This window comes from Heptranchias perlo, chromosome 29, assembly GCF_035084215.1.
Source record: "Heptranchias perlo isolate sHepPer1 chromosome 29, sHepPer1.hap1, whole genome shotgun sequence".
Lineage (NCBI taxonomy): Eukaryota > Metazoa > Chordata > Chondrichthyes > Hexanchiformes > Hexanchidae > Heptranchias > Heptranchias perlo.
The window spans coordinates 24,922,133-24,994,221 of record NC_090353.1 but is presented as its reverse complement, the minus strand read 5'-3'; the positions used below and the strand labels follow the sequence as shown (position 1 = coordinate 24,994,221).

The window sequence follows — 72,089 nt, the reverse complement described above, 5'->3', positions numbered from 1 at the left end:
ATTCTGCAGAAAAATATGTTCAAGCGATGAATTTTGGAGGATTTCTAATAATTAAATAATTACCTGTCAAGTTTACATTTAATTAAAAAAACTTGAAAGAACCAATTTGAGATATGTGTAATTCTTCAAAGAAACATTTTATGCATTTTTAATTACATGTCACTAAGTAATTTTTATGTTTAAATTAATCTTTAATTTAAGTCTATAACTTAGCTTGGGGGAATGCTTTTATGTGTATTTAATCACATAAAGTTAATTTTTAATTTGACAGACATGGTTGGACAGTAGCAAAAGCTTTGCAACAGTCAAAATGCCACAAAATTGACAATGGTGTTTAATGTGGCCCACAGATTCCATGGTATACAATTAAGAGGTCCAGTGAAACAAAGAATTTGGGCAGCCTGCTCTACCCCATGCTAAACCTGATGCAGAATTTCTCAAAATTGACACTGTGCAAAAAATTTAAATAGCTCCATTTCTTCACACACTGACATTCACAAAACTACCAATAAAAATTTCTTAAAGACTTTTCCTCTCAAAACAAGATTTACAGATATGTTAACTCAGACTGGAGAGATCCACGACAACAGAAAAATTGCTGGCTCGCACTAACTGTTATTTCCATCACTATTCCCCTCCCTCATCCGATCCCCATTAAAGTGAGATGCTTTGCTCTATGTCGTCCCACATGTGTCCTGCCAACGGTTCGTCAAACTCCTCTACAACTGGCACAGTCAGTGCTGAGACTCAAACACACAGTCACATGATTGTAAAAGGTGATCTGCGTTGGAATCATGGCACCAATGTTTCCTTGGTCATTGAATGGGAACAATTTCACCAGTGGCCTAGTTAGGAGCTAATGAAACTCATCGCTGGGACTGAATTGGCCGGTTGGATTTTTAGGCCTCTGTTCATAAACTCCTGACCACAACAATTTGAAGAGGAGATTGCACTGCCTTAGGCTATGCTTATTTTAACCCCCTTGCGCCCAATTAGAACACGCAGGGGTTTAAAATAAGGGCAGAATACTTACCCCTCATTCATACCACACTCATGCCCACTGCCAATGTAACTCCCGGGTTTCAGGAAGTGTCTGAGGCGCTCATCACAGGCAGTGAGGGGCTGATAAGAATGGGGTTCCTATGATGCAAATTGGCCCCGACATAGTTTTAACTCTCAGTCACCAGAGCTGCAATAGGAACCTGGCGGGAAACAGGATCAAGGCCAAAAGAAGCCCAGGAAGTTGTTTTTTGAATTTTTTTGATTGTTTCCTTGTGGGCCTACTGGAGCTGCAGTGCTCGTTGGGCCCCACATTGAAACCTTGGGCCTCCATGCCCCAGGCTTCCTCACCCCCCTCCAACCATGACCAACCCTTCTGCCGCCTGAAATCCCACTTCTGCTCGCTGGCCACCTATTAATTCACACTGGGTTTGGGTGGGAGATTCATTTCCAACATGGAAATAAGGCCTGGGAGTTAAAATCTCTCCAGGCCTCACAAGGCACCGGGATGCGAGCCTGCCACTTGGCCCAAACCCCCGCACGCCACACTCGAGCCCCAACTTTAAATCGGGACTATGGTCTATAAACAATTGTCAAAATGATCATTTCTTTGGCAAAATTCACCAGAAAAACACTGTTGAAACAATGAACTTTGGAGGATCTTTATTAGTAAAATATATACCTGTCAAGTTTACATTTAATAAAAAAAAGTCTTGAAAGAACCAATTTGAAGTACGTGTAATTCTTCATTGAGATCAGATTTGAATATTTAATAGCAAATGATCAGATTTGCACTGCAGTGCAAAGACTTTGAAGTAGGGGTAACCTTTAACTATTTGACAGTGTAATCGGCATTTACATGTGGCCAATCTGAAAGGCAATGGCCTTGTCTGCCAACTCATTCAATCACAGTCCAATGACCTTTGAAATTGGAACTTTGGACTTTTGTTGTTACAATTTTTTTTGGCGTGCAGTCATAATTTGGAAAGAAATGCAAGTTATTCATTCCTTACCTGCAAACTCCTTGGGGCAATTTGTGTTTGAATAATATTATTATATCAATTTATCATATTTTGTTTGCAGTGAATTACATTTTGCATTTCTTGTGGGGGTTAAGGGGAAAACTTTATAACAATTTTAAAGGGTAGCCTGATGGCATAGTATATCAGTGTTTGAACAGTGTTGTAGGATGTGAGTTTGCACTGATGATCCCAATATAGATAGTTTCCAATCTGAGCCATGCTCTATGGGGAGTGGAAGACCTGAACAATGACAAGGCACTTTCCCATAAAAGAGTGACAATCAGACAGTGAGTAAACGTGTGCCATTGATGTGTACTGTACTTTCTAACAGCTAGTTTCAGGGTGACATTGGTAGATGCCTTTTTTAAAAATGAGAAACCGAGATTACATAGAACAAGAGAAGAAAGTTCAGAGGAACACCGACCCTGCTGATATCAATAAAGTAGAGACAAGAAAGGTTGTGAAGGTGAGAGGTTGGAGATTGGTAGCCAGGAATCACAATATCTGTCTGCCCTTCTTGGTCAGCGAAAGGTACATAGAATTAGGAGATGTAGGGAAAGGAAGAAGATGACACATAAATGGAAGGAAAATTAGAAATTGAACCAGTGACTGAAGTGCTTCCATATTTTTTGGGCCCCAAAAATGTCTTCACAACGTGGTTTTGATAAAAGCACTCTTGCACCATTAACACCATGCATAAGTTGCAATATGAATGCAACTGTTATGCAAATAGCTTAGAAAAATCTCAGATGAATCACTACATTGCCATTCAATGCCAATGGTATTAAAGAACTGTCTCCTACATTTTCTATCAATTCACTGAAGTCAGAGAGTGGTAATCAGTACACTGTGGATGTGTTTTGAATGCATACACATGGACTTCTGCTTTACTCTGCTGAACGGCAAGGCAAGTGAGGTAGTGCAGCCGCAGCTACCCACTCAAATTGATGTTTAATTCTTGCATTGCTTGGTCCATTATAACTGAGGTAGCTGTGTGGAAAACTGCAGCTTCATTACGAGAGATGACTAATTCCAAGATTATAATTTAGAATAGAATGGAAGAAGAGCAGTCTGCTGGAACACAGTCCTTTCACTTCCAAATCCACGCAGAGTGAATTCACTCCAGATAGGGTTTCATCTGATATATTTTTCTGTCAGAGAGAAGAAATAGCTTGCATTTATATAGCATCTTTCACAAAGTGCTTCACAACCAATGAGTTATTTTTGAAGTACAGTCACTATTGTTTTGTATGCAAATATGGGAGCCAATTTTCACACAGGAAGATCCTTCAAACAGCAGATGAGATAAATGACCAGATAATCTGTTCTGGTGGTACTGGTTGAGAGATAATGTTAGCTAGGACACCAGGGGAACTTCCTGCTCTTCTTGAAATAGTGCTGTGGATTTTTTATGCCCATCTAAGCAGACAGACAGGGCATCGTTTCAAATTATCATCTGATAGCTGGCACCTGCAACTCTGCAGGAGTGCACTGAAATGTCAGCCCAGACCATGTGTTCAGGTCTGTAGTGGGACTCGAATTCACTACCTTTGAACTCAGAGGCAAGAATGCTCCACTGAACCAAGGTGACACATAAACCTCTCTATTTTTTTTCACTCATGACTGCAGAAAAACAAAATTTTCACCACTTCCAGTCTCCAAATTTTATTTTTTATGAATGTTCTTGGCAACTCTGAGTGATTCATTGCTTTTTTATTTCAGAAAAAACCTCACAAACAACCCTCCTCCTTATCCAACAGTAAGATAAATCCTTGAAGCAGGGAGCCAGAGTGCACGATGAATTATAGGGCTGTTTAGACTCCCCCATGGTTTTATGCTTTGTATGTGCATTAGTGACTGTCACTTCTGTATATCAATCACCTGTTGATCCATTCATCCTAAACAAACTGGAACACAGCAATGATTTTCAGGCAGGGAAATAAACTACTAATGCAGTTAGATTGCGGATAGTAAGTAATACATTGCATACCTGTTGAAAATTCACATGTTACATTCCAGTACTGATTTCCTGAATGGAATAACATAGAAACATAGAAAATAGGAGCAGGATTAGGCCATTCAATATGATCATGGCTGATCCTCTATCTCAATACCATATTCCCGCTCTCTCCCCATACCCCTTGATGCCTTTTGTGTCTAGAAATCTATCTAGCTCCTTCTTAAATATATTCAGTGACTTGGCCTCCACAGCCTTCTGTGGTAGAGAATTTCACAGGTTCACCACCCTCTGAGTGAAGAAATTTCTCCTCATCTCAATCCTAAATGTCCTACCCTGTATCCTGAGACTGTGACCCCTTGTTCTGGACTCCCCCAGGCAGGGGAAACATCCCCCCTGCATCCATTCTATCTAGCCCTGTCAGAATTTTATATGTTTCAATGAGATCCCCTCTCATTCTTCTAAACTCAAGTGAATACAGGCAGAGTCGACCCAATCTCTCCTCATATGACAGTCCTTCCATCCCAGGAATCAGTCTGGTGAACCTTCGCTGCACTCCCTCTATGGCAAGTATCTCCTTTCTTAGGTAAGGAGATCAAAACTGCACACAATACTCCAGGTGTGGTCTCACCAAGGCCGTGTATAACTGCAGTAAGACATCCTTGCTCCTATACTCAAATCCTCTTGCAATGAAGGCCAACATACCATTTGCCTTCCTAACTGCTTGCTGCACCTGCATGTTTACTTTCAGTGTACAAGGACACCCAATAACCTTTCATCTGGGCAATCAGGGGAAACAGCAAAGTAAACAGCCTCTACTTGGAAAAAGTGTTCCACGGAATTCTATTGCTTTATAAACAGCAACACAGAAGTTCAAGTTCAATTCTCTATCAGTGCAAATGGAGCCCTTTGAAGATTCCGGTAACAACAATAATACTTACAGATCACCGGCTCTGTAACTGTGTGCTGTGAGTAGAGCTAAGTTCCAGGTCGTTTTACTGCATTCTCACTGTCTAATTGTTTTAACCTAGTGCTTCTATCTCTCTGCTAGAACCAAGGATGGCGGGGCCTGAGCTGTGGACATTTCCATCAACACAATCAATACTACATACCATTTGCCAGTTCATTCCCTCTGAGTTGGAGAGTACCCTGTACTTATGTGCTCCATCCAGCAACTGTCTGAGAAATGTCCTGCTCTTGATGATTTTACATTGGAAAATGTTGTACTGGGACAGCTAACCTGTTTCTATTTTTTACTTTGCTCATCAAAGTGAGAGATATCCAGAACTAGAGAATGGAATAAACTTTCACCTTTGGCAGCCAGTGTCATCATCCTGTACTCTTAGGTCAGGTATAGCACAGGCTCGATATAGACTGAACATTTCTATACACACAATACATCAACCTCAGAAGAGCATGTTCTCTTGCACAAGTTTGAATTTTTCCACACCAGCCATGTTTGTAGCTTCTCTGAGCAAGTTGGGCAATTTAGTTCCCTTGATGTGGATTTGTGCTCAATAGAAACTGGATTGAGCCTCCTCAAAATTATTTCATAGGAACGCAAGAACAGGAGTAGGGCATTCAGACCCTCGAGCCTGTTCCGCCATTCAATTAGATCGTGGCTGATCTGTACCTCAACTCCATTTACCTGGCTTTTCTCCTTATCCCTTGATACCCTTACCTGACAAAAATCTATCGATCTCAGTATTGAACATTTCAATTGTCTCAGCATCCACAACCTTTTGGCAGAGAGAGTTACAGATTTCCACTACCCCTTGTGTGAAAAAATGTGTCCTGATTTCACTGCTAACTGGCCTATCTCTAATTTTAAGAATATGCCCCCTTATAGCAGTGGACTGTGCTCTGTGTTTTTATTTCATGTTTTATGAGCGATTTCTTATAACTTCATCAGATATGTGTTTGAATTTAGATGGTCGCTATGATGGTGCATTTGTGTGACAAAGGTGTTGCAGATCATAAGATCCTAGCATGCTGACTTGTATTTTTGCTATATTTTGTATCAGTGACAACGTCTGTGTGAATTCATTTGCTGATCTTGAGGCCGCAAATCTAACCCCCCTCGCCCAGCGAGAATGGTACATGGGAGGAGTTAAGATTAGGCCGCGATTAGGCTAAGACACCCCGCAAGGAGTCCTTGGGCCTCCCCAATCCGGTCTCACCCTTTGCGCGCTGGCATCAGCTGCCAAAGCCCTTGCCCAGTGCTAACTTTATGCTGAGGACCAGTCCTTTGGGTCCCCTGCGTCCTAAAGCTCCTGACCCAATTGCCCACTCCCCGGTCCTGACGTCAGTCCTGCCAGTTTTGGGTGGGAGACAGTGCTGAAATATTTAAATATAAGGCCCAGAGTTAAAATGACCTGGGCCTCATGCTGAGCTCCCTGTGGGGGTTCTCCCCACCCCACCCCACCCACAACACCTCCACCCCCCCACCCGCACTCCACCCACAACACCTCCACCCCCCCACCTGCACTCCACCCACAACACCTCCACCCCCCCACCCGCACTCCACCAAGTAAAAACGAGTCTGGTAGGATTTGTTGCTTGGTTTTAGTTGTACATAATGTTCGAGTACTGTTTGTACTGGAATTTGTATATTGTATCCTGTGGTTCTTGATAAAGAACATTTCTTTTGCTCCAGGTCTTCTGCAGTATATATCAATGTGTTAGAAAAATGTCAGGAAATGATAAATGTATGGAGATCAAAGACTGAAATAATGTCCTTTTTAGAAGTTTTTTTCTGCTGCTTTTCATTTTGAATTCTGTCATTTCTGTGTTGTGTTATTTTGCGAGGAGATTTGAGTTCTATCCAGCAGGTGATATTAAACAGTTGGCATAAAAGAAAAACACAGAAAGGCTGAAAATCTGAAAACAAAATGCTGGAAATGCATAACAGGTCAGTCATCTTCTGAAAATGAAAAATAGATTAATGTTTCATCTTAACCCTTATGATGGGTCCCACCCAAACATTAGCTTATCTTTCTCTTGCAGATAGTGAACTGAGCTGCTCTGCAGAGCCAGGGTTTTCAGATTTTGTAAGTAGTTGTGTTTGCTGGTGATAGGTGCCTTAGTAGTACAATTAACTTGGAGAGAGCTGCAGTCCTCTGTTTATAATGAGCACAAGGGGTTTATTGTCTTTCTGTACTCACTGTGTTGTGTGACACAATCTTCAGGAGTGAAAAAAGTGCCAGATTTAGAAATAATTCCTTACAATTCTATACGTGTAAACTGAATACGATCAATATTTTATTTTCTGTGGTCACTGTTGAGGATCTTTTAATTAATATAAATTTTCTAACAATAATATCTATATGTAATTTCTAATGTAATGTCAGACTGTACTGAACTCAGTAGGTATTATGTAATCTATGATTCAAACAGAATATCAAACACAACTAAAACAGGTTACTGGCATTATCCAAGAACATATAATATTAACCCCATCATCAGTCAATGTTTTCACATCTTTATTTCCTAACCACAGCCTTCTTGTGAGCCAACCTGGTTTCACGTCTTAGAGAGTGAGTATTCCCAACAGGAGCACTGTTAAAAATGAGTTCCCAAAATAATATTTTTCTCAATCTAATTTTCTTTCCTGTTGCTTCCAATGTCCTCCTCTCCTCTCCTGAAGGTGCTGATTCCTACCAGGTACTGCCGCACGGACACTGGCAGCCCAGCGAAACCTCACCCAAGTTGCCATTCTTTATATGTGAGCCTAAAGATTGAATCAGGGGGCTATTTCACCAGTAGCAGCATCACAGCAGTGCCAGATGCTATTCTCACACAACCTGTGGAGAGACCAGAGAAGCTGGGATTGTTCGCCTTAGAGCAGAGAAGGTTAAGGTGAGACTTAATAGAGGTGTTCAAAATGATGAGGAGTTTTGATGGAGTAAATTGGGAGAAACTGTTTCCAGTGGCAGGAGAGTCAGTATCCAGAGGACACAGATCTAAGGTAATTGGCATGAGAACCATAGGGGAGATGAGGAGAATTTTTGTTACGCAGCCATGTTGTTATGATCTGGAATACACTGCCTGAAAGGGTGGAAGACACAGATTCAATAGTAACTTTCAAAAGGGAATTGGATAATTACTTGAAGGGGAAAAAAATTACAGGACGATGGGGAAAAAGCAGGAGAGTGGGACAAATTGGATAGTTCTTTCAAAGAGCATGCACAGGCATGATGGGCCGAATGGCCTCCTTCTGTGCTGTAAGATTCTATGATTCTAACCTCCACGCGCATGCACACACAGACACTTTCCAGCATGGTAGTGGTCAGCAGAGGGGACCCTAACTAATTTTCCTCCTCCCTAGTCCGTGGTACCGAACCCAATTTTGGTGGCTCAATTGCTACCTCAGCTGAGATCTACCTTTGAGAAGCTGGTTTTTATGTTTAAAGAATAAATGCCGATAACATTATTGGGGAAACTGGCTTGAAGAAGTTACTAAACCCAATGGTGTAAGAACATCTGATCACGTGATATCCAATCAAATGACATCTGCAAATGTTATTGCGTTTACCTTTCTAAAGGTTGGGTCCCCTGTAGTTGACCATCTTTGCTCGTGGTTTCACACCAGCAGCTGTTGTACGAGAAGTTCCGAGAACCAGGAGGCTACCCGTGAGCAGACGGAGAGGGGAATGAGAGGAGATCTTATTGAAACATACAAGATTCTGAGGGGACTCGATAGGGTAGAAGCTGAGAGGATGTTACCTCTCATGGGGGAATCTAAAACTAGGGGACATAGTCTCAGAATAAGAGGTCGCCCGTTTAAGATGGAAATGAGGAGGAATTTCTTCTCCCAGAGGGTCGTGAATCTTTGGAATTCTTTACCCCAAAAAGCTATGGAGGCTGAGTCATTGAATACATTCAAGGCTGAATTAGACAAATTTTTGATCAGCAAGGGAGTCAAAGGATATGGGGAAAAGTCAGGAAAGTGGAGTTGAGGTAAAAATCAGATCAGCCATGATCTCATTGGATGGCGGAGCAGGCTCGAGGAGCGGAATGGCCTACTCCTGCTCCTATCTCTTATGATCTTATGGAAATTGAGGGCGGGGGAGCGATTCCCAGGGGGGACCAGAAGTAGGAGGAACTTTGATTCCACCAGTAACTAATAGTTGTCGGTGCAAACTAATAGTAATACTGGTAACACTCAGATTCTCCTCATAGCCAACAGTAATACAATAACCCACTGGTCTATATGTAACTAGTAGTAATAAGTGCACCACCCTGATATTCTACCTGTAACTAGTAATAACTCTATATGCCGCTGATATTCACCCTGAAACTACAGCCGGGATCCTCCTGCACTGCACAAGGTGCGGTCAGGCTGCTTAAGTTGATGCCACTTTTAGTCGGCCCCATCTCTCTCCCTATCTCCTTAGACTCTGGTTTGGACATGGGTTCTTTGTGAAGGTGACAATTCTGAACTGGGAGCCTCAGTCAGAGCTGATCTCTACTTGGACTTCACACGTCAAAACCAGCCGGCACAGACTGACTTGAACCAAACCGAGAGATTCCACAAAGGGCAGCGGGCTCAGTGTTTGGGGCACTTCTCACAGGGCACATTGTTCTAAACTCAGCTCAGCACCAACATTTTCTAAATCACTCACTGGGCTCGGACTCAATAAAGGAGAGTTTTCATAGAACGATAGACTTTACAGCACAGGAGGAGGCCCCCAGTGCCTGTGTCTGTTTACCCCATTCCCCCACAATCCTTTTATATTCCTCCTTTTCAAATATTTATCCCACTCCCTTTTAAATGATGTTCTAGTCTCTACTGCAATAACTACTTGTGGTGAGCATCCTATGGTCTAATAGCTCTCAGTTCCAGAACCTTCCTTCTCCCTTCACCACACCACCCCCCACCCCCCCCCCCCAAGGTTCTTCCAGAGAGAATCCTCAGTCTCCATCCCACTGTATCGCATTCATTCACCAGTGAAAACAATATTTCACTATTTACTCACAGTAAAGTCCCCAGGTTTCACTCACCCCTTTAGTGGCTGCTCCTCTCTCGGGGCCACATCCACGTATCACATTGCTGCTGCTACTACTCCAGGCTCTGCAGAAAACGTTGGTCTCAACACCCATACCCACCCCATTCCCTAGTCCTCCTCTCTCCCCACTGCCCGAGTCCCAATCTCCTGACCCCAGTCTCCCTCTGTCCCCTCGACCCCCATTCCACAGTCTCCTTCTGTACCCCGAATCTCATTCCCCCTCGACTCCCAAGCTCCCTACCGGCTCCCCAACCCTATCCACCCCACCCCGACTCCCGAGCCAACACAATTTCAATAGTCTTCCAGAGGTATAACTACAGGAAATAGTTTGATATATTTAGGTGTAAATTATTTAAAATATTTTAATGCAACCCCTGTTATCTTAACTTAGCAGCACTGTGACTCGGCACCACATGTGGCAGCAATATTATGCTCACATGTTGTAATTGGATAGTTAGTTACAGTTTTTTTTATTTGTCAAAAGTTGGCAATGAGCCTCATTTGCAGCCTTTAGCCTTCACTGAACATTATTGAACACAGTGGAAAAGTTAGATAACAGTACCAGTGCAGAAAGCTGTCAGTTTATAGATAAATTGTGAGTCATTTCATAGTTACTTTTGTATTTTTGAAAGTAGAGATTTAGAATATCTTGCTAATGAAACATTTTGTTACAAAGCCTCAGATCAGCAATTGAAAAAAATAATATAAATGAGCCAATCTTTAATTTATTATATATTTCAAGGTTTTGCTGATCAAAATGAGAGATGTCAGCGTTGGGAAATAATACTTTCTCCCATTGCCAGCATCAGAACACTCCCAGATTAGGAAGAGCACTGATTAAAACACCTTCCACTCTGTCCCAATAACCTTCATCTGTTACCATATGAACCATCCTGTGGCCTTTTTGAGTAAAATTGGCAATTTGTGGCTACCTTGTTGCAAGTTTTCTGCTCTAGGTTTAAGCTCACTCAGAAATGGATTGTGATTGCACAAATTGCCTGCATTTAGAACCCTTACGGCTATCTCGGAAGGGTAGACTAGGCTGGATTTAAACACAAAACGGAAAAGACAGTATTCAAATCCACTGGGCCCACTTTTGTTTGTGGTATATATAGAAGATTCGGACTTCAATATATGGAACACAATATCGAAATTTGCTGACAACAGAAAGGAGGTTTGTCAAACAGTGAGGAGGACTGTAAATGACTTAAGGAAGACATAGACAGGTTCATGCAATGGGCAGACAAATGGCAGATGTAATTTAGTGTGGGTGTGAGGTAATATATTTTGGAAGAAAAACAAAGAATTATACACTTGATGGAAATGCATTAAAGGGTGTGGATTAACAGAGAGACCTAGAGGCTCAAATACATAATTCCTTGAAATGCAAGTGCCGATCAATAAAGCCATAAGAAAAAGGCCAATAAAATTTTAGGTTCTACAAACAAGGACATAGAGTAAAAGAGGAAAGAAATAATTTAGTGTATATACAAAACATTGGTTAGGCCATAGTTAAGAACATTAAAAAATGCTGGAATCTATTATTAAGGAAGTGATAACGGGGCACTCAGAAAATCATAATATGATTAGACAGAGTCAGCATGGTTTTATGAAAGGGAAATTGAGCTTGATAAATCTATTAGAATCTTTTGAGGATATAACTAGCAGGGTAGATAAAGGTGAACCAGTGGATGTAGTATATTTGGATTTTCAAAAGGCATTTGATAAGGTGCCACACAAAAGATTGTTACACAAGATAAGGGCTCATGGGGTTGGGGGTAGTATATTAGCATGGATAGAGGATTGGTTAACGGACAGAAACAGAGAGTGGGAATAAATATGTCATTTTCAGGTTGGCAGGCTGTAACTAGTGGGGTGCCACAAGGATCAGTGCTTGGGCCTCAGCTATTTACAATCTATATTAATGACTTAGATGAAAGGACCGAGTGTAATGTATCCAAGTTTGCTGATGATACAAAGCTAGGTGGGAAAGTAAGCTGCGAGGAGGACACAAAGAGTCTGCAAAGGGATAGAAACAGATAAAATGAGCGGGCAAGAAGGTGGCAGATGGAGTATAATGTGGGGAAATGTGAGGTTATTAACTTTGGTAGGAAGAATAGAAAAGCAGAATATTTGTTAAATGGTAAGAAATTATTAAATGTTGGTGTTGAGAGAGATTTGGGTGTCCTTGTACACGAAGCACAGAAAGTTAACATGCAGGTACAGCAAGCAATTAGGAAGGCAAATGGTATGTTGGCCATTATTGCAAGGAGGTTGGAGTACAAGAATAAGGAAGTCTTGCTGCAATTGTACAGGGCTTTGGTGTGACCACACCTGGGGCACTGTGTGCAGTTTTGGTCTCCTTACCGAAGGAAGAATATACTTGCCTTAGAGGGGGTGGAATGAAGGTTCACTAGATTGATTCCTGGGATGAGAGGGTTGTCCTATGAAAAGAAATTGAGTAGAATGGGCCTTTACTCTCTGGAGTTTAGAAGAATGAGAGGTGAGCACATTGAAACATATAAGAGAGGCCTTGACAGGATAAATGCTGAGAGGCTGTTTCCCCTGGCTGGAGAGTCTAAAACTAGGGGGCATAGTCTCAGGATAAGGGGTCTGCCATTTAGGACTGAACTGAGGAGAAAACTCTTCACTCAGAGGGTTCTGAATCTTCGGAATTCTCTACCCCAGAAGGCTGTGGATGCTCAGTCGTTGAGTATATTCAAGACTGAGATCAATAGATTTTGTACTCTAAGGGAATCAAGGAGTTGAGGTGGAAGATCAGCCATGATCTTATTGAATGGCGGAGCAGGCTCGAGGGGCCGTATGGTCTACACCCGCTCCTATTTCTTATGTTCTTGTGGAATGGTTCAGGCAGACACCATTGTATCTTTTCAGGGAAAAGTGGATAAATATTTGAAGCAGATGAAGATATAAAGCTATGGGGAGATTTTAGAATGCTAGCAAGGAACCAGGCAGAGACACAATAGGCCAAGTGGCCTTCTTCTGTTCTGTAAGCATCTATGGTTCTATCGAGCAGTCCTTATATTACATTAAACAAAATGGTATTGGTCCCTGAATACCTAAGTGAGTTTACAAAATGTAGTGCCTGGTGTGCCACTGAATGATACAGACCAGGAAGGACACAGGTTCAATCCCTAGTATGTGTTGAATTAGTTTATTTCAGCTTAGGTTCCAGAAAGGGGGGGATATGATTACAATTGGCTTCAATATACCCAAGCTGGATGGGAGGCATGTGGGAAGACAAAAGAAAGACCAACAAATTGGCCAACCCTTACTGCAAGCTTATACATGAAGAATGGTCACTTGGACAGGGTACTGAAGTGTCAGACCTACCTGTGAGATTATATCTTGGCATAAAGCTCTTCAAGAACACAGGGATATAAGGGAATAAACCTGGAGTAAAAGAGCCAACACAAGCTGCTGTGTTTTTTTAAGTGTATGAAATCTTTATTTTTGTTCCCATATAGATCTTGCTGAGTTATTCATCTTTTGTGGTAGAGATGCTTGATGACTTGCACCTAGGCCTCCACCAATGCTGCTCTACATGCAACAGCCTGCTGGTGATTCTCTTACCAGTGTTTGCTCCCCCTTGGAAATAGAATGGTGCTGCAGGAGAAATGCTCTAAAATGGTCTTAAATGAGTCCTCAAAGTGAAGTTAGTAGTCAGACTGAAAGCCGGGGAAAGAAATGGCCAATTCTAATTAAACCATGGAGGCTTATACAAATAAAATATTCCTTACCAGGAATAGATGACAAGCTATCAAGACCATAGGCCCAGAAATAGCCCGTTAAGGGGGACATAAGGATGCTATGCCTTACCTGGATCTGTGTGAGACCTTTTGTAAGCACAGACTCGAAAAGCTAGGGAGTAAACAAGTGACCTGGCATGCCTAGATGCTGGTGTTTCATTGATTGGGAGATTATTAGGGGTAGCAACATGGCTGTGTTGAGGTGATTGACACCAAAAGGACTCAGATTGGTCAATAGAATTGGACTATGGCTGTAGTGTGTACCATCTACAAGATACGCTGCAGCAACTCGCCAAGGCTTCTTCAACAGCACCTCTCAAACCCGCGACCTCTACCACCTAGAAGGACAAGGGCAGCAGGCGCATGGGAACAACACCACCTGCACATTCTCCTCCAAGTCACACACCATCCTGATTTTGAAATATAGCACTGTTTCTTCATTGTCACTGGGTCAAAATCCTGGAACTCCCTACCTAACAGCACTGTGGGAGAACCTTCAACACACTGACTACAGTGGTTCAAAAAGGCAGCTCGCCACCACCTTCTCAAGGGCTATTAGGGATGGGCAATAAATGCTGGCCTTGCCTGCGATGCCCACATTCCATGAATGAATTTTTAAAAAAAGTAGAAAGAGTAGGAGTTCTTTAACTAGTATATAAAGAACAGGTCTCTCTGAAATTTGAAAGTGCATCTCCAAGCGAGAGAGGTTACAGAAATTAAGATTGTATGGTTACACCAGATGCAAATGTAACACATGCATGTACAAGTTTCCCTGAGATCAAGGGTAGTGGGATTTAAACTAGTTCAGATACAACCACCAGCATGGGAAATGAATTTACCTAAGAACAGAGGATCCAGGAGGATAGGTAACACCCTATATATGGAGGTTCACCACTCTGCCATCTCAAAAGACTAGCACCATCTCCCAGAAGGTGAAACAACCAATTCATCTATGCTAGTTCATAGATGAGGTTGTGTAAGGTCTGGAAACATTGCTAACTACAGGCATGAAAACTTTAACCCATTTATCAGACTGGCTGTCCAAATGCTGTAAACTTGTCAGCTATTTAAGGAGTTTAGAAGTAAAGGAAATTAGGGGTTACGGGGAGCGGGCAGGAAATTGGACATGAATTTAGATTGGAGGTTAGGATCAGATCAGCCATGATCTTATTGAATGGCAGAGCAGGCTCGAGGGGCCGATTGGCCTACTCCTGCTCCTATTTCTTATGTTCTTATGTAATCCTAAATGAATCTCACCAATTTATATAAATTTCAGACTCTGATCTCAACTGTAAATTTATAATCAGCAAGTAGTTAATGCCTTTGTAACCTCAATTATTTGTTTTATCAATTAACCCTATCTACCAATTATTTGCATACTTAATATTCAAGTACTGCTACCTATGATCCTAAGGCTAATAAACAATTGTTAGTTCATGTCTTTGTTTTCTGATTTCTTTGCTAATTGGCACAAAAGGGTCAATTCATTCACTCAGTAGATTGTGTAAATGCTAATATAATCTAATGTAAAACAGATCAGTGGGCCAAATTTAGGCATCATTAACTTCTGGGCATAGACTGGGTGGTAAACCCCAGACAGTAGCTTAACAAGGTGTTTAGGTGAAGGGGTTAAGGATACATCTGGTGCCCTTGATGAATATTCTTGCCAGGTTATCAATTCCAGTGTTCTTACAATGCAGCGGGTTAGGCACTATATTATTCACATCTCGGACATGGATTCACATCTGGGACCTATTTAAAGTCTTTTTTTAAGTCTTAAATGCATGGAAATCCATCACCATGGTTAAGAGTCAACAAACCAAGCTACTAAAGAAATCCACAGAAGTAGATTTTGTTGGCACGATATGAAGTGTACACTCTCTTCCCATAGGGCCATACCTCAATTAACCTAAATACACAGAGCTTGGGCACAGGTTGGTAACAGCCAAGGCTTAGGACCCCCCATGTACGCATAGTGGTACTGCTGATATTTGACCAACTTATCACCAGCAGCATAGCTTAGTAGCACAGAGTAATCTAATTAACAAAAAAAAAGGTTTCCTTTCTCCTATCTGGAGGCTGCTGGCCTCTGCTCAGCAGCTCCTTGAAGCAATGTGACTGAGATCAGAAGCTTCGCTGAGGGAGGAAAGGCAGCAATGGAAATTCATAACCTTTAACTCTGCTGCACAGATTTATTTTTCATTCAAAGCTGCATTTAAGGCTTAGTAATAAGCTTTGGCTTAGAGTCATAGAATCGTAGAATGATACAGCACAGGAGGAGGCCATTTGGCCCATCGTGCCTTTGCCGGCTCTTTAAAAGAACTTTACAATTAGTCTCACTCCCCTGCTCTTTCCCCATAGCCCTGCAAATTTTTCCCCTTCAAGTATTTATCCAATTCCCTTTTGAAAGTTATTATTGAATGTGCTTCCACCACTCTTTCAGGCAGTGCACTCCAGATTGTAACAACTTGCTGCCTAATTTTTTTCTTCCTTGTATTGCTGCTGCTTCTTGGGACTTAGTTTTGAGGAGTTTCCCTCTTAACAGAAGACATTGGTGTGACTTTAATTCAGATAAAAAGGAGGCAAAGGGTGTTTCATCAAAAAGAATTAACGATTGTAAGCAAGAGCAGGTGTTCACAGTTTGAACTTTCCAGGAGACTTGAATTCATACTTTGAACTGAACTGCATTTCCCAACCATCACTTTATACGCTCAAGGCAGATAAATGTTTTATGTCCCGTTTGTTTAGATCATGTTGTAAAATGGAATTTTACACCTATTTTTAAACTTGACAGGTCAAATTTACACCATTAATCCCGAGGTTAAGACTACCATGGGGTTAAGATGTCAACACATTCACAAGTGATGTGTTGGGTACAGCATGTGTGTGTACATTTAAAAAGACGCACATCTTATCCACATTTTGCACAAGAGTGCAAGAACTGAGAGCCTGGTGTTCAAGGTACAGATGGCTGTTTCTAACAACATATGCCAGATTACAGGACCTCACATTAGCTGAAATGTTACAATATTCAGTTATATAAATGTATTATACTGTATAATAAAAGATGGGTACACCAGCATCATCTGTTCTGCATTTGTACTGTAATGTTGATTACTTTCCCTCAATTACTAAACTTCAACATAAAACCAACAACTCTTTGGTTGCTTGTAGGTATTAGCTGTGGATTGTCCCAGCATAAATATTTATCAATTTTTTTTCATATAACCAACACTGAAATTTATTCCCAAGTACAACCATTTAAGGTTGGGGCATAAAGGCTTGATATCAGATCTTTGGCATCACTATCAATGGTGAAAACTGCAATATTTAACTAGAGCTGTAAAGCTTCACGGCTGATTTCGTAAGGGAGGATGCCTCTTCAAAACAGGCCCTAGCCTAAATCCTGTACGTACTCAATCCACAGCTGCAATTAGTGCTTCATAATAAAACATCAATCAAAAAAATATCCCATTGAGCCAACAACCTTCCACATAATATTTATTACCAACTGTGATCTGCATAAAATTACCTTTTTCACAAAGGCAAAGTCCACCAGAAAAGCTAAATGAAAATGTTGCGCATATTAGGGTCATAATGGCCATATTATGTTCCTGCATATTCATCTGTGGATACAGAGAAGGATAGACCGCCCTCCCCAACTATATTCATTTGTTCTAAATCAATACTGTTTGCCGATCACCCCTTTCAAATGAGCAGCTTCCCTAAATGAGATCACACAATGGTAACACTGCTGTGATCCAACTCAAGAATTCAGGAAGTACTCTCGAGGGAATGAAGCAATGATGTGCTGATTGGACAAATGTGGTGCACATTACTGGTACAAGCCTTGTGCTTGCTGATCACCCTAAGTGTAGAACATGCTCTAATATGGTAAGCCAATTCTAGGATGGCTTCCTGTCTTAAAGAGAAGTGTTCAATTTTGCTGAGGCACTTTCTTTACATACCTAATGGCATTTTTTTTTCTTTTCATCCTTTTTTTGTTTGACTGCATTGACTTGCTATCAGTACCCTCATCTGCTATCCGTGGGCTCCGTCCGGTGCTATTTAATTCAGCAGTACCACAGTTGACAGCCACTTGTCTCGACTCCTTAGGAGAAAAGCTCAGTTATCTCAAGGTCATAAAAAAAACACCAAGAGGTGACTGGCTTTCATTCTCTCTTTGTTAACGTTTGTTTAAAGATTATACAATTGTGATTTGTTGGTGTTTCATAAAAAACAGGTGCAACATCTGAAATGCTATGTCTACAATATATTGACCCCTTTCTTCCATCTGGAATTTCCCCCTCTGCCTGCTGACTAGTCTCAAAATAAGGTTTCTAACAATGAAAGCATTCAAAAATATATATTTCACAATTCCAAGGTTAAACGCACCTATAAGATTGTCTTTTGTATCTTTGAGTACCTTCATTAAGATTTTTACTTGGTTACTGTCAGTTGAAAGGAGCTCCCAACCATGTTTGTGCCTGCCAAAGTCAAAGTGTGTGCACTGTGCAGAATCTCCTAGCACGCATCTGTATGATTTACTAAGTTTACAACTTGAAATTCATCTTTCCTCATATTGTAACATGATTGTTTTTAATGTCGTAGGCTACAGAATGATTTCCCAAAATGATTTGAAAACTGTGATTGGAATTTACAGCTATCCCCGCCCCCAAACCACCACCTTATTAACACAAATCAGAAAGTCTGTAGCCTACGACATTAAAAACAATCACACTTTAAATCAGATGAAGTATCAGATTTAAACACCTGACAAATGTTTAATTTTTACTTGAAAAAGAACACCTAGCTCAGAAAGGAAGTAACGACACCATCTCCACTTTCTATTGTTTATACTGAGACATTGTAAACAATTATTTGCAGAAAATGTATTATTTTTTTGCAGTACAATTGCTGAATTGTGTCCTTGCTGTGGCTAAATTTATTTTCTTTACTTTATACTTAGAATTCTAAAAATACTATTTAAGTGAATATTTAATTATGCAATTATGCTATTTTACAATACCAAAACTTCAAGATCTTCTCTCTCCCCAGTGATATCAAGTTCCAACATTGGTAGTACAGCAGACAAACCAAACTACACATTCTTCCCCTTCCAATGCTGCCAAATACTAAGATCTCTCGCACCCTAGCACTACCCCTCTCAACTCACCATGAGCAACTGCACAGGAGACGTTAGTAATATCAAAAATGGTACATCAGCATGTGTAGATGTCATAGGACAGATATGGCATTGCAGATATCACACTTTATTTCAGATGCAAGACAATCCTAACATGCTATGTGCTTCTCATCCAGAGTCTGAAACTGGTGCAAGGATTCTGGACATTGGGTCAGACCCCATTTTACTCTTTTGAACTGTTGAACGTTTCAACGTGAAGAGTTAACTAGTCCCTTTAAGGATTTGGACATTCACTTGATCAGTACATTTACAGTACATATGAAAGCAAGGGTTAACTCGTCCTTTGACATTACATTTGGATATGGAGGTGCACGGACGATCTACTGGACAGCTCAAAGGGTTAACTAGTCCCTTTAAGGATAGTACAGGTGAAAGCAATGGTTAACTCACCCCTTGACATTAGCTTTGGATATTTGGACAGTATAAATTCAGCAAAGTGCAGTTGGTTTAAACTGGACATTTTGGACATCAGTTTAAAACTACAAAAGCAGCAGAGTACAGAAACATCAACAAGCTGCTGTTTTCAATAACAACCAATAAGCACGAAAGACAGAAGCTTTCTTTAGGTCTAACACTGTCTTTTACATTTGGAGCCAGGTCCTCTGGGTGTCAGTGAAAATGTTTATCCAGTCACTTAACTGCTGTCAGCCCTGTTGCACCAATCTTTTCTGTGGCGGGTACCTCTTACTGCATTGCAGAATTAGCAAATTGGTAAGGTGGGGTTCGAAGCTGTCCAGGAATTCAATAGCTCTTACTGCCTTCCCTTTTGTTGCAGGTGAGAATGCAGCTATTTAAATTTACTTTTTACAGCCTCTAAATTAATGTCAACTATGAGCTGATGGAATGTTCCCTTGGGCTATCCTTTCTGTGGGTGGTAGCGGGCAGAAAATAATACATGCAATTCCCCCAAAATCTGGAGTCAAGGGCCACCCTATGCTTCCTTTTGTTTATCCTCAAATTCCAAAACAACCATTGTTTTTTTAAAAAAAACTTTTTTTTGCATTGGAAAACCTGAGGTGCTTATATCAGTTTGTTTTTCCAAATTAGTTGAAAACACCAAGATGAATTTCACAAGTTGTTTGGGGTGAAATTTTACAGCAAATTATTTTGAAATGAATTTTTTAAAAATAGAAATTCAGACGGATAACAATGATTATGACACCTGTGCTTAAAAAACAAAGACTTGTTTACTGAAATGTTTAATTACGCAGCTATGCTACCTATTTATCCAGCTATAGTGGGTAAGGAAGAAAACAAGCATTCACAGTAAAATTATCATTGCACAAACTCCATGAACACCTTCCCCAGTCCTGCAAAACATTCCAACTGGGTAGGTATATGTTGCCTATTGTTCTAGTGTATATCCTAAGCTGCAAAAAAGTAAGAAATAAACTGAATACAAACATAAAGGAACGGGAGTGCCCAACAGCCAGGAATAAATCAAGGGAGACAGGGACCAGATTCTCCAGCCTGTTTCCCTTTCAATGTCCCCAGCCCAGGACAACCCCCTCCCAGTACGTGCACACCCAAGGTCCTTTCCAGTGCTTCCAGACCCAGTGATTCCTCTTCCCACTGCTCCAGTCCCAACACATTGCCCCAGTGATCTCAGTCCTTAGTAGCTTCACTCCCACCTCCACCCCCCGTAACTTTGTCAAATCTAGCTTTTCTGCTCCACCCAATCCTTACACCACTTCTCTGGCTTGCCCCACCTAACTAACCCCACCGAACGTCCGCCCACCCATCTGACCCTGAATGGCAGGCGGCACAGCAGCCAGGCTTTCTGCTATCACTTTCCAAACTTGGATCCAATTTAAAATTCTCACTTCCAGTTCCTGCTCTTCCCAGTGCTGGTGAATGTGCAGCCCAGCAGTTTAAATTTCTACCTGTGGGTTCTTCGCTTTATGGTTGAATTTTTGTGAACTATGCTATGAGAAAGTGCAGGAAGGTTGAGGGGAGGCAGGTGCAGAAATCATGAAAGGCTGACTCTCATTATCAAAGTTAGCTAATTTCTCTGTAGTAAAACACCATAAAATGTGACTAATGTAATTAACTTAGTCAACTCATGACTATACTGAGCGTATTTGCTTTTATAAATGTGTTGAAGACTGAATTTTAGTACACCAATCTCCCATTTCTCTCAACCACAGCCCAACGGCTTCCTTTGTACTGGGGAATGGGAGGGAAAGAAAAGAGACAAAAGAAAGAATCATTTTTACAGATATCACAGGATCAGAACCTAAAATCTGATTCCAGATCTTCTGCAAGGAGGGAGTGAGAGGTGACAGGTGCACAGAGGGAAGGAGAAATGAAGGGAAAATGAGAAAAAGTCAATAAAAGATCAGCTATTTAATTCAATTGATTGTGGGGTCTGTGATGGGAGATATTCATTGATAGAAAAAGGAACATACTTTGGCACAGTTATATCACATTCACTATAGCAGGGCAGATCTTGCAGAATTTGCACCAGTATTTTCTATATTTCACCAGTATTCCTATGGAATCACTGCCATCCCCTCGACTTCGCCATCTAACGTGGCCTCTATTCCCATTGGCTCAATTACAGACAAGGCCAGCTCTGATCACTTCCTTCAATCCCTCACCACTCAACTCCACTTACTTCTACAAAACTCTTCAAAATCACTTAAAATGGCATTTCAAACTCCCAACTGTCTAGCCTTTGGCACTGTTTGCCACGATACTTCAGCTATCGATTTGCTCAATCACATCCTTACTTCTGCCTTTGATGCCCTTGTCTGCAGCAAAACCCTTACTCTCTCCCACCCTGGTCATTCCCTCGGTACAGCCCCTACCTTCACTCCATTAAGTCCAAGGGGCACAGACTGAACGTATATGGCACATAACTGGTTTACCATTCATCGCCAGAATGGGCTGGGCCACATCAAGCACTAGCCTCTGCCAAAACTGCAGGATCATCCTGGAATGCAAAGATAGCCCCTACCTTCTTTTCTCCACTACCAACCATCTCATTTAACCCGTCTCCCACGGCCCTTCCACCCTCACCAACAAATGCAAGGAGCTCATTGAATTCTTAGTCACTAGGATTGAGACCAACCATTCAGCTGCCTCTGCCGCATCACTCCCTTCCCCACCAAACCGAGATTCCCCCAGCCCTAAATTTCCATCTTTCTCTAGTTTCTCTCCTACCTCTTATGCCCTCGCCAAGCTCTTGTCCATTAGATCCACCAAACTGCTGACCACCCAACTTCCCTTCCTGGCCCCCATGTTAGCTGATATTGTAAATGATTCCTTCTCCTCAGGTACTGTCCCCCTCCATTTCAAACCTGCCACCATCACCCACCTCCTCAAAACCCAACTTGTTCTCTCTCCTTGCAAATGCCATATCATCTCCAATCTCCCGTTCCTCTCCAAAGTCCTTCAGCATGCTGTGGCTTCCCAAACACGAATCCATCTCTCCCGCAACTCAATGTTTGAACCTCTCCAATCAGGTTTCCGCCCCTGCTATAGCCCTTATGAAAGTCACAAATGGAATCCTATGTGACTGTGGCCTTGGTACTCTATCCCTACTCATCCATCTCGAACGGTCTGCAGCCTTTAACATGGTTGATCACATCAACCTCCTCCAATGCCTCTCCTCCGTTGTCCAACTGTGGGACTACCCTTACCTGGTTCCGTTTTTATCGAACCAGACAATCTCCTGCAATGGCTTCTCTTCCCACAGCCCACATTGTTACCTCTCGAGTCCCTCGAGGATCTATTCTTGGCCCCCTCCTATTTCTCATCCTATATGCTGCCCCTCGGTGACATCATCCAAAGACGCATCAGGTCCCACATGTATGCTGACGATATCAAGCTCATTTCCTGCCACCTCTCTCGACCTCTCCACTGTCTATGTTGGCAGGCTGCGTGTCAGACATACAGTTTTGCGATGAATAGAAATTTCTTCCGATTAGATATTGGGAAGACTGAAGTCATCATCTTCAGCTCCTGCCACAAATTCCGTTCCCTAGCCACCAATTCCATCTCTCTCTAGCCACTGTCCGAGACTGAACCAGACTGTGTGCAACCTCTGCCTCCTATTTGATACTAAGCTGAATTTCCGATCCCATATCCTTCCAACACGAAGCCCACCTACTTCCACCTCTATCACCTGTCACTGTCCTGCCTCAGCCTGTCTGCTGCTGAAACCCTCATCTATGCTTTTGTTACCTCCAGACTCTACTATTTCAACGCTCTCCTGCCTGGCCTCCATTCTGCCACCCTCCATAAACTTGATCTCATCCAAAACTCTGGTGCTCATATCCTAATTTGCACCAAGTTCACCCATTATCCCTGTGCTTGCTGACCTACATTGGTACCCAGTCCACCAACGCCTCAATTGTAAAATTCTCATCCTCGTGTTCAAATCCCTTCATGGCCTCGCCCCTCCCCACTTCTGTATCATCTAGCCCAACAACCCTCCAAGAGTTCTGCATTCCTCCAATTCTGACCTCGTCCATGCCCCTCTTCCTTTACCCCACCATTGGCAGCCATATCTTCAGCTGTCCAGGCTCTAATTTCTGGAAATCCCTCCCTAAACCTCTCCACCTCCATCCCTCTATCCTTTAAGATGCTCCTCAAAACCCTCTTTGACCAAGCTTTTAGTCACCTGTCCTAATTTCTCTTTCTTTGGCTCAGTATTAATTTTTGTCTGATTACATTCTTGTGAAGCGACGTGATGTTTTCCTGTTAAAGGCACTATACAAATACAAGTTGTTATTGTTGGATCAATGTGAATTTTCCATAACAGTCATACAAATGACCTCTTAATAACTACCAGTTTAGTACTAAATTGTGCACGTGTATTTTGTGGACTAACAACCCACTAGGAACCAGGATAGAATTGCTCGAACTAAATCTTTATGTAGGTCTCAGCCAAGGAAACCTTTCTCCTCCCTTGCGGCAGCCTTAACTACATTAGAACCCAAGCCCCAAAACTGAAACGATGCTGCAAATTCCACAATATTTGAAGTTATCCAGTTCTTCAAGCAGTTGAAGGAGTGTTTAGTAAGTGTCCAATGCTTGTCCAAATTTATCAGTGCTAAGCCTCAAGTTTTAATTAAACTGAGTCCCCTTGTACTGCTTTTTAAAGCTGCACCTTTTAGCTAGGCCTTTTCTTGGGATAACTGGATAGGACTGCATTACATCAGGATTAACCAACAATTGAGTAGGGAAATATTCATCAGTAACTGTGAAGCAGACAAAATTCTGGAGCTGCATAACCCAAATTATATATAAATGAAGCATTTTAATAAATTTTGAATTGTGATGATGCTCATGAAAAATATTTAAATAGCTCTCCCACAAAATCATGTGAGTAATGCAAGGTTTGTTGTACTGGTTTCCATTTATAGTCAGCCAGCAGTATGTGCGTCACCAGGATCACAGGCTCCCATCCAACGGCAGCCTTTGGTTTCAGTTACACCCACATGATATGTAAAGTGAATGAACTTTACATATCTAATTAAATGGAAACTGGGACAATTCACTCTCATCCTCCCCCTAGATCAGAATTCAGGTTATTTTGGGAAGGACTTGATAATTACATCAGGCAGATTGGATCTTTAAATCTGTATGATGCTACAATCTATTTTCATGCTTCAATATATTAGGGCTACACAAGTGAAGACTAACCAGTTGCACTGAGTCGTACAAAGAATAAAAAAAAGAGGAAGGAACTGTACATAGTGCTCATATCTGTACAACAGTTTATTTACACATTACAACATTTTTCAAACACAAGCTAAAACAGATGTATTACTTGAATATAATAAAGTGTGCTCTGTACAAATCCAAAAATCTAGTTTTAGTGACAATTAATGTACAATAAACTACGCAGTCAATATACTGTAAAATATAACTAAAGTAAATGAAGTGCATGCAGCAATTAAAACCAGAAGCCTGCATTTTGCTGGGCAAGAAACTGCACATTGAAAATAGTATTTTGTTAGAGGGTCATTCATGAACATTTCTTTTTAATGACCATTAAACCATCCATGTTGCTTAGTTTTAAGTTAGAAAACAATATGTAGTGATATTTCCCCACAATCGGTGGTATCATCAGCCAACTTTAGCAGAAGCAATACCACATTTTCACTGATAAATATACAGACCCCTTCACTATGGTGGAGATGGTCAAGGAAGCTCCATTCAGTTTTAAGCATTTATTTATAGCGCATCACTCACCACCCTTCCAGAACATAGCCCATCACAAAAAACACCTACCCTTCCAAAAACTGCCTGGATTTTATTTAAATAGGGATAGAAACCTGCCATCATGCATTTACAGCATCCTTTTCTCTCTGCCAATTAGAGTCAAGTGCTCAAAACAGCTTACTTTCCAGTCTCAAGCCCATTTGGGAAAAAAAAGTAGAGTGGGATTTTGAATTAGACAAGTTCTTCAGTTTTCTTTTGAAAAGGGGCAAACATGCCACAGTAATTTCAGTGGCTAAATCCACCATAATTTGCCACAGTGAAGGGGGAAAAAAGAAAAACGAGGAAGATTTTAACAAAAAAAGCTACAGTTGACCTTAAGATAGTGAAATCAAAATGCTAGAGAATGTATAGTCCTGACTTCACTACTGATAGTTTTGAATAAGTGAACATAGAACACAGTATATTGAAAAACATTATATAAAAATTCAACTTCAATATTTCAAAAGGCTTCAGTAAGACACCTTGAACTTCAGCCTTTGAAGGATCATAGTGGAAAGTGTGTGTCTTCTTGCACATCAAATCATCCCCTGATCTTTCCTTCCTTTTATGGAGCAGCTGTAAATAAGTTCCACTCAGAAACTAGGCCTTTCATCAGTTCACAGATGAAGTCCTTTTGACCCACCAATATTAGAAGAGAAATACTAAGCAGCTGAAATAAAAATGATCTATGCAAGTGGGGATTTAAAAAAAACACAAACTCAATCTCCAAATATACAAGAAAACTATTTACTAAAACAGTGTCAATTTTAACACTTGCATGAGATTATGCACTAAGCAATATGGATAGCATTTTACAGGCAAAATTAGCCACACCACACAATGTAGCATGTACATAAATCAGGGATTTCAGTGAAATTTCAAGAACTAAAGATAAATGTTTCAAGAATTCTTACAACCTCAATTTTCAAGAGTGTTTTGGTAGGTATGCAGAACACAAGTTTCAATTTACAAATTGTAAAATTCACACTCTCAACTTAAGTCTAATGGACAAGTATGTGCTTATATATCCCTTACTCAGAGATATCTGGAATATATAACCATATTTTTTTTGTTAAAAAAGGTCAGACAAATTCAACCATAGTACGAGTTCAACACGCATTTTAGAAAGTTAAACTAAGCATCTAGGGTACTGCATTTTGAGTGAGTACTTGTGCACATGCTTGGCAAAACAGCACCTTTCAATCTCTGAATTTCAAAACTGAATCAGGTAACAAAATACTTCACAGTTTCGACTTCTATATCTATTATATTGCGGGAATCAGCAGTGTAAAACAGTTCAGCAAACTAGGGTAGAAACTCACTATGATGCCAGTATCTGCCATCAATGGCAAATTGTTTACTGGCAAATAATAAAAATTAATCCAAGTCTCAAATTTTGCAACTGGATCATCTTTTCATTGGTCAAACTCCATCTTTATTTGTGCCAAGCTGCAAAGACAAGTGGTCTATTGTACTTTCCATTTAAATGCAAGACTAATCAAAGCTGCATACTTTGCATTTTTAAAAAAAAACTCCTAAAGAATCACTACAATTATACATTGTCCAGAAGTCCTAATTATATGCATGGGGACAAGCCTCATCTCCCAAATACTATTCTTAGTCTAATCAGCACCAGTAAGCAAGTTGAACACACAAACATGAAAAGTTCAGCAACTTCTGCAATTTCAAAAAGCTTTCAAAAAAGGTCTTAATCAAAAACTGGCAAGCTTCTTTGCTAGACAATTGCATAATTCACATCACACAAGACATTGTATTGTAAAAGTCTGCTTGTGTATGGCAAGACAGGTAACTGCCATCTTTTCTCCTCAGCCATAAAAAGAGCTCCTTTATAGTAAGTGCACATCATTACACAAGTGAGGTTAGAGAATCCATTATTCTGTAGAAGGGCAAGTTTTCACTGTCTCCAACTTGAAAGTCCTTGCAACACCAAACCATTCCCATGCACTTCTCAACAGCCAGCTGAAGAATGGCATAGGTAGTCTAGGAGAAAATGTCCTGCCTGCAGGAGGTGCATGGCCAGAAAAGGGGAGGGGAAAGGAGAAAGAAGAAATTGGAGATAGAAACAAACATTCACTTAATTTTAAGGGGAAAAATGCTTTCCAAGAGTAGAGATGTTAAGAACAAACACCAGCATCAATAGCAAAGGGGCAAGATTTTGTCCAAGTAAATGTGATTACTAAGGAGTCTTTGTAAGTACTGATGTAATTGTATGCAAACAGGCATTGTCTCATCAAAATAGAGCAGAACTATGTAAAATATACTGTGTAAAAAGAAATGATCAAGGCAATATGTGAAAACTTCTAACTCTCTACATTTTGCAAGTGAAGTGAAAGCCACAGCATATTAAACTATCAAAACACCCAGCAAAGATTACTTAGTACTTTTAGGTGGCTTTTGAACTGGACAAATGGAAAAGGGTGTGTGCCAATATTGTCAGTGTACACCTTTTTAAAAAAAGCCTGCATTCATCATAAAATTTTAGAAAATTCATGATACTGCCTAGCTTGCTGAACTTCTATACATTACTGTTATAACTGAAATATAACCTGGCAATGTGCAAGAACAAAGTCAGGAAGATAAGCCTATTCAAACTGGGAAATTTCTGGTGCTGGCCAACACTTATGATGCCAGAGCAATTCTTATATTCATGTTCACACCAAGGCCCTCCAGGACTTCAGCACATAATCTAGGCCGACACTCCAGTGCACTGAGGCAATGCTGCACTGTTGGAGCTGCTGTCTGAGACACTGGACACTGATCCCTAGTTCAGGTGGATGTAAAAATCTCAGCACTTTTCGAAGACAACCAGGAATTTCTTCCCATGTCCTCGCCAACATTCCACTCAAATGACAAATAAAAAGTTATACATCCAACTGCTGTTTGTGGGCATCTTGCCATGTGGAAACTGGCTGCCATGCATGACAATCACCCCAAAGAATTTCATTGTATATAAAGCACTTTGGGATGTTCGAGAGCCACAATGAGGTGCTATGTAGTCTAGGACTCTTAATTTGAATTAAACTTTTGAATTATCTTTTAATTCAAACTGAAATTGTGAAAGACCACCTTTTGTGCTGTTTTATTAAAATGCTTAATTTGTATTACTGGAAAATTCAATTTTTTGAGCAAAAATGGACTTTGAATTAACAGGAGTAGACTGTAAAATGAAAGTCTCTTTTTCCTCCATGGTGTTCCAATTAACCTATTAAGCATTGCGAATTAATTGCACTGGTACTTCAAATGATTAGCCATAATTTGTTTTGAAATTAATTTTGTTTGCATAGGCCACAGAAGTCATTTTATAGGTGGGCAATATCTTCAGAAGTTCAGAAAGGGCATAAATAACTGAATCCCTTGAGAACGGCAAGTCCAATTAAGAATATTGTAAGTGAGAAAGGGAATTCTGAAAACTTAAAGGTAAAAGACCAAAAATGTGATTAACAAGTGGTGGATTTCTATTACTTCTGTTCACAATTACAGCAATGAAACACCCAAATTAAAGTTTTGGGGGTGGGGGTTAAGAATTTATGAAATTGGACAGTACAAAGAAAACCTCTTTATACAAGTTTAAAAAGAGTTGGATTAAAGACTGCTTCAAGATAGCAGACAACCAGTCTCTTAATTAAAACAAATTCACTGATTTTAAAGAGCTAGGTTTGGATAATAGTAAAACATGGTGGTTGGTTTGCTTAATTTAATTCTCTGTAAAGTTGGTCTGGTTTGATATTTGGACACCATCCCAAAAATTAACATTTTGAAATATTCCATCTTCATAATTTTTTTTTAAACAAACATTGCTGTATATGTAAATTCTCCACAACTTGAGGTCCAACATACTTGTAACTTAATTTCCAACACAAGTAAAACTGCAACTCTATTACAAGGTGTACAAGTAGGTAGATGTCAACTGTGGTGTACTGAGCCTCAATGGGATTGCTTTCTTTTTTAAATCCACCAAAATATGTGCCCTTAAATACAGGACACCAAGCTCCATAGGAGTAACTTGGGGACAAGTGGGGGTGAAAGAGGTGGATTGAAATAAAGTGTGACTGGTTTAACGAAAACAAAAAGCACCCAAGGTGGTCCCCTCACAAAAACCCAGATGTAGACGCAACGGATGAAATTTTACAACAATTCCATGAGACTGAAAAGTTGCCGTTTGGTAGAGGGCAGGAGCAATACTGATTTGATTTAATGCACACCTACAATACTGTAAATACATTTAACATTAACCAACTTTGTAAAAAGCTGCTTTTTATTGGTTGCATTTTGGCAGTTTAAAATAGTTAAGTCATTTTGGTTGGAGTACATATTTCAATTGCATAGGAGCTATACTTTGTTTTCAAAAATCAAGTGTTTCACCTACTTATATTGCTGGTGTCTATTAGAATATAACAGATTTAGATTTGCATTCCTCCTGTATGCAATGAAAATCCAGCACAGAAAGGCCAACAAAATGGAGTCATTTTATGCATTTGATTCCATGAAATTCATGTTAGTCTTAAGATTTGTGAAGGAGGGATTTTGACCAAACCATAAAAACTAAAGGGAAAATTACTTTTACAATTTGCTATAAAATGGATTTTGTGAAGCTTAAAACAGAAGTATACTCTACTCAATCGCCTCAATCTTAACTTGGAAAAAAAGATATCTGTACACTTACCAATGTGTCCACCATCTTTTGTTGCTCTGAGGTTCTGCCCACCCAATGTGGATTACAGATGGATTTCCCTATTTATGATGTGCTATCCATCATGATGCACTGGATTATACTGATTATGGCCACCTCATTAGGATGTACTTTCCCTTTAAGCATGTACTATGAATCTGACCAACCACTCTAAATGGGGTCCTTTAAAATCAGATTTTGATGAATCATGTTGGTGGTTGGGTCAGCATTTCAATTTGTTAATTGAAGTAAGAGCAACAGCAGATACAATGCTGACAGATCAGTCTCTTGGTTTAGGTACAATACACAGTGAAAGGCTACAGTTGGAGCATGTGCACAACATCTGGTCAAAACTTCAGAAATCCAGAGCTAAACTAATAACTAAACACACAATCCAAGCAAACTACAATATATTATCATTTTATATCATACTTTCATAAAAGGAGAAAGGAGGAAAATAATGGAGGGAAAGAAAAGCACACAACTAGCACCCAAAGCATTCAATCAATATATGTCTTCCACCCACATCCCTTTCCAATTTACAAGTTTAAACTGTACATTGTTACAAAGTGAGTAACTATCAAAGCTGAAATAGCTATTAAAAAGGAGAAAAAAAACTGGTAAAAGACTGCAACACTGCAATTTATTTGCATGTAGCTCAGCTTGAAGTGTGCAGCGAACCGGACCACACCCAAACCAGTGTCACATCCAATTAGAGACAATCACTTTTTCTTGCTCTATGTTGGCTCAATTTAAAATAAATCTGGCTCCCTTAGACCCAATGTTTTTCATTCAAAATTCAATAAAGGCCATTTCAATAATACTGCAAAAAAAAAGTCATCTGTCAGGCCTGGATTTTTTTTTTTTTAAAAAAGCCATGCTGTGGAGATTTCCACAAATATGGTTCATGTTAAAAAGGTAGGTTGTGTTGTGTTGATATAATCCATCACAGTAAATCCAGGACACAGCAAACTGACCAAAAAGAGATACTGTCCCTCTAACATGTCTGGGTAAAGACCCCTTTGGCTAACCTCCTGCTTGCCCTAAAGACCCATAAAAAAATACCTTTTTAGAAATTGTGTTATGAATAGCATATCTATACTTACCTGTGTGAATGCACCCTTGTTTAAGCTCAGAAAGCAGCCATGATACACAGGATAGTGTATGATAGTTGCTATTTTTAGCTTTGAAAATTAACATTCAGAGTTAAATGAAATCAGTTTATTAGATCGATTTCAACATCTTCTCTTCTCTTGTGTACCATGGTAGCTTCTAAGTCCATCTTTCAGTCTCAAGAGTATTGCACAACTCCAGATGCCTGCAATACATCGGTAATTACCTGAGGGGAAAAAAGGTACATATCACCTAGATCAAACACACACAGAACAAGTTCACAGCTCATTAAAAAAGGAGTATGCCAATGAGGTCATTACTCAGGTTTCTGTAAAGGGGCATAAGTACCTACAGGCACATAAATGGGTACACTGGCCTGGTTCCCTGCAGACTTGATCTCAGTAGATTATTAAGACAGAAGGCACAGTCAAAAGGCCACTGCTGAAAAAGGACTGCTTATGTGGTACAGTTCACCTTGTTCCTTTGCTGGTTAAGTTTCCATACTTGATAATATAGTTTCTTCTTTGTACCACAGGGCAAATTTCCATCAGCAGCAAGCCATTGACTAAACCATCTGCCAATCTCATGCCTATCCGTTTGCACAAAAACAGGTTTTGTCTTAAGCCGGGCTCTTCAAGATACCATGTTGGATTTTCCCACATGAAAGTCTTGCTACAATATAGCTGTTCATAACTTCTGAATTTTTTCAGCCACCACAATGGGATTCTCTTTCCTGATCTTCTCTGCTGCTTCAGTCTTGTAATCATAAGGACAGTTGTGTTTGTCCGAGTAGCGGTGAAGTCCACAGAAAAGGTTTCCACAACGGCAATCAAATCCTGTTAGGACAGAAAAATAGGGAAAACCTTAAAAAGAAAAGCAGTTTTTTCTTCAGTTCAACACTGTAGAAAGTATGATTTGGCACACACAAGTGCTGGGATACAAAAAGGACTGATAGTAGAACTGAAGTTGAAAACTAACAGCACATGACCGAAAAAGCAAATTGGTAGCAGCAGCTGGAGGTGACTTATTCTCCCTCTTGGTTTGGGAAGTAAAAAAGAAAAATCTCCCAAGATTATAACTTCTCATCTAAACACAGATCATTGGCACAAACAAAATTTACCAAGATTTTCTAATTTAGAAGCAGCATAGGATAAGTTTGAATGTTAATCCAACTTGTACTATCTTAAGCTTTCCTAAACAATAAGTGACAGTACAGGAGAAGCCAGTTATTTCTTTTTTAAAAACTAACACTACCATATTTTTTTTTAAGTACACATTTATGGTAAAGATGAGCTCCCATTAATGCATGTTAAATGTTTACTTTTACCCATGAAATATAAAGATATCACATTGCTCTTTGAAACTGCTTCAGAACAGTGTGCAGCTGGACATCATTTTTTGGAAAAGCTCATATTCCAAAACAGCATTTGGCTTCACTTTAAAAGTAAACCTGAACAGTCACCAATCCCAAATGTTATTCCCAGGCAGTTTTAAATTCACTTGAGCTGCTCAGTTTGAACCCAGAATTTATCTCTAGCCTCTAAGGTCCTTTGAAAGAATCAGAATTTTATGAATTTCAACAACATTTACATTATACTTGCAGATCAATACCCATCACGTCATTAGTTGCCCATTACAAGTCAGACATGGTGAAAACCCTTCTGGCTGCAGGCTTGTAACGATACCTTAAAGTACCTCTCATTCTACATTACAGCACCTTTAATAGTTTTCAATGCAATTTTTGCTAGGCACTGTAATGCAGAATGGAAATAGAGATATGTAATTTTTCTTACTTTAGGACTGAACTTATTTGGGAATCTCTACACTCAACAAAGCCATTAATAAAGAAGCAGAGTGCAAGTTCCTGCCCATGGAGAGGGAAGGTAGCGATCATGAACAACCCTGAAGACACTAATTCCTCCCCTGTCACTCTCTTGCAGCAACTCTAGCCAAACAATAGCATTGTTAAAGGTCTAGGATCAGGCAGAATTGTCTGCCTGGTCAGCAAGGACCAAAAAGCAGGGATTGAAGTGGGCCAGGTTGTCATTCCAATTCTTACCTGACTGGGTGATTATAGTACTATTTCTTCATTTTTACATAAGGTTTCCAAAGTTGACTTTGCTGTTGGATCTCTAACAGACTACACCCTGGTTCTGCAACCTTCCCACCACACGCTCCCAGACTAGCCAGTTACTAGTGCAGCTAAGCTTATCTTTGATATTAACTCAAAACATCTTACTTTGCCACTTCTCCTGCCCATGTTATAACGTACCTCCTCATGTCTAGGTCAACATTTGTCTCATTGATGGGAGTGACAGTCAGTGTGCAAACCTCAGTAAACTTCTAACGGGCTTGCTGTCACCCTCAATGCTAAATTCAGCTTTAAGCACCATTTCAGAGTACATAGTGGAGAAACTAATCCCAGTTTGAGACTTTGCTATTGTGAAATCAAGGTGTCTAATATATAAAGCTACATCATGATGTTGGAGTGAGGGCTGGGGTTATGATTAAACTGAATCTTGGGTTGAAAATGAACTTATTTCAGGAATGATTATTTTGTTGAAGGGAGTATTTATTTCAAGAGAAAAGTTTGCTAAGGCAAGGGGTCATCCTGGAAGGTTTTTGGATGCACTTACCAGTTGCACCGGAACCACAAACACACTGTGTGCGTGTGCGTGTGCGTGTGTCATCTCCAACTACTGTCAAAGGAGGAATATGTAGAGAAGTGACAGAAAATGTCTTTCCATCAGATGCAACATTTTGTAAAGGGAGAGTTTGCTTACGGAGATTTCAAACGCTGGAACCAGAATGGACTTGCACCTTTTGCTCTCTGGGCACCGGTACATGAACAGCTTCACCGCAATGCATGAATCAGGTCATATCAGCTACATGATAATTAAACTCTGTCCTGCCTTACTTTTTATAGGAATTAATGCAAATATATATCTTATTGTTCAAAATCTTGGCGAAAAAGTACCAAATCTCCAATTCAAAGTGTCTGCCGTATTCAGTACAAGAGAAAGTTTCACACATATAGTCTAATGTAGTTTATCATTTGTAACTCCAATTCAAGTTCAAGGCACATCCATATCATTACATTATCCGTACCAGTCAATCCAACCTTCTTCCTGCAGGTGAAGCATCTATTCTTTTTGGGTTTTGACTTTTCTGGAACCTTCTCCTCTCCTTCTGTGGAACTTTCTGCAGTTTCCAAATTCACAGCAGCTGGAAATGTAACATCCAAGAGATTTAAGTTTGTGCTGATGACAAATGTTTGTATCATAATTGCATGGAGGTCAGAGGAGAGGAGAGAAGTTAGAATACAGATTCGGACAACTAAAATTTTAATTTTATAACTGGTTAAAACAAAGTCATTTTCCAAAAATATACACCATATTGAAAGCAATGGTTGCTTGGATTTGGGAAGCCCAGCATGTACAGATCAGCTCCATAAACTGGCAGTACACTTGTAGATGAAGGTCAAACAGCATAATCACTTGGCTCTCAGAATCAGAACTAAAATATAAAAGCAGCGTTAGCTGCTGAAAGACTAAAAATAAAGTGCTGCTTGCTGCCAACCAGAATGACACCTGGGGCTGAAAGGGTTAAATTACTCGGACAGGTTGCGGAGACTAGGCTTGTATCCCCTTGAATATAGAAGACTAAAGGGTGAGCTAATTGAGGTGTTTATGATGATCAAAAGAAGTTGATGGGTAGAAAGAAACCATTTCCTCTGGTGGGGGAGTCCGGAACAAGGGGGCATAACTAGAGCTAGGTCATTCAGGGGTGATGTCAGAAAGCACTTCACACAAAAAGGTAACGGAAATCTGGAACTCTCCCACAAAAACTTGTGGAGCCTAGGTCAACTAAAAATGTCAAAACTGAGATTGATAGATTTGTTAGGCAAGGGTATTAAGGGTTACAGAACCAAGGTGGGTAGATGGAGTTAAGCTACAGATTAGCCATGATCCAACTGAATTGCAGAACAGGCTCGAGGGGCTGAATGGCCTACTCCTGTTTCTATGTACAGACTTCAGCACACAGCAGCACTAGAGTGGTATTCAATTCTGCCTGTTTGAACACCATAACCAGATTGAAACTATCAATATTTTTCTACTTAGTAGTTATGAAAAAGAACTCATGATTTTTTTTTTTGCAGGGACAAACAAAAATACACCCACACTTACTTCCACCTCTTGACACTTGAAGTTTAATTTTTTTTTCCTACTTAGTCTCAATGAGCATCTTTGTACTAAAAAAACTGAACGATTCGACTTCAGAGGATGGAGACCAACCTGATGCTGTGATGACGACTTCAGCTTTTAGAGCTCCCTCAGTCTCTGTGCTTGATTCATCTTGAGAGATGCTCATTGCAGTCATCTGCTGCGTTACAGGAGTGCTAGACAGGGGTTATCACAAACAGAATTCTAAATGTCTTCAAGTGCAGGTTAACTTCATGGCAGCATATCTTCTTCAGATCAAGAGTAACAATGAAAGGTTTTTTCTGTATCCAGTATTATCCACTGGAGTGGCTGCTTTATGAATATCAGCAAACTTGAGACCAAATTACTGCCGGACACTTGTTATTCTCTAGACTTTAGTATACAAAGTTTTTAAAAACAATTTCTTATAATTATGCTTAGGAGTATAGAGGAACCACAACATGAACACTATTAGACTCTCCCGGGTCAGGTGCAGCACAAGCCAGATGTGAAGAAAAGCTTCAAATGCTCTGCTCTAACAATAATCTGCCCCTACATCATTCGGTCTGAATTTTAACCAGCATGTAATTGAGCCACAGAGACCAGAAGGGTCCAGGTTTGGTTCCCAGTCTGTATGGAGATAGTTGGTTGTAAAGTGCTACAGTGAATGCCTGTGTCCCATGATTGGGAATGGGAAATTTAGGCTTACTGGCCAAGGTACTGAAATCATACCCCAGCACCACTCAGTACTTTCAGGAGTTGGGGAAAAGAGAGCAGAGAGAGGGAGGGAGAAAAAACACATGTAAACACAAACTGGAGTGGTTAAAAAAGGGACTTTTAGAATTATCACATTTATTTCCCTCCTAATCCCACTAGGTCAACTCTATTAATCTCACAAATAGCATGCATACCTAGTTTTCGCAGATGTGGCATTCACAGAAGCATCTGCAGACATTTCAGGGTTTCCTTCCGTGCACTGAATAGGGATGGACTCTGTGCTTGAACTGCTGTTACTACTGACCCCACTAGCTGCTGTTGGGCAAAGAAAGTATTAATGCAAATTCATTCAACTCAATAATCACAATACAGAATATACATCAACTACTCAAATAAATCCAACACTGCATTTGTTTGTTATTTTTAAGGATCGTCATTACGTGACTTAAGTGCTAGATTCTAGTTTACAGATTTTCCTTCTTTGTTAACTCTTATTTCAGTTTATCCCTTTATTGTAGCTCTTAATAGCATGTATATCAGAATTTAGAACAAACATGCCAAAGTGGGGCAAGAATCATTACATATACATCTTATCCTCCCTTGTTTTAGGAGCATGAGCTATGCTACATACTGAACATAAGAAATAGGAGCAGGAGTAGGCCATATGGCCCCTCGAGCCTGCTCCGCCATTCAATAAGATCATGGCCGATCATCTACCTCAACTCCATTTTCCCGCTCTATCCCTTGATTCCCTTAGTGTTCAAAAAGCTATCAATCTCAGTTTTCAATACACAACGACTGACATCCACTGTCCTCTGGGGTAGAGAATTTCAAAGATTCACAACCCTCTGAAGAAATTTTTCCTCATCTCAGTCCTAAATAGCTGACCACTTCGTTTGAGATTACAACCCCTCATTCTAGACTCTGCAGCCAGGGGAAAGAGCCTCAGCATCTAATCTGTCAAGCCCTCAGAATTTTATACGTTTCAATGAGATCCCCTCTCATTCTTCTAAACTCCAGAGAGTATAGGCCCATTCTACTCAATCTCTCCTCATAGGACAACCCACTCATCCCAGGAATCAATCTAGTGAACCTTTTTTGCACCCTCTCTAAAGCACGTATGTCCTTCCTCAGGTTAGGAGACCAAAACTGTACATAGTACTCCAGGTGTGGTCTCACCAAAGCCCTGTACAATTGCAGCAAGACTTCCTTACTCTTGTACTCCAATGCCCTTGCAATAAAGGCCAACATACCATTTGCCTTCCTAATTGCTTGCTGTACCTACGTGTTAACTTTCTGTGCTCTGTATACAAGGACACCCAAATCCCTCTGAATACCAACATTTACTAGTCTCTGACCTTTTTAAAATAATTCTGCTTTCCCATTCTTCCTAACAAAGTGGATAATTTCACATTTTCCCATGTTATACTCCATCTGCCACTTTCCTGCCCATTCACTTAACCTATCCATATCCCTTTGCAGACTGTGTCCTCCTCACAGCTTACTTTCCCAGCTAACTTTGTATCGTCAGCAAGCTTGGATACATGACACTTGGTCCCTTCATCTAAATCATTAATATAGATTGTAAATAGATGACACCCAAGCACCGTTCCCTGTGGCACACCACTAGTTACAACCTGCCGAAAATGACCTGTTTATTCCTACTGTTTTCGATCAACCAATCCTCAATCCATGCTAATATATTACCCCCAATCCCATGAGCCCTAATCTTGGGTAACAACCTCTTGTGCGGCACCTTATCGAATGCCTTTTGAAAATCCAAAATATACTACAACCACTGGTTCCCCCTTACCTGCTAGTTACACCCTCAAAAAACTAACATTTGTCAAACACCATTTCTCTTCCACAAAAAAAGATGTTGACTCTCATTAGTCATATTATGATTTTTTAAGTGTCCTGTTACCATGTCCCTAATAATAGATTCTAGCATTTTCCCCCACTACTGATGCCAGGCTAACTGACCTATAGTTCCCTGTTTTCTCTCTCCCTCCTTTCTTGAATAGCGAGGTTACGTTTGTTGCCTTCCAATCCACAGGGGACGATTCTAGAATCTAGGAAATTCTGGAAGATCAAAATCAATACATCTACTATCTCTGCAGCCACTTAAAACCCTAGGATGTAGGTCATCAGGTCCAGGGGGATTTGTCGGCTTTTAGTCCCATTAGTTTCTCTAGTACTTTTTCCTTTACTAATATTAATTACTTCAAGTTCCTCTCATTAGACCCTTGGTTCCCCACTATGTCCGGTAGGTTTTTAAAGGAATACAACAATCACTGAACTTCTATACTGCAACCTGGCAAACATACCCTGCAAATTATTTTAAAACATACTCACCCCTTCCCTCCCAACAATGTTGATTTGACAAAAAAAAAAGTGAAATTTGCTGCATATTTTCATGCATCTGATAATTGTTAATAGCTAAATCTTTGAAAGACATTTCAGTTGTATACAAATCAATGCAAACCGTACTGGACATCAACTTGAATAAAAGGTATCGCAAAGTCTCTTTCAATTGAGTGAATTTATCCAGCAAGTAGTTAGCCATACAGACTAGGAAGGTTCAAGATTTGGCATCCCTAGATCAAACATGGGAAAAACTGGCCAGGGTTCCTGATCGATAGCCAGCAATCCCTGCTGAAAATGCGTGCAAGTGTAAGTACTAGGATGAGGACAGGATTAGGTGTGGTTGAGATACTACTCAATCTTTCCTTCCTTTCCTCCCAGGTAGTCAGATAGCCTGTTAGTACACACAGTCAAGGTTCACCCAGTCACTTTCAGGAAAGGAGAGAAAATTGGCAAGATAAAATGCATTACAAAAAGGGAAAAAAAATTGGCTTGGGAAGTAGAGTACATCAATTATGTTCACACATGAGCATCTCACAGCCTGTATCTATAAAAAATGTAATGCTGAAACCCACTATTGCCAGGAAAGAGAAAACACAACCAAAATCAAGTTAACTGTGAGGAAAAAGATACAGCCTAAAAAAATGTACAGAAGTTGTAGTGCACGTACAAAGATTCCAGATTAACAGTTTAATCTTGGATTTTTACAATAAGACTACTTGTTATTCAGTTAATGGATTAGAGTGATATCCAGGATGCAGTCCATGGGTCAAATCTGGCAAGTGTGTTATTATGCAGCTTGCAAAGCTCCTGCCAGTTCATTTCTTCTGTGCATGCAAACTGACTTCACCTTCAGCTCTTTAGCCTTCTCAGGCCTAGAGGACTGGGAAAGGCTGCTCTTCAGTTGTTTGGCCAATCAGGAGCCAACCTTTCAGTCCCCCAGTTCCAGGAAATTTTAAGAGCTAAACCTTCCAAGTTTTCAAGCTGGGGGGGGGGGGGGGGGGGGGGGGAAGGGCAGGGCTTAAATTGAGTGTAGGGGCGGATTTCTATGTGTATCCGGCTCCCTGGATTATTGGGGAAATTTAAGCCTAGCAGTCTTCAATATTTTTAATCCTTGAGTGCCAAGAGAACCAGTGAAATCCCATCTCACTGGGCCAAATTACTTTCCGGCTCACATGCGGAAATTGGAATAAACTTATTACAGTAAATAAACAACTTCAATCTCACGTATACCTTTATCACGAGCATGAACCTCGCAACTACTTAGCTCCAGTAAATAGGTTGCGTATATTGCAACGTTAACTTTGTTACCCTGCCTTTTTGTTTTGCCCGAGTAGGAAAGCTTTTCAAAACGGTATTCATCATTTCTTATCTAAGAGCTTTTTTCAGGAGTCAACATGTATGTAACCAAATAAACACATTTACGTAAAATATACCATCCCTTCCCCACTTCTCAGACAAGCCCTACGCTCAAAAGAGATTTGAAATTTTACATACATTAAGTAGTCACAACTGTCAACAGTATTCCCCCTCCCCTCCACAAAAAAAAAATTAAAATGCTGCAGAGCTCTGAAAATATATACACTTTCACTTGCAGATGGAGGTGTTTAGTCCCTTTTTTCACTAATACTTGCTTTTAAATGAAAGGAAACATGTAAGAAGGCAGATTAAATATTGTTAGCACTATACTAGCAACGCTTTGGCACGATGACTACTACTCATGCGGCAGCTGGATTCTGTATTCAGCCAGAGCTTCAGAAGTATAGTAAGCAACCGATACCTGGAGGGCAATGAGCGCAAAGTGAACGGAGTCCAGCTGGCAACTTTCATCTGGAACATCACAAGTGGGAGCCAAATAGAGCAAGTTCCAGCCACAGCATCACAAATACAATGCTGAATTTCTAATTTTGTTCTTGCAATTTTTAAAAAATTAAGCACAATGGAAAAGGACAAAAAAAGGCTACCTGGGATAGCACATGCCTCCACCTGCAATCTTTAGGTTTCACTCTTATGTAGGAGGCCAACTCTTTACTTGATCCCAAAACATGGTGTAAATTTCCCATATTATACACAAGTATACAAAATTAACAATTTTTGGTCAAATTTGAGTAGAGGCAACTTTAATGCTCTGAAGCAAGCCATCCAGTAGGTATTATTTACACATTGTAACTAGCCTAAATGTATTCACTCAAAATTGATTTCAGGCAGGCTGTTAAATCAGAAGCATCAAACAGAACAGAGTCACCAGTTCATTTGTGCAATGTCCCTCCAGCAGCAGTCAGCATTGTTAGGGTGAGTCATAAAAAAGTGTAATATATTTTTCTTTTTGCCTTACCAGAAATACATAACAGGAAAACTACCAGATAGGCATATTGTTCCCCCTCCCCCATTTGGAGAAGTTTCTCATGATGTTCCATGCTGAAGCTTCCCGACTTACCTGGTGGGCTTATCCTGCCACTGTTCTGCTGTCTCTGAAGATACTCTTTGTAGCAAACTGAGCACATTCCATTGGTTCGTGGGTTGCCATAGAAACCACAGCCCGTGGTACACAGCATGGGCACCTGTGTCTGATTTGTCTCCTGTGCCATCCTGTTTCACATACACCCACTGTACAATCTGAAATGAGAGAGAGAACACACAGATCAAATAGGCTGTAACAGCAGCACGTGACAAAAAAAAAATTAGAATTAGACCATTGCATTACCACCATCCAATTTCAGACTGCAGCATTCACTCATCCCAAAATCCTGAACTCCCTCAGGATAAAAGAGAAATACACTATTTAAAAATGTTTACCTAAAATCTATATAATGAGTGATTTTTACCAATGCTGAAAAAGGCAATAGAAAAGAACTTGATGTTTACGTAAGGTGAAAAATGTAAGTGCTGAGTGTAATTAGGACAGCTGATTACTAGGCTGAATAAGTCAGTACAGTGTTGAAATTTATACCCAGAGTTTTGCAGTGATCATTTAGTTTCAACTGTACATTATTTTCTCCTGTTACTGTTAACTTCTTAAGGATTTGACTCCACGAGCATGATTTTAGCTCGAAGCCAGGAACCTAGCAGTGTGTAGATAGTCACACGGGGAACCTGGAAGTCAAGTGAGTGCGTCGCAATCTGCAATTGCAACTCAATTGAAGGTAAGTATTTGCGCTTTGGGCTTCCCACGCACCAGGCAGCCAGAATGACAGGCTGGCTGCCTGTCAGAAGGGGGAGAGCCACGAATTGGGAGGTTGGAGGGGGGGGGAATAGAAAGAGATCGATCATGGGCTGTGGAAGAAATCGGAGGGGGTGGGGGAAGGACATGGACAACATCAGTTGGGCCTTGGAGAAGATTTGGGGCGGGTGATTGTGAAGGTGTGATCACGCCAGATGAACTTGTTGCGCGTGGATGAAACACTCCTGCACCTTCAGGCTCACAAGCAGGGCAATAAACGCACTCAACTCATGGATCCAGCCATTCTTGTTGCTTGCACCTGGCGTGAATCAGAAGCGAAGGGAAACCCAAACAGCTACGGTTAAGTTTGTTTCACTTTTCTAATACACAAAAAATTAAGTGCCTCAACTATCGCAATGAGGTACACTGCCCCTTTAAATATTGGCCCACCGGCTTGAAGTGAGGACTGGACTTCTGGATTTCTGCACGCACCTGGGTTAAACCTGGAAGCGGGCACGTTGGAGCTGGGATGCTGTCCTGCTCCAAAAACAAACTCTTTTTACTGCTCACCCACCCATTCTTGGTTAAAATTACCCATGTCTCTCCTAGTATGTCCTCACTTTTAAAACATTTTCTTGTAGAAATGTACAGAAAGGTTAATGAAAAATCTTTGCTCAGTGGGGAAATGCACCACAATGCAGGATTGAGTAATACAGATGAAGAAAATTCGGGCTTTGATTCCTGGTCTGTACCAAATTAGCTGCTCTCAGCAGAGGCAACAGCAGGATGTTCCAATTAGCCTCAGCAACCCTCAGTAAGGTTTCTGCTCTGATTTGCTATCTAGTGACTCCTGCTGGAAGTGAATGTGTAGAGACAGATGGCTCCCACAGTTGAACAGCACCAACACAAAAAAAAAGCACTTGGCCAAGGTACCAAAGGGCTGTTGGCACACAGGAACTATTACCCCAAAAAGGAATCATTGCCTTTAAAAGGAGGATCCAGGGAGAAACGAAGAGGGATAAAAAGGATAAGAGAACTTCTCTGAAAGGGCATTGCTGGTAACAAGGCAGGTGCTGTGCAGTTATTTTTTTAAAAACAGAGTTTCCCAGGGCTTAAAGGCTTCAGAACTGCCAGCTGAAAAATTAAAAATCCAAGCTAAAAATGTATTTACTGCACCTTTGTATTCAAACATTTGTTGTAGGCAATTTCAGAAATATATATAAGAACAAATCGCCTCTATACAGCAACACAGTAGAGCAAGTGCATGCTGACACACAATCCATTCAATTATTAGCATAGTACACACAGTAACAGCTGTTACGTTATGCACTGCCAACAGACATTGTTCAGTCACCAATTCAATGCTAAATGTACCAATTCCAACGAGACACCAACTTTTATATCTAGCTCCTTGTGCCTTATTAGGTTGAGAGATTTTAAAAAAATATTCACAGGGATTATTCTGCCCTTGCTGAATTTCACAGCTCAGGGCAGAACCATTCAAAACGCTTCCGAATTTTTGTTTTGGACTGTGCACAATCTCATTATTCAAGTGATGAGTAGTTCTCTGGGGCACAAAAACACTCCTTGGAATACAAATTTAGCCCCCGTAAATACATTTGCAAACATTCAATATTTTCTCCTCTCTAAGCAATGCACCAACACCTCTCTTACTCAGAAAAAGCCACTTGCCCCCAGGTTGGAAAATTTCTTTTCATGTCTTCTAGGATATGCATTAGGAGCACCCCTGTTGATTATCCCCATTATCTTCTCTACAGAGAAACAAATCTGGCCTGCAAACAGACACGCAACCTGACTCGACACCAGAGATCCTGGACTCTCCATGCTCGGAATCTTCACCTGAAAACTCCCTGGCAAAGCACACTAGAGTTGTTTACTCCTCTTGGACAACATTTATCCCTCAAACAACATTACTATAACAGACTTTCTAGTTATTTATCCCATTGCTGTTTATGGGACATTTCTGTGCACTAGTTGGCAGCCACATTTGTCTATATTACAACAGTAACTACACTTCAAAAGTACTTCATTGGCTGTGAAGTGCTTTACAAAATCCCAAGAACATGGAAGGCACTATATAAATAAAGTAATTTTTTGGTTTCTTAATTCAAATTAAAATAATTTTGATTTATCAGTTAAGTCAAATTGAAATCATGCAAAAACAGTCTCCAGTACTGTTATTAAAATTGCTTAATTTGAAGCACTAGAAAATGAGATTTTAAGGCAAAAAACTACATTGGATTAACATGAATAGACTATACCAACATGTTGCACCACATCACTGGGCTTCGATGCTTTGTATCAAATCAATTGTAAACAATTTTACAACACCAAGTTATAGTCCAGCAATTTTATTTTAAATTCACAAGCTTTCGGAGATTTTCTCCTTCCTCAGGCAAATGAGGAAGGAGAAAATCTCCGAAAGCTTGTGAATTTAAAATAAAATTGCTGGACTATAACTTGGTGTTGTAAAATTGTATCAAATCAGGATGAGATCATCTGGAACAAAGGCAATTACATTTAGATGATGTTCTACATGGCTGTGCTTGTGCAGGGAGAGGGAGGTAAAACAGAAAAACTTTTGCTTTTTGAAACTACAATTTACAAAAATTAGTAATAGGCAGAGAGAGTTTACTTGTAAATTAAATCGGAACACCCAGAGGTGACCTCTTCTCTCCAGTCAAAAAAAAAGTATATTGAAGGCACCATGCAGCCAGTTAGAAGTCAATTCTGGAAAAGGTCAAAAAACAGCATTTAAAAAAATTTTTTTTTGGACCCAAGAGATAGGAAGAAAATGTAAATAAAAGGCTGCCCACACAAATAAATGTCTTCCGAATATAGCAATTTTAAAAGGCAAGGCGGACTTAGACAACGTGAATGAGGCAAGGATTACCAGTATCTTTGTAGATAAAAGTCCCCAAAGTGAAACTGCATAAAGTTAACAAATGTCATGGGAAGCACAAAAGATTAGTAACTATCAAATGAGTATCTGAAACATTTATTGATGCTTTGAATTTATTAAACCATAAAAGTGGCCTGATGTTGGTCAATACACATACAGGGTTACACAGAATATACAGCACAGAAAAAGGCCATTCGGCCCAACAGGTCCATGCCAGTGTTTATGCTCCACACAAGCCTCCTCCCTCCCTACTTCATTAACCCTAAAAAGTGAGTTTGTGTTGCAGTGCACTGAACAAAGTAACCAGCTGTGGTTTGCAGCAACAATGGTGTGGGAAGGATCCAATGACCAAATCAAGCAAGTACGAAGGACTGTCATACACTTAATAAATAGCAGGCACAGCGACCATTTTTAAAATCTGCCAGTGTTGCTCTTAGTCTGTTGGAGAGTAGGCAGAATAGTTTGCCCTCTGATTTTTCCCTCCATCTTTCTCAGGAAGGCTTTTTCGGCAGCATCTCCCAAATCTGTGGCCCCCACCATCTAGAAGGACAAGGGCAGCAAGTGCAAGTGGGAACACCATCACCTCCCAAGCTTGCCTCCAAGTCACACGCCATCCAACATATATAGCTGTTCCTTCATTGTCACTGGGTCAAAATCCTAAAACCTCCTACCCAACAGCATTCTAGGAGCACCTTCACCACACTGACTGCAGCAGTTCAAGGCGGCCCACCACCTTCGAGAGGAACTAGGGATGGGCCTTGCCAGCAATGCCCTCATCCAGAGAATAAAAACAAAGGAAGAAGTTCTCAACTGCCCTCTGTACCCTTCAACAGCAAAACCAAAATCAAAAGAACCGCATCAGCTATCCTCTGGTACAGCATATTTGACTACCATTGTATTGCCCATCCCAATTAACCTTGCGAATCAGCTTATCCCAAGTTTGGTTTAACTTGCTGTTATTATTTCATTTAACTTTCTAAAGTTACAACACAACAGCTTTTAAGGACTTGAGTTGGCAGATCTAGTCTCAATAACTTTATCAAAACAAACAGATCCTAAGTGACTTGAGCACCTCATCATCAACTTCCATCCTAAGGATACCCACTGTATGCAATCAAGGGACGTAAAGGGGTCAATATAAAGCTATGAGCTCAAGGCATACATTGGGCACTATCTAAAGTCCTGGAAAATAACATTTTGGCATTTCTCATGCAATTCACAGCTGTTCATTTCTCTCCCACATACAACTGATTGTGAAGTACCATAGCATTTACTTTCCTTCCAAGGTTAGATTGCACAAAGAAAAGCTTAGAACATGAGAAGAAAAGGGGAAAAGCATTTATCACAATCAAGGAATACACTAGTTTGTGGCAACGATTACTAAAACTCAAGGAGTCTGCAAGAGTTTCAAGGCACAAATGAAGGCTGAAAAAAATAGCTGAGCTCAAAAGAACAAACTTGCATTTATGTAGTACTTTTTGCATCCTCAAGTTGCCCCAAAGCAGTTCACGGCCAATTATTTTTGAAGTGTAGGCAAACACATCAGCCAATTTGCGCATAGCAAAGTCCTTCAAATATCAAATGACATAAGTGACAAGTTAATGCTGATGGTGCTGGTTGAGTGATAAATGTTGGCTGGAACAATCCTATTCTTCTTTCAATGGTGCCATGGGATCTTTTTATAGACAGGACTTCAGGATAACCTCTCATCCAAAATACAGAAACCTCAAGACAAAGCATGCATTGAAGTGTCACCCTAGATTATGTGCCTGAAGTGGGAATTGAACCCCCCCTCTAAATCAGAGGCAACCGTGCTACCACTGAGCCAAACTGATTTAGAAAGCAGTAGAGAATATGCAATTTTTCAAATATTACAGCAAAGTGCAATGAACACTAACAAAGTCACTGGTCTAATGGATAATTTCCATCACTGGATTGGGCCAAGAATTCAACTTCAAAAACCCTCAGTTGTAGATTTTCTTTTCAGGGGGTGAGGGGGAAGAGGAGGGATCTAATTGGAGTTTTATTATCTCTCCTGACCACAGAAAGGTAAGGAAGTCAGATTGTCAATATATTTAACCATGTAGATAGCAAATGCCACAACTGAATCACCCAGCACAATAATGCTGAACTAATAAGGATAATTAATGTACCTCCTACAGTCATTTTTGAAAACTTCCATTCTAGTTAAATGTAGAGGTCATCTAAATCAAATTACAGGAAGTTTACTAAAGCAAACTCAGCCATGGATTAAAGTTATTTTAAGAGAATTCATTTTTAATACCAGCATCTGTGCCAGGATTTGAACTACCCTTCTATGACAATAGGTCATCAACCTGAAATGTTAGCCCTACCTTCCTCTTTCCACAGATGCTGCCTGACCTGCTGAGTGTTTCCAGCATTTTCTGTTTACCTATATATTGTCTTGCATTACAAAAGACAAATTAGATCAGAAAATAACAGTAAATTCTGCTCATTGTCATGGCATAGTACTTGTTAAACTGGACAGATTAGACACTAATTGTTTGATGACAAAAAAAGTCAGGTAAACCAGTCACAAGAAGTTAATCAATGATTCCAGTCAAACCTATACCCTTTTTAAGTAGAGGATTCCAAAGCAGCCATTCACTTTACATTCAGTCTCAGTCATAGCGTTTTTGATCCGTATGCAAAATGCACTATTATTTGGATTTTAATTACTCAGGACCCATCAGTGTGCCCACACACACACCACAATCAATTCAGTTTAAGTTTGTACGATGGTTTGGGCCGTGACACTGGTTTTCACGGTTGCAATTGGCACAATTGCATAGAAGCTCAGAAGATTTTAACACTAGTGCTGCAGTCCTCGATCAGTTGCAGTTCTCTTGTAGAAGGGAACAAGGACAGGGGGGGGTTGGGTATCATGTCCATTCTAAAACAGCTTTGATCACTAAAGATGGTACTGCTGCCTATGAAGGGGTATTTGCAAGTGGATGCAACATGCTAAGCGTTCATGCAGAAATGAAACAGGTTTTTTTTGGTGCATCTTTCCCAGTCTTATGGTGCATCCAATTGAACAGAGAATGGTGAGGCCCATTTCTAAGTCCTAATTAAATACAGGCTGCAATATAGCTACTTTAAGTTTATATTTAATCATTTAAAAAGGCTCAGTATTGAGGCTGCTGAACCAAAGTGTAAAACAGAAGCTGCTGGAAGCTGCTTGTCTGCCAACAAAGGAAAATGTTTTATAAAAAAGGACTTGCTGTTCCTTTATACATTTGTGGGAGCACTGGTTGGTGCTGGAACAGGACTCTGTGGTCCATGAGCATATCACACTACTAGTCCATTGATAATTATGTTGGTTTCTACCTAGCTGTGTTCGTTATGAGTCAGTGTTTGATGAAACAGAAGGGGAAAAAAGCTATTAACAAAAAGGTAGAACTAGACTTAACAGTTTCCAGAACAATTATTCAAGCTTATTTTAATATAATTTACAAGAAATAAAGCAAACATATTTTGAAGCACTGGGGTAAATAAAACTGTATTTCAATCCAGACTAGTGGGATGAAAGGATCTGCTCCCCACCAGTTCTAAAAGTGCTACAGGAAGGGAGTTTTGACAGCTTTAATTAAGTTCTTAGCTGGGATAGGTGCATAACATAAAACGCTCCACAATTCAACTCACTCAAAGCCAACTTAAAAATCATCTGGTGGGGGGAGGTAAAACAGACAATCTGTATCTAGCCTTCATTAAACTTGACTTGATCCAGAGACTCAAGAAAAAGTATTCCTCCACTGACATTAAGAAAAATTCAAAGAGAAATAAAAAATGAACTATTATGCCCATTTAGTTGTAATACAGCAGGAATAATAGCTACCCTTAGTTTATTAAATGTGTTGTCACTTGCACAAGTATTCTGCAGATGTCACAGATTGACTGATTGGAAGGACACGTTCTACCCTTCTCCCCCAATGTTGCAATTTCTTTCAGCGCATTCATAACAGATTCAAATTTTTACCAATTGAAAATTGCTCTTGAAGAAATAAAAAGTTTCACTGTGAACCCTGCCATATCTGATATAATTCCTTAGAATCAAACCTGCTACATATCAGGGCTGTGCAATCTAATTGTTTTGGTAAATCAAATGGTTGCTATAATTAAGACAAGATTCAGATGAGATTATAGAAATAGCAGTATTTGTTGGTTAAGAATGAAGTGTTGTCATCTGTGGGTTTAATATTAATACCTGATATCCCATTTATTTCACAGGACAGTTTCCTAGAAGTGAAGGGAATTAGGGGTTACGGGGAGCGGGCAGGAAAGTGGACATGAATTTAGATTTGAGGTTAGGATCAGATCAGCCATGATCTTATTAAATGGCAGAGCAGGCTCGAAGGGCCGATTGGCCTACTCCTGCTCCTATTTCTTATGTCCTTATGATTGCCTAATGGCATGATACAAGGGGTGACCCCAGAAAGCAGTCACTTGTGGGACAGAAACTGCAGTTGTATGTAGGTTTATAGCCATTATTTTGGGTTTGCCTGCAGCAAGCTGACTTCAGTTCACCCATACAGGCAACTTCTGTGCTCGAAGGATTCACACATGCGCTGTTGCTTTAAAGTTATATTTACACAGTTGCTCCAAATGCGCATTTATCTGCTGTTGCCAATCCAAAAACAAAGGGCAGACTAAACAGGAAAAGAACCTGCTTCTATTATAATAGAAGAAATTCTGTAAAATTAAGATATTTAACTGTGAATGCTGAAGGACTAACTGTTGTGTTATTGAGGGGTAAATCCAGTGAAACAGAAGAATTCCGATCACCAATATTGAATACATTCATAGTCACACAATGACTTACTTCTCCAATGTCAAACACAATTCTTCGCAACATTCCTTTTTTGGGAAGAGTATAATTAGTGACACTTATTGTTGCTCCCCCAACCAATTTGCATCCTGCCCCCTATGAAGATGTTTATTCCTTACTGGGTATGGTACCTCGCCCACCTGGTTATCACTCGTGAGCCTCAACAAGCGAGTGTCAGCGAACTATACAACAGCACAGGGAATCAAAACACGTGCGTGCGCGCGCACGCATACACACACTTCCAAGAAGGATCACTGAATAGTTATGAGGAACTCTGGCCAATTTGAAGCTAACCGCAGTGGATCTACTGGTACCCCACTGAGTTAGCTTACTCGGCACAGACCCATTTCTGTCTGCTTCACTGCCAGCAACAGCAAGTTGTGTAATTAATCTGTTTCATTTACCTTGGAGCTGCTGCAACTTCAGCAGCAATTCTGTAAGGTAAACAAGGTAGAGAGGCAACTTTCCCTAGCACAAATGTCATTACTCATTTTTTTCTAGCTTTGACCAGCACACCTACTAGTGCCTTTTCTCTTTATACAGACTAAAAATGCCACCCTTACACCCCGCCCAAATCAGTGGTCGAATCAGTGAACCTTCCCCAGCCTTCAGGGAAAATTTGGTAGCCAGAAACTGTCACATTTCACAACTTTCAAACTACCAAGCATGCACAATTCTACACATGGAATCAGCTCCCTGATGTGAATAAGAGCAGATTCCACAACCCCAACTGCTTCAGTGGAGGAGTTCTGTATAATTAAGGGAACAAAACTAATTGTCATTTTTTGCAGTGCTTTAAGTCAAGCTCATTTACCCCACCTCATTCAGATTTGCACTTCAAAAACAGCATTAGCAATTGAAAAATACCATGAAACATCATTTAGCAAAAGCACAAAAGCAAAATTTCAAACTCTAAGTTTCAATACACAGAATACTCATCAATTTTGAAAAATCATTTAGTCTACGTAGAAATAATTTAAGTGGAAAATCCCCCAGTCCCAGAAAGCAGTTATTTATTGATTGTGGGGACCATTTGTCACCTAATGAAGAGATCACATTGTTTGAAAATGTTTAATACATGGAAATGTAGGGTATCCAAGTTTTCGACACCATAAATACCCAGAAACTATTGTGCAATAATCACTAGCAAGCTTTGTAATTTGGAGTTTTCCAGTGTAATGTCAGTTACATCTCCCCTGGTGGCTCTGTTTTGAATGATACGGTCATAAAGACCAAGGTGGCCCCTGGTTTAATCATTGGTCTGTGCAGCAATAGAGGCACTAGAATTCACTTCAATGTCTTAAGAAAAAAAATCCAGGATTCTTGTTCCTGACTGCTATTCAGGTAATCCTGTTGGAGCCTCCATACAGGCAATATTTGGCTCAGCCTCACATATGATGCCTGCCATGGTACAAGAGTGTTACTGGAGTACAATTTCATAGGTGCCAAGATTCACCACCAAGATAGGAGGAGAAAAACAAAACAAGGCCCTTTTCTTCTCCCTCCCCCCAAACGCCAATACAGAAACTACCAGGCAGCAGGGGAGATTGTACATTAAAATTGTATTTGCATCTAATGCAGTCAGCAAGCAGGAAAACATCCACTTGAAACCATGCTTGAATATTGAAGGCTTGATGTAAAAGTACAAATTTGCTCAGAATCAACTTATTCTTCAAGAGCCAGTTATTATTTTGCGATGAAAGTTTCTTTCTAGATCTCTAGATATTTTTAAATTATGGTTGTCACAAGCCCATTCAAGCTTCAAAGCTTTGGACACACTATATATCAAAGCTCTGGTTATCTGGCACCAGAGGGAAACGAGAACTCTAGGAGGGAAACACATTTACAGTCAGTAATATAGTATCCGATTTGCACATCACTTCATTAAGTTGGCTCCATTAGATATTTACTATTTAAGACTAGTTTCCAAGCTAAAGTGCTCCTTGTGTTGTACAATCCTTGCATGAAGAAAATATTCAAATTTACTTGAAAGTTTTACCATGCCTTTTTTTTGAAAGCCAGTACATAAAAAGGACAAAGATACACATTGCTGAATTGCAGAACAGGCTGCCTATAATTATCTTGCTTAACTGCCATATTGTAAATTTTATTGTGAAAGCACAAACTGATCAATATTCAACTTGCAGCAAATTTTAAAAAGCCATTAAAGACATTATCTTCAGTCCCAATTACAGTGGGCACCTGCAAGGTAAATCACCTCTGTGACCTAAAAGAAACTGTCACTTGAAACCAAAACACCACCATGCTTATCACCAACTAGACCAGGTTTCCTCTTGAAACTGCAATGTCTTTGCTGTTATCACTAGGGTTTCAGTAAAGAGCTGGCATTTCACATGGCTGGCATGTGAAATTTTCATATTTTAAGCCTTGAACTATAGAAAGGTCCACATCAGTGCAATCAGATTCTTCATTCAAAATGTAGATTGGTTCGAGGAGCAGTTTCAGCTGAAGTGAAATGCTGATATTAGCAACAGATGCAATCTGAAATGATGACTCCAAACTATTATCACTTACTGGCTTGAGTTCTAGCTTTTCAACGGCATATATTGGTAATACACAAAACAATTCTGATGACAACAGTGCTACTGGGTCTTCAAGGACTTGACAGTTCACAAAAATCTTGCAAGGGTGCGTGTAATCGAGTGTGACTTCCACAATTCTCAGCAGTGCTATGACTACATCACAGATGTAAGACTGGAGAATCACCTGCTTCCCTTTTTCCTCAGAAACATTAGAACAGCAATTATAGTCTGAAATTAATACTTTGTGAAGTGTGCATATTTGAACTAAACCTTTATTCCAAAGCTATCCAGTGAAGTAAATGTCAGGTGGTGGGGTCCAAAACCCTAAGTATTACATATTTAAATAGCAATACTGGAGAAAATCCTTTCAGATTCCACCAACAAAATCCTCAAATTGTTCGATCTTGAAGTCAGTAACAAAGCACAAATATGTTCATGGAATCTATATCCGACAAGACAGTTTCCTGCCAACGTAGGACAGTTCAATTCAATAGCCACTCATTTGAACATATGCAATTACTTCGTAACGCCTAAAACATAAAAAGGACAAAAGTACTGGAGTAAGAAACCACAATTATAGCCACAAGTGAAGTTTTAAACTCTAAATCCCACTGAAGTTATGTTTAAAAACTAATTTGCAAAGCACCAAAGTTTTCTTTCATTACTACCCATAATCTGTTGGCTTCACAATTAACACAATAATTCAAAGAAAAACAGACAGCAATAATCTGTTCTGACGAAAGGTCATCGACTTGAAACGTTAACTGTTTATTTCTCCGCAGATGCATCCTGACTTGCTAAGTATTTCCAGCATTCTGTTTTAATTTCAACAATAATCTGTTTTAGCTCGCCAACTACACCAATACACTTTAACAGTTTCTATATTTTCGACGTCCTGAGTCTCTCTATTTAAGAAAAAAAATCCAAATAACTCCAATACTAATATAGTCGAACTGTTGCAGACCAAACAATGGAGACAATACAGCTTTAAACCCTAGTGTGGAACAAAGAACAAGGAAACACCATTAATGGGGAATGTCCAGAAAATGTCGTTCAGCCACAGGCACCAGCAGTGCCATCCATACCTGACAGCGTTGTCACCCAACCAGGCACTGAGCAGCCGGCGGATGCAAGCCAAAAGAAAACACCGGCCTCCAATCAGCACAGCAGAGGTAGGCGGGACTTCCCGTCCTACTATCCAGCCAGTACGAACTGGTCTGGGCTAATCCCATTGAGCCGCTGAGCCTTAACTTTCAGCCGGGGCAGCTGCCAACTTCAACCCAAGGCTTCGAGGCCTAAAAAGGAAAAGCGCGATTCGGCATGACCTGCTGCGCTTCCAACTCCCAGCGTTAAGCGTGAAATGAGCGGCTGATACCGCATCAATGGCTCGCCCTTTGCCAGATAACGTTAACAACCTGACTCTTAAATGACGTGTTCAGCAGTCATGGCGACGGCCAGCTCAGCCCGGATGAACCAGCAATATTTTTTTTTCAATAACTTAACCCCGCCTGCTCCTTTAGCCTTAAACCTACTTGACTAGGCCTCGGGTAGTGTAACAAAGCCCCGTTTACCTGAATATGAGCCCCAGTAACACCGCACTACTCTCCCTCTCTCGCGCTCGCTGACACTGATTGTTCTTTGCGTCCAGCGTCCCCCCCCCCACACACACTTCCCACAAAGGATATCGCCGTCACGCTGATGTAATAGTCCCATGACGTCACACGCACATGTTTGTGACGGCTGCCGGGCAGGGTGACGTCATTTTCCGCCGCCCCCTCCCTCCCTCCCTGTTGACACATCGAGGTGAGGACATGACTTTCTTTGGTTTGTGGTTTGAATGATGTAGTACAGACAACGTTTGCACCGCAGTAATTTAGACTGGGTTTTTAAAAACACTAGGAAGAGGTTCAAGTTAGAGAGAGCCATTTGCAAATCCTCTCCATCTCCAAAAAGGGTAAGTGTCTGTTGGAACAAGCAAAACCTAGCAATCACTGCCACAGCAAAACTATACACTACGGCCACTACCACTATCTGGTATGAAATCCCAGCACAACTCACAACCCCAGCCATTCAATAAAGCTCACAGCTACATTCCAGCATGTATATTATACTTTGTACATAGTATACTATGTATGTAATGTATGTCAATGTGTTGTAACCAAAAGAACAATTGCAATATATAATTCTTTTAATAAAGCAAGAGACAAGTGCTAGCTGAAACAATGGATTTGCCGGGACAATGCTGCTTAGGTTACCCTATCCCCCTTCAGTGTCCTTCTTAATGTCTGCTCCCTCATAAACAAGGACAATCGTACCGCAAGTTCATCTTGGAGAAGTGCATCAACAGCCTGGGTCTGACTGGAACTTTGGCTCTTGATGCTGTCTCCATCGCCCTCACCGAGGCCTCCTTGGCTTCACGTTCCATGTCCCCCAGACTAATTGTTGCAACGACGGCATGGGGCTCCCCTTCAGATCCCACCTTTGGAGATGTGTGAGGTAATGCATTTTGGAAGTGAAAATAAGCAATGGGAGCATTCACCGAATGGAAAAACACTGAAGGATGTGGATGACAGGAACACCAAAGGTTGAAATAATTCCCTGAAAGTGCAATTGCAGGTGAATAAAAATGGCCAATAGCATCTTGGTTTTTATAAATATGGGCATACAGTACAAGATTAAAGAGGTAATTAAAATTTTGTAGAAGGCATTGGTTAGGCCATAGTTTGGGCATCCCCTTATAGAAAGGGCATTAAAGCCATAGAGAGTGTATAGCATTATGAGGAAAGACTTGAGATACTGGGACTATTTCCACTGGTGCAGAGAGGGCTAAGAGGAGATTTAATAGAGAGTTTCAAATTTATGAAGAGGGAAGGGGGAAAGACTATTTGCTCAGGAATGATTGAAAGTTTAAAATTATCTTCAAGAGTGAGGAAAGAGGTTAGGAAAAATTTCTTTACACAGATTTGTTAAAGCATGAAATGCTTTGGCACAGGGAGTAGTTGAGGCAGAGACCATTGTAATCCTTTAGAAGAAAAGTAGATGAACACTTAAGGCGGAGGAAGGTGCAGGGCTATGTGAGAGACCAAGGAGGTGGGATTAGTTTTGAGGTGATCTAGCAAAGAGCCGACACAGACACGATGGTCTTCTTCTGAGTTGGAAACTTCTGTGGTTCAATCCTTAATTTTCTACCCTTGGTGATATCATCCGGAAATGGATCAGCTTTCACATATATGCTTGCTTCAATAGATGCAGATCCCTCCCAAATCCCGGGGTGAGGTCTCCTAATAATGGGGGCAGGCAGCCAATGCCTTTAAATGCATTGCAGAGGCACCTACTCCTAATAGGGGAACCCAGAGGTCCTTAGTGGGTCAAAGAAGAAAGAGAGAAAAATGTATTAATTTTGATGGACATCTAACTGGGAGCATATAAAAACTCATTAACCCTGAGATCAATTACTTTTGTCTCTTAATATTTTTAGGACCTTTACTGGCTGTGGCTTCCACTGGGCCTTAGGAGGGCATATTGGCTGGATTTCCAGGGCATCCTGGCAGTGGCCTGGATATGCCCCTAAAGCTGACTGCAATCACAGCGGATGGGTGGAAGACTTGCCTGCCCCCACTCCCATTCCCAACGAACCAAATTTAGGATGATGGTTGCATAGGGTAACAACACAGTGGAACCAAGTTCCACTCCAAATTCCTAGCTGCCCTACGGGCACCATCAGACCACTGAGTGCTCTCCCTGCACCAGCCAGGAATTTTGGCCCCAAAGTTCTGTGCTCATTCAGATCAGTTTGCCTTTTCCTACAGTGACATGCATGGAATACCACAAGAGCAGTTGATTGGCACTGATATCACTGATATGGCAGTTCTGTCCAGCAGGTCATCCTACACAGGTAGCAATAGGTATTACCTTTGAAAGCAGAGAGCTCAAAGTGACTCCAGGAAAGGAGCCCCTTGACCTGGAAGGTTATGCTAGAACTGTATAAAACACTAGTTAGGCCACAGCTAGAGTACTGCGTACAGTTCTGGTCACCACATTACAGGAAAGATGTGATTGCACTACAGAGGGTACAGAGGAGATTTACGAGGATGTTGCCAGGACTGGGGAATTTTAACTATGAGGAAAGATTGGAAAGGCTGGGGTTGTTTTCTTTGGAATAGAGGAGGCTGAGGGAAGATTTAATTGAGGTGTATAAAATTATGAAGGACCTAGATAGAGTGGATAGGTAGGACCTATTTCCCTTAGCAGAGAGGTAAATAACCAGGGGGCATAGATTTAAAGTAATTGGTAGAGGATTAGACAGGAGTTGAGGAGAAATTTTTTCACCCAGAGGGTGGTGGGAATCTGGAACTCACTGCTTGAAAGGGTGGTAGAGGCAGAAATTCTCAGCGCATTTAAAAAGTACTTGGATATGTACTTGAATTTCATAACCTACAAGGCTATGGACCAAGAGCTGGAAAGTGGGATTAGGCTAGATAGCTCTTTTTCGGCCGGCACAGACACGATGAGCTGAATGGCCTCCTTCTGTGCCGTAAGTTTCTATGATTCTATGATTGACATGCAGTTAGGTCTATTAAAGTTACAGATATAGGTATCCCCTGTAGCTATCTTGTAGTTTATGCAGATAACCACTGATGATATTCTTACACTCGGGGAGACAAATGTAAGGAGTCTTACAACACCAGGTTATAGTCCAACAGCTTTATTTGGAATCACAAGCTTTTGATGTTCTTGGCACTAAAACACAGCAGCAAAGCACCTTAAATCCATACACCACAAGCACTGAAACACAAAAGAACATTTATTCTCTAGCTGTTTGTTATTCTTTCATTGTTCAGAAAAGAACGTGTCAGTTGTCCAAAACTAACAGAAATTATGCAGTTCTCAGGAACAAATATGCTGGTAGATCAAATATAAGTTCTCCAATTGCAAATATGTCCAAAAAATGGATTGATGCCACTTACAGAATTCACTGGAAGAATTGGGCAGTTAGGTCTGTGTGCACTTGTCACCCTGCCTGAAGTAGATAGTCTACTGCTAATGGCTACTGTGCACCTTTATCTTCCAGCTCTTCCATAACTTTCAACTGCTTACTGTTCAAGTCAATGGTGAGGCCTCTTTCTGTAGCAATATTATGTACTTTATTGTAAGGCCTCTCCTCTACACCCAACAGTTTCAAGCATCTTGATTACAATAGTTACAATAGTCACTATACCAACAATGAACTATTTACTCGATCTTAAAATTCTCATCCTTGTTTTCAAATCCCTCCATGGCCTCATCCCTTCCTATCTCTGTGACTTCCTACAGCCCTACAACCCTCCGAGATCTCTGTGCTCCTCCAATTCTTGCCTCTTGCGCATCCCAGATTTTAATCGCTTCACCGTTGGCGGCCGTGCCTTCAGCTGCCTAGGCCCTAAGCTCTGGAATTCCCTCCCTAAACCTCTCTGCTTCGCTACCTCTCTCCTCCTTTAAGATGCTCCTTAAAACCTATCTCTTTGACCAAGCTTTTGGTCACCTGTCCTAATATCTCTTTACGTGGCTCAGTGTCAAATATTGTTTGATAATGCTCCTGTGAAGCGCCTTGGGACATTTTACTACGTTAAAGGCACTTTATAAATGCAAGTTGTTGTTTACTGTTGATTTAGATAAAAATCTCTTTTCATGATTTAAAAACAAACAAGAGGTTATTTTTGGGCTTTACTGGGGTTTGTGATTAAGTATATCAAACTTTGAAGCACACATATAAAAGACAGAATAATCAAACCTTCTAAAATTAAACCATCACAGCTGAAATTAAGGGAAGGTGGGATTACACAGTATAATTTTTATACTGTCTTTACCAAGGAAGAAGATGCTGCCAAAGTCTCAGTAAAAGAGAAGGTAGTTGAGATACTGGATGGGCTAAAAATTGATAAAGAGGAGGGACTAGAAAGGCTGGCTGTACTTAAAGTAGGTAAGTCACCCGATCCGGATGGGATGCATCCTAAGTTGCTGAGGGAAGTAAGGGTAGAAAGTGCAGAGGTGCTGGTTATAATCTTCCAATCCTCCTTAGATAAAGGGGTGGTGCCAGAGGACTGGAGAATTCCAAATGTTACACTCTTGTTTAAAAAAGGGAGTAAGGATAAACCCGGCAACTACAGGCCAGTTGGTTTAACCTCGATGGTGAGGAAGCTTTTAGAAATGATAATCCGGGACAAAATTAATAGTTACTTGGACAAGTGTGGATTAATAAAGGAAAGCCACATGGATTTGTTAAATGCAAATCATGTTTAACTAACTTGATTGAATTTTCTGATGAGATAACAGAGGGTTGATGAGGGCAAAGCGGTTGATGTGTATATGAATTTTCAAAAGGTGTTTGATGAAGTGCCACGTAATAGGCCTGTCAGCAAAATTGAAGCTCATGAAATAAAGGAGGCAGTGGCAGCATGGATACGAAATTGGCTAAGTGACAGGAAACAGAGAATAATGGTAAACAGATGTTTTTTGGACTGGAGGAAGGTATACAGTGGTGTTCCCCAGGAGTCAGTAGTAGGACCAATGCTTTTTTAATAACTTGAACTTGGGTGTACAGGGCACAATTTCAAAATTTGCAGATGACACAAAACTTGGAAGTGTAATAAACAGTGAGGAGGATAGAAGTAGACTTCAAGAGGACATAGACAGGCTGGTGGAATGGAGGGACACATGGCAGATGAAATTTAACACAGAGAAGTGCAAAGCGATACATTTTGGCAGGAAGAACGAGGAGAGGCAATATAGACTAAATGGTACAATTCTAAAGGGGATGCAGCAACAGAGAGACCTGGGGGTATACATGCACAAATCTTTGAAGGTGGCAGGGCAGGTTGAGAAAGCAGTTAAAAAGGCATACAGGATCCTGGGCTTTATAAATAGCGGCATAGAGTACAAAAGCAAGGAAGTTATGTTGAACCTTTATAAAACACTGGTTCGGCCACAACTGGAGTATTGTGTCCAATTCTGGGCACCACACTTTAGGAAGGATGTGAAGGCCTTAGAGAGGATGCAGAAAAGATTTACTGGAATGGTTCCAGGGATGAGGGACTTCAGTTACGTGGATAGACTGGAGAAACTGGGGTTGTTCTCCTTAGAGCAGAGAAGGTTGAGAGGAGATTTGATAGAAGTGTTCAAAGTCATGAAGGGTATAGATAAAATAAATAAAGAGAAACTGTTCCCATTGGCAGAAGGGTCGAGAACCAGAGGACACAGATTTAAGGTGATTGGCAAAAGAACCAAAGGCGACATCAGAAAAAACTTTTTTACGCAGCAAGTAGTTATGATCTGGAATATGCTGCTTGAAAGGGTGATGGAAGCAGATTCAATCGTGGCTTTCAAAAAGGAATTGGATAAATACTTGAAGGGAAAATATTTACAGGGCTATGGGGAAAGAGCGAGGGAATGGGAATAACTGGATTGCTCTTACAAACAGCCGGCACAGGCTCGATGGGCTGAATGGCTTCCTTCTGTGCTGTAACCATTCTATGATTCTATGATAATTAGCTGAGTCAGCCCTTTTATACCAGGCCTTGCTGTAAATCTACATAATACAATCAAAGATGTAAAGTTAGCTTTCTTTAAGGATGTGCTCAAAATAATGTGGATAAGTTTAAAACAAGCGTAAAATCTGTGTGGTTTTGGGAATGGAATGATTGAGATATCATTGAAATTTGGCTGAAAAACCATGGCCCTTCCAGTGCAGTCCAGTCATAACGCTGGGTGGAGTCTGGTGGAAGGGCTGCAAATTGGGTTGAAACCTAGATACATTGAGTCACAGCCTTTCCTGCCAGTTTCTGCAGGGTGTTATTGAAGGTGGACCCTCCAGTCTCCCTAAATAAGGACACTGGCATGAGGGGGCATGGGCAGGCCAGGGATTCCCAGGCCAGGAGTTTCTTCATCCCTGGTCCAGTGAAAGATTGACGGGCCAATATGCCAAGTGCGACTAATGGGTCTGCTGAATGGTGTAAGTGAGGCCCGCCTGGGCGTCCAGTCCTGGGTTGTCGCTAGGATCCCCAAAGCTCAGAAAATTTTCCCAAAATTTATGGGCCCAATAGGTTAGCTATAAAACTGTGGCGATGGCTGCTGTGGTTGGGACCTTCCAGTTGATGTTCAAAAATAGTATCGATCCTTGGCTCGATGTTCTTGCATAGAGCTCCACTGTCAGCTGCTAAGCTTTGAATGCTTTGACATTGTGAACATCCGTGTCCTTAATTTATAGTAAGCCCAGGGGTTGAGCAGCAAACGCTCATCACTGAATGATGGCTTATTGATTATATCGTGTGTCTTTCCATGATCTTCCTCAACTTCAGAAGATGGTAGAATAAATAGGCCTAGAAATTCGGTTGCATAGAGCCCGTTTTTTGGGCGACAAATGGCCGTATAGGCCTCCAATGTGGTGGGCAGGAAGCGTGTGCTCATTACAAGCCGGAGGTGCATCGCCTGACATATTGGTAAAGGCCAAAAACTTTGCGTGCAGTGCCCAAACCAAACCTGAGAAGGCGTTAGCTCCTTTGCATATGCAAATTAGGGGTCTAACGCATGCTTGAGACCCCCCACTGCAAGATTGGTTTGCCCTGAGGCAGCCGCGCCAGGGTCGGCAACACTTAGGAAAACCAGGCCTTCTTGTGGCCTAACTGGCGGTCCTTAAAGGGACCGTCTGTTAGGCCGCAACCAACAAGGTAAGTCTTAAAAATATACTTAACTCAATGTGGAGCCTGGAGGAGATATATTGTATGTGGCTACTCAGACTAAAATAACAATTCAAATAACTGTCCAAAGAAGCTATTTTTGGTCAGTTGTATGTTAAGACACTTCAGCAATCACATGGCAGTAGGAAATGCATTTACCGCTCAGATAGGGAATGTCACATTCAGATACACAGCATCTTAATTTAGTTAAGTTAAAATAATTCAAATTTAGCATGTGAACAAGTGTAAGCATGCATCTTGACCTCTTCTAATGAACATGGCTTTGTACCAAGGCATCAACAAAGGTTGCAAAACTCCACAAACAGTACAAAATTTATGTAAATATTTTTGTCTCCACAGATGCGGCATTCTGAGTACGCTTAATTCAACCTAAAGCCAATTGCCGTCTTGAAGGATAGTGAAGTGACAAAGGAAAAGGTCAACAAACTTATTACTTTGTTCATACTGGAAGAGGCTGTGCACCTGCTTCGACAAATCACTGGCAAAGCCATCACTGCTCACCCACTCTGATGAAAATGGCAGATCAGGCCCTGATGATGTCATCGGAGCCCGATCTGCATATTTAAATGGTTGTCAGGAAGGTGAGGCTGCACAGGAGATGCTCTGGGCCCACCCACTGGGACCTGCTGATCCTGATCTACAGTCACAGGTGCACATACGTTGCTTTGGCAGACGATTAATGTATGTGGAGTTTCCTATACCCAAAGGAAGCTGGGACATTGTACCCAATGGTATCACTAAGATACCTTGTATGTGAATATCTGACAACTGTGTGTAATTATAATTCACCCACCACAGATGTGTTAAACCTCCACAGTAGTCCCATTGGAAAATGCGGAAGTGACAGGGATGAGCTAGGACCATAGAATCATAGAATCATAGAATGGTTACAGCATGGAAGGAGGCCATTCGGCCCGACAAGTCCATGCCGGCTCTCTGCAAGAGCAATCCAGCTAGTCCCACTTCCCCGCCTTTTACCCTGCAAATGTTTTCCCTTCAATTACTTATCCAATTCCCTTTTGAAAGCCACAATTGAATCTGCCTCCACTACCCCCTCAGGCAGTGCATTCCAGATCATAACCACTCGCTGTGTAAAAAAGTTTTTTCTCATGCTGCCTTTGATTCTTTTGCCAATCACCATAAATCTATGTCCTCTGGTTCTTGACCCCTCCACCAAAGGGAACAGTTTCTCTCTATCTATTCTATGTTTCCATGTTGTAAACTTCTACGATTCTATGATTCTATGATTCTATCACTCAGAGGGTGGTGAATCTTTGGAATTCTCTACCCCAGAGGGCTGTGGAAGCTCAGTTATTGAGTACGTTCAAAATAGAGATCGATAGATTTCTAAATATTAAAGGCATCAAGGGATATGGGGATGGTGCAGGAAAATGGCGTTGAGGTAGAAGATCAGCCATGATCTTGTTGAATGGCGGAGCAGGCTCGAGAGGCCGGATGGCCTACTCCTGCTCCTATTACTTATGTTCTTACAGTGCAGGACAATCTTTCTGAACAAGCAGCCCAACCCCCGGAAGAAATTGCTGGTTCCATGTACTCTGGACCCTCCGAACCCGAGCTGCTACGTGTGCTCCATCAAGCCCGAAGTAACAGTCAAACTCAACACCCAGAAAGTCTCCATCCAGGTGTTACAGGACCGGGTAAAGCCTTGTGTGTTTTATGAAAACTGGAGAGTTGCCTGGGCTTTGTGGCAAATTCCATCACCATCCCAGCTCGTAAACTGAGGATGCGACATCTCAGCCCGTTCCCCCTCCCCTTCCCTCTCTCTTCTCCCCCCCCCCCCCTTCTCTCTCTCTCTCTCTCTCTGTCCCCTTCCCTCTCTCCCCGCCACCTCTTCCCTTCTCCCTCTTTGGATAAACTCCCTGAGCCATTGTGGAGCCATCAGGGCTCTATTTTAAAGAGGGCTCATTGGTCAGAACATTGAATACAGGAGTTGGGATGTCTTGTTGAAGTTGTACACGACATTAGTAAGGCCACACTTGGAATACTGTGTACAGTTCTGGTCACCCTATTATAGAAAGGATATTATTAAACTAGAAAGAGTGCAGAAAAGATTTACTAGGATGCTACCGGGACTTGATGGTTTGACTTATAGGGAGAGGTTGGATAGACTGAGACTTTTTTCCCTGGAGAGTAGGAGGTTTCGGAGTGATCTTATAGAAGTCTATAAAATAATGAGGGGCATAGATAAGGTAGATAGTCAAAATCCTTTCCCAAAGGTAGGGGAGTCTATAACGAGGGGGCATAGATTTAAGGTGAGAGGGGAGAGATACAAAAGGGTCCAGAGGGGCAATTTTTTCACTCAAAGGGTAGTGAGTGTCTGGAACGAGCTGCCAGAGGCAGTAGTAGAGGCGGGTACAATTTTGTCTTTTAAAAAGCATTTGGACAGTTACATGGGTAAGATGGGTATAGAGGGATATGGGCCAAGTGCAGGCAATTGGGACTAGCTTAGTGGTATAAACTGGGCGACATGGACATGTTGGGCCGAAGGGCCCGTTTCCATGTTGTAAACTTCTATGATTCTATGATTCTTATGTTCTATCCAGATCCTTCATGATTTTGAATACTTCTATCAAATCTCCTTTCAACCTCCTTTGCTCTAAGGAGAACAACCCCAGCTTCTCCAGTCTATGCACATAACTGAAGTCCCTCATCCCTGGAATCATTCTAGTAAATCTCTTCTGCACCCTCTCTAAGGTCTTCAGTAGAATTCCAATGGGAAATCTTTAAATGCTTCAAGAAGCAGTACTGTTAAAAAGAGAATGGGGCAGTGTCTTTTTAGTGCCTTCATTTTAATACTATTTCAAAAGATTAGCCTCCCCAAATTTTGTACAAAGTCTGGATATTTCTTGTACTCTTGAAACACTGATTGCTCATTTACCACCATTTGTGGTTACTTGTCAGTTTTCTCTTTGAAGTTAGTTTTACCTGCTATTAGTTTAATGGTACTGATTGATCCCTCTTCCTCTTTCCTGGAATCTGATTCGTCCTTCTTACTTAATATACCAATTAGATTGCATACAAATCGAGGGAACTCAATCTTTTAATTAGATAGATACACAAAAAGATGGATATTTTGTTCTATTTCTTCAGGAATGGAGCTCAAAACTCGCTCAGATGAGCTCAATGTGACAAACTGTTCTTTAATATACACTATGGTCACATGATTTGCACTTAATACACAATCAGAGAGGATCTCATTCACATACATATACATACATGTAGTCTATATAGATATATATGAACAGCTGTTGATAGAGACAAACACCTCTGGTTTCTCCCAAGTAATACAGCAAACTAACCAGTGGAGGGCTCTCTGCATCATAATTTATAAAAGGAATGCAACAATGTACAGGGAGAACATGCTTGAACACTGAGCAAGTTGCTGATGTGTCTGCATGATTGCAAGTGTCTGATGACCATGGTTTTGGCTGTCATTTTAATGTTTTGTCTTACTCATTTGTTTCACTGATAATTTTAATTGCAGAGATTTCAGCCTAGATCTTCTGACCGAACATCACTCGAGCAGACGTCAGACGATGCAAGAAGAATAGCTGCCAGAAAGTGTGCTGTAATGTAGGAGAGCTCCCATATTCAAAACATTTGCGATTGGGAGCTCCTGCGTTGATGGGCAGGAAATCTGGTGCTGCTGCAAGATTTAAAGGGTGGGCATGGCGATTTTGAATGTAGCAAATGGCCTTGGTGAAAGGATGTCTGTTAAGAGTTCAGCAGCTCAGAGAACATTTTGTTTCTCAAGTGGGATCTTTGCAATTCTCCTGGAGAAGGTGAGGCAGAGAAGGAAGGGCCCTCTTCAGCAGTGAATGCCACATGGGCTCCCTGAAGAGCAACTCAGGGAAATAGAAGGATGTGGTGACTAATGTGAGTATCACCTCCACCATACAGCACACTTGGAAGCTGTACTGGTACCAGCTCACCCAATGTAGGAGAACCTACCATTAGTGAAATGTGCTAAGTATGTATGGAACTTACCAATCACTTCTCCCTCACACTGTTTTAAAGTTTTTACTGCTCACCATGAATAGCCATTGTGTAACAGAGTGTACTTTGCATCTCAGCCTTCACCTGGGAGTGTTTCTTCACTCACATCTTTAAATGCATTCATCTCAAAATAATTCTCCCATCTAATGTAGCATGTTCACATCATCACACACTATAGGCCACATGCTGAGACTTGGGTATCAGGGTAAAATCAGATAGGATGAATCAGGAGGGTGTACCAGTTCTGATTACCCTTGAGAAACAGCAAGTTGAAGTGCATCATGATCCCTGTTGGGATTTGCATGATTTTCGAATCTGTTGTGGAGAAAACATTGTATGCAGGCTCTGCATTTCACCAAAAGTTACCCTCTTTATTAAATATATTTATACAAGTTAGTTCAGTTATGTTTGAGAGCTTGTTTACAATTAATTCTTGCCCAAGGTTGAGTTCTGGGCTATCATTACAGGAGGACAGGTTTTCTACTTTCAGTGACTTACTACACAACACAACTTCTGAGCAAATGGAGTCCTAGTTAACACCTTAACTACAGAAAAAAAGTTTAATTTTTGGAATACATGTTTTTCATCCTTACAACATCTGCACTAAATATTTCTCAAGCTTCTCAGTGAGCTACAGTATAAAGTATAGATAGAGGAATAGGTAGAAGCTTAAAGGAGAATGTAAGTTGAAGGACAAATGTTGGTCAGGACAGCAGGAGAACTCCCTGGTTTTCTTTGAATTGTGGGATCTTTAATGTTGAGTGCTCCCTTAGTTGAAGGAGTAACATTGATGGACAAGCTGTATAGCCAACTGGTAAGCTGCAATGGCTGTATTTACAAGTAACAATGTTGCATTTGATTCAGTACCGGGGTCACTCATAGTGAACAAGTGTTATATTCTGTCAATAAAAGTATTTCTGGGTTTCTCAAATATCTAAAGTCAACTTGCTGATAATATTCTCTTTGTATTAGGGAGAAGCCAGTTACCCTTTATCCAAAATGAAAGAGCAACTCTCACCAGGGCACCAACCGTCATTAGCCCCACCAGTAAAGGATAGCAGTGGTTGTGGTTGAGGGGATGTTGAGTGCTACAGAGTGGAGGACGAGCTTGTAGAGTGCCCCTCCTCAATCAGATGTGGATTTCTGCTAAGATGCCTCATATATCTTCGCATCCCTTTCACAGGCCATCCGCTCCCACTCTTTTTGCAGGACAAGCTTGCACACAACAGAAGGGAGACTGTAAGAACCAAGGGAGGTGTAGCCATATTGTAACCTCTCACTCCAATGGGCAACATGACCATCAACATCATTGGCAGACGTAGAACACAGAGGGTTGAGGATGCCGAAGCAGGAGACCATGTACAGCAGGGTGTTTGGCCATTGTCCCTTCCTTTATACTTTCCACTTAATCTCTAGCTGTCACACACACACTTCCCCCAGAGCATGGCACCCTGGGGCAGCATTGCGCTGCCACTCATCTGCTTGCCCTTGTCATTACATCCTAACCCTGATCTTCTGACCTATTTCTAAGTCCTTCTGATGTCTCAGGTCCTGCAGCCGCACAGATGGAACCACCCTCCCAAAGATGCACATCACTCACTCATATCTTCCCAAGCATGTATTTACTCCTTAGAAACTAAGAACATGCTTTAGTCCTTCAGTCTTTAATCTTGGTGGAATTTTGCTACCATTGGAACTGCATATATATGTTTTTAATTTTAAAAAATTTACTTCAGACACTCATACTGGTTTTCTAAATCTATTAAATTGGATTGATGTTGCATCCTTTCCCAATAGCATTCTTATAGTGAAGACAGTTAAGAATGACCAGAAAAACTGCTACCTCCCTCTACCCTGCAGTGCTGTTCTCAGTCTAACCACCTGGAGGTGCTCTTGACTTGACAACAGTGTTCTGTACATAACGAGACTTTTCCATCCTTTTATTTGGCAGGCTGGAACTTTCAGTTTGTAAACGCAGCAGATCCTCTTCCCAAAGAAGTGGTTAAAATGGTCAGTTACTGCAGTGGGAACTTTAAGTATGAATTCAAAATTGCCAACTCTGCAGTGAAAAATATTACTAATAAAGGATATGTAATGCATAGCATTAGAACCATAAGTAATTGCACATGTGAAACCAATACTGGCACCAGAAGGAGATCAAATGGAAAAATACAGCAGTTTGATCGAGAGATTCTGACTTTTACCATATTTTTAATAGGATTTGACTGTATTGGTATTAGATGTGTATCACTGTGTATTGAATAATTTGTGAAATGGTAAATCTTAATATCAACCTACCACTAATGATATAATTAACCAACATCTTTAACAGTTTATGCTCATTCAGTAAAATCTCTCAATATATGGGGCAACAAGGGTGGGTTAGACATTAGCTTTTCACCTCTCGAGTCTGCATTCAAATCTTGCCCACGATGGAATGAAAGTTTCCTGTCTGTGAGCTGATTCCATGTCAAATGAGTCCATAGTAAAAAGAAAGAAATACTTGCATTCATATAGCGCCTTTCACGACCTCAGGATGTCCCAACGTGCTTGACAGTCACCTCCACTCCCTCAGTACTGCACTGGAGTGTCAGCCTAGATTTTGTGCTCACAATCTTCTGACTCAGAGGAAAGAGTACTACCAAGTGAGTCACAGCTGACAGAGTAGGCATGGGCCTGCAGCGCAAATATGCTCCTAATGTGATAAGCACAGCCATTCCCACACAAAAAAGTTATTAAAGCCTGTTAACACAAACACCTTTCTTATATGGTAAAAGTATGGATCAGAGCAGAGAATTAAGAAATATTCATTTGATTAATTCATTAATTCTAATCCTTAACTTTTCTTAATTTTTATTTTTAGTAGATTCTTTTCAGGCCTTTACTAAAATACATTACAATCATTTTTCTTTTTTTTGTGAAATTTTGACAGACTGCGCTAGGCTTGAGTGAACCATGTAATGTTTACTTGTCTTAAAGTCCTAACACTGCTGTCAGGCAGATTAAAGTGTTGTCTTGTGAATAAAGCCGGAGCATTTGTCTAGGAATCTTGCTGTGCCTATTGTGAGCATAGGCCTGGAGCATCCATCAAGAAAACTTGGGTCATCTTTTGATGTTACAGATATCAGAAGTCTTGAGTCTACCCAACAGAAGACTCAGTAAAGACAGGAGTTTTAGAGGACTTATGAAGAAAAGTCTTGAGGATGTGACAGAAGAAGCCTGCAGCCTGAAAAATATTTCAGTGAAAAGGAGGGTAATATAGCTGTATAGGTGTTAAACTTGGATAGTCATGTGGTGAAGGATAGAATGCTAGAGCCTGATCTTCAATTGCTTCCAAGCCTTTATTCACAGAGATTCCCCTTACACACACACCACACCCTAGCTAAGCTATCCAATAAAAAGGATACAAGCGAGTCCCCAATTGATACCCACCACCTGAATGCAATCAACACTAATTGATATAAATCATACAATTAACAATAGGGACTGAATTTCGCTCCCATGTGGCAGTGGTGCAGGCACATATTGGGTGTGGAGGGGGCTGAAAACCAGGCCAGTGTGGCCTATTGTGTGCTGATTTGCACTAGTCCCAGGTTTTCTGATGGGTTGGCGCTGAGAGCACGGGAGGTGTGGGCTGCTCTATGATGCCAACTCCATTACATTATGCAACGGGGGAGTGTGTTAGGGGTGGGTCTTTGCAGCCCTGGGAATGCCAATGTGTTCTGTTAATGCAAGTCCAGTGCTGCGTGCCATTAAAATTAGGAGCAAAGCATATTCCTGCAAATGCACAATCTCCAGAAGTACTCTTTCTATTAAATCTGTTGAGGTGAATAATCAGAGCTAAATTGTGGGTGTTCTTTCCTTCCTTTGTGTTGCATTTTTATTGGCTCATTGTTTGTGTGAATTGGATCTTAAAATAGTTATTTTGTTTTGAATTTATGTTTTCCTCCCTCATCAATTAAGATAGTGGAGGGGGAGGGGGGATTTTCAATCGCCGTCTGCCCATTTCTTGCCTGATTCAATTTTTCAGGCAGGCCTTTAACTGGGTGCCAAGCACTCCCACCCCAAAACTCTAGTTGTAGGATCCCAATTGCAATTTTAATGTACAAATGGGCAGAACATGCACTGTTCATGCTAGTCCCCGTTGTACTGGATGTTGAGTGGTCTAACCAGTGGTCCTTAAAGGGGCCACTGGAGACTGATCAGAAAAGGGTAAGTTTTTGTTCTTTTTTAAGAAACTCCTCCTAGACCTTCCGGCCCACTCCACCACCATGCACCCCCCACCCAACCCCATGAGAACCACTTCCCCCCAATAGGCCCTACCTGTCGGCCAGCTCCGTGCAGAGGTTTAGGCCTCCTGACTGTGGCCTTGGTTGGGAATCACAAATTCGCGTCTATTTTGGGTCGAAGTTGAACCCTCCGCCCTCCCACCCCCAGTTTGTCTGAAATAGGCAACATTACCCCATGAATAGAATGGGCATTCCTTTGGTAATTCCGCTTTCTCTCATGGAGATGGTGGAGGAAAAAGGAGATTTATAACTAGGAGTAGAGGCATGTGTGATATCCATATGCCTCTTAAAGAGATTGATGAAATAATGCCTGTTCCCACGCTATGCAATTGCTAACTGTCTTTGCCAGAACAAGCCGCATGCAAGTGGGTATTGGGGGAATGTTTAATGACCCTACCCACCATTGGTGAAAGGATTTCTGAGAAGGGGAAAGTTATGTCATGCATGAATATGGATGGCCTTGTGCTAGTGTTGAAAGTGAAGAGGTGTGTAAAGATAAGAAAGCATCCCATCCAAGTATGCAGCTGGTAGAAGGGAAAATCTTTGTGTGTGTGTTGTAGATATAGGATTGCAGAATGCTGTTCAGAAATAAGTGCTCACTTATCTTGGCACACTTTGTCTGAGTGTTGGATTTCTTCCTCATCTGGGAGGATGACTTCTGTGCTGCAGAAACTGCATTGACCTGTTCAGCTACCTCTTCCCAAGCAGCCCTGATATCAGCTTGCATAAGAAAATGCCTTTCATCCCATTACCACCCTCGACTTGGCCTCCAGGGTTCTCTCACAAAAAGGAGTTGTGCTCCTTTCCCCATCTGGGAATTTTCAGCCTCTTGGCTCATCTCCCAACAGTTCCCAGCAGAAGCAAATTAATTTTACCTTTTTTTTTACCCAGAACAGAAAATGCAAGTATAGATTTAAGGAGCTGCATCAGAACTTTTAACGCTATGCCCAAGAAATCCTATCCTGCTCAACTCTGTACTCCCAGTATGCGATGCAAAAAGCGCATACTTTTTGATGAATACTTTACATTCAAATGAAGGAGTTCGGATAACCCGCAGATACCCTCTCTGTGTTGGCAGCATGAAATGCATCACCTGTGGCACCAATTAGCGAAATTGTAGCCCCATAGATAATAGTACCACTTCCAGCTGGGGTGGTTTACTCAAAAATACCTTAAGAATAGCGATTACATTTTTATTGATTCTAAACAACTTTTCTTAATGATAAATTGCTGGTGGAGCATGGTGTCAAAGTTTCAGAGATGACTGGAACCGAATTCAATGTCCGAGGCTCACTATTCTGTCTGTTTTTGGGAAGAACTTTTACTCTTTGGGCATGATTTTGACTCTGGAAGTACGAGTTTCCTGGACATCCTTATGATTTTGATGTAAGGACGTCTTTTCTTTTGTCAATTTGCCGTCCGACTGACCGGCCCGATTGACAGGCTGGTCTCAGTCGGACGGGAGACCAGCCAGAGAGAGGATGTGTTCTGATGAGTCTTCAGGTAAGTTTTTGTTTTTATGGATGGGGGGGTGGCATGGGGGCACAGGTGGGCACGGGGCATGAGTGGGCAAGGGGGCATGGATTGGCACAGGGGCATGGGTTGGCACGGGGCATGGGTTGTCACGGGGGAGTCAGTAATTGGGGTAGGGATTGGGGGTCAGTCACAGGGGCGGTGTCGGGATCAGGGGTCATCATGGGGTTCTGCAATCATTGGGGGGGTGTCAGGGATCATCACAGGGGTCCGCGATCGTTGGTTGGGGGTTTAGGGATTGAGAGCAGGGGTCCGCAATTGTTGGGAGGGGGGGTCCACAATCGTTGTGGGGTCACTGCAGGTAAGCTTGCTGGGCCTGGGGGAAGCACTCCTGCTCCTCCGGGCCCACAAGCTGTGCTAGAAAGGCACCTACCTGTTGGTCTCGGGCCTTCTCGCCTCCTTTCACGTGGCATGAAAGAGAAGGCCCAGGAATCCCGGCCCCCCGGCGTTGAAATCGGAAACGGTGGAAAAATGGAGACCCGCAGCCTCTTGATAGGTTTTAATGCCCGACTCGCCTCCTGGGAGTGGATTGGTCACCCGTCCCCTGACCCGCCCCGGTGAAAAACAGAAATTGTCCAGTTGGAGGCGGGTTGGGGGCAGGTCTGAAATGTTTGTGATTTTGAATGACTCCCGCCCCCAACCCACCCATTTTTCTCTTTTAAAATCATGCCCTTTGTGTAGAACAGTGATCTAATTTGCACGCTGATGTCAAAATTTGATTGTAGTACGCAGCAAACTTGGTACCACAACCCAGTCCTGATCGCTGTATGCTTAGTATGTTTGTTCCAAAAGCAAGATTAGTACTTTTCATATCATATGGTTTTTAGACAAAGGTAACATTGTAAATAGAAAGGGGCAGGGCTCCAAAAATCTGTTTTAGTATTGAGTTTAATCAGCTTGGGTCAAATCAAAGAGCCAATAAAATAACGCTGGTTCATGTTGTGTATATCAAACTGGATTTGAATATCATTGAAGACAAATGACTCATTACAAGATCCTTCTGTCTGTGTCTTTTTCAGCAGTCATAAAGGGCAAAAGAGTAACTAGGGAGAGAGTAGGGCCTCTTAAGGATCAACAAGGTCATCTATGTGCGGAACCACAAGAGATGGGTGAGATCCTAAATGAATATTTCACATCGATATTTACGATTGAGAAAGGCATCGATGTTAGGGAACTTGGGGAAATAAATAGTGATGTCTTGAGGAGTGTACATATTACAGAGAGGGAGGTGCTGGAAGTCTTAACGCGCATCAAGGTAGATAAATCTCCGGAACCTGATGAAATGTATCTCAGGACGTTATGGGAGGTTAGGGAGGAAATTGCGGGTCCCCTAGCAGAGATATTTCAATCATCGACAGCTACAGGTGAGGTGCCTGAAGATTGGAGGGTAGCAAATGTTGTGCCTTTGTTTAAGAAGGGCGGCAGGGAAAAGCCTGGGAACTACAGACCGGTGAGCCTGACATCTGTAGTGAGTAAGTTGTTAGAGGGTATTCGGAGAGACAGGATCTACAGGCATTTGGAGAGGCAGGGACTGATTAGGAACAGTCAGCATGGTTTTGTGAGGGGAAAATCATGTCTCACAAATTTGATTGAGTTTTTTGAAGGGGTAACCAAGAAGATAGATGAGGGCTGTGCAGTAGACGTGGTCTACGTGGACTTTAGCAAAGCCTTTGACAAGGTACCGCATGGTAGGTTGTTACATAAGGTTAAATCTCACGGGATCCAAGGTGAGGTAACCAATTGGATACAAAATTGGATTGACGACAGAAGACAGAGGGTGGT

The 72,089-nt window shown here is 41.1% G+C and overlaps 1 protein-coding gene across 1 annotated transcript; it reads right to left on the bottom strand.

The window, feature by feature from the left end:
* Positions 1-25,183: 25,183 nt before the first annotated feature.
* LOC137299519 (AN1-type zinc finger protein 5-like) lies at positions 25,184-53,396 on the bottom strand. The gene is made up of 6 exons (XM_067968324.1): positions 53,308-53,396; positions 40,699-40,877; positions 36,092-36,212; positions 35,274-35,377; positions 34,087-34,203; positions 25,184-31,814 (listed from the first exon to the last, which is right to left on the bottom strand). The coding sequence occupies exons 2-6, from the start codon at positions 40,847-40,849 to the stop codon at positions 31,666-31,668; spliced, it is 642 nt and encodes a 213-aa protein (XP_067824425.1). The 5' UTR covers positions 40,850-40,877; positions 53,308-53,396; the 3' UTR covers positions 25,184-31,665.
* Between the last annotated feature and the right edge of the window lie 18,693 nt (positions 53,397-72,089).

Excerpts from the sequence above, each read along its gene's own strand:
- LOC137299519 (XM_067968324.1), bottom strand. The coding sequence starts at position 40,849 with ATGGCACAGGAGACAAATCAGACACAGGTGCCCATGCTGTGTACCACG. Across the intron at positions 35,378-36,091 it reads GCCACATCTGCGAAAACTAG|CACTCCTGTAACGCAGCAGA; the intron begins GTATGCATGCTA and ends ACCCCTGTCTAG. Across the intron at positions 34,204-35,273 it reads AGTCGTCATCACAGCATCAG|CTGCTGTGAATTTGGAAACT; the intron begins GTTGGTCTCCAT and ends TTACATTTCCAG.